The sequence below is a fragment of the Lytechinus pictus genome, chromosome 4 (genome assembly GCF_037042905.1).
Source record: "Lytechinus pictus isolate F3 Inbred chromosome 4, Lp3.0, whole genome shotgun sequence".
Classification (NCBI taxonomy): domain Eukaryota; kingdom Metazoa; phylum Echinodermata; class Echinoidea; order Temnopleuroida; family Toxopneustidae; genus Lytechinus; species Lytechinus pictus.
The window spans coordinates 12077742-12145770 of NC_087248.1; the positions used below are offsets into that span (position 1 = coordinate 12077742).

General features: G+C 37.1%; 3 protein-coding genes across 3 annotated transcripts; all 3 read left to right on the forward strand.

Moving 5' to 3' along the window:
* Positions 1-3785: 3785 nt before the first annotated feature.
* On the forward strand, positions 3786-19967 carry LOC129258436 (neuronal acetylcholine receptor subunit alpha-10-like). The gene is made up of 8 exons (XM_064098919.1): positions 3786-3805; positions 8510-8658; positions 10702-10746; positions 12526-12635; positions 13332-13512; positions 14829-15186; positions 16348-16546; positions 17992-19967. Exons 3-8 carry the CDS (start codon positions 10723-10725, stop codon positions 18338-18340), a joined length of 1221 nt encoding a protein of 406 aa, XP_063954989.1. The 5' UTR covers positions 3786-3805; positions 8510-8658; positions 10702-10722; the 3' UTR covers positions 18341-19967.
* A 1425-nt stretch (positions 19968-21392) lies between these two features.
* LOC129259543 (neuronal acetylcholine receptor subunit alpha-10-like) lies at positions 21393-34983 on the forward strand. The gene is made up of 8 exons (XM_064098920.1): positions 21393-21788; positions 23298-23446; positions 24166-24210; positions 29169-29278; positions 29806-29986; positions 30736-31093; positions 31479-31677; positions 32845-34983. The coding sequence occupies exons 1-8, from the start codon at positions 21710-21712 to the stop codon at positions 33170-33172; spliced, it is 1449 nt and encodes a 482-aa protein (XP_063954990.1). The 5' UTR covers positions 21393-21709; the 3' UTR covers positions 33173-34983.
* A 6951-nt stretch (positions 34984-41934) lies between these two features.
* On the forward strand, positions 41935-59377 carry LOC129259540 (calcium-activated chloride channel regulator 1-like). Its single transcript, XM_064098973.1, has 7 exons — positions 41935-42217; positions 44723-45009; positions 45742-45987; positions 51530-51754; positions 52455-52745; positions 53662-53889; positions 59225-59377. Exons 1-7 carry the CDS (start codon positions 41935-41937, stop codon positions 59375-59377), a joined length of 1713 nt encoding a protein of 570 aa, XP_063955043.1.
* Positions 59378-68029: the final 8652 nt, after the last annotated feature.

Sequence of the window (68029 nt, forward strand, 5' to 3'; positions counted from 1 at the left end):
TTATAAATTGGGACTCCGTGTCGTACGGGACATTTTGACAACAATTTTTAGTCTCTCAGCTGAATGCTTGAGCAATCTGATTCATATTTATATAAATGATAAATCTATGTAGTGGGTAATCACGTAAAAAGCTGATTACCAACCCAAAAATGTTTGATTAACATAACCATGACGACGCTCTCACGTACAATAGAAAAAAGATGATTCCTGAAACCCCACGTCATGACTGTTATATCTTGAGGATCATAACTGATTGCTGTTTGATAAATACAACTAGATGTTTTGTGATACTTTTGATCCATTATGTTTCCCTTGCTTTGAATATCTTCGGAATGAATGGATAATGGCGTTTTGTAATTCATTCATTTTTTTTAATGTAAAGTGACGGCTAAGAACTCAGAATGGGGAGGGGCTGATTCATTGTACATTAACCCGATCCCGGCTCGCAACCCACCTCTATTATCGAGTTTACAAGCTCTTGAAATCGTGCATTTGTTCTTCCTTTTCTAATTGTATTTCCCATAACTCAACGTTAGTACTGAGTGACTATAGTTGAAATGGGAGCTCTACGATCATTTTTGGGTCACTGGGAAACCGTTAAAAACATTAAACAATAATAATCTTTAGTTAATTCATAACAAAAAAAAATCATATTTTCATGAGCTTCGAGTGAAAATTCACCCTCTTTTATTAAAATCCATTTCCATAATGTGGAATTCTCATAAAATTATTAACTCAAGCTACCTTTTAAATAGCTCTCACGCATACGATGGCACGATTTTAGATGTTCCTGTCATGATTGTTCGCCACAGACTCAATAATTCATAATGCTAACATATTAAAGGAAGAGAGTAATGGTATTTCCGTTAGTCTATATTCATGTATGTTTCCAATGTCCCCGGCAGAATTAGAAAACCGTGTAACATGAGAAGTATTCCAAACAGTTTCATTTATAAGGTAGACATGGTAGAAGGCAGAGGGATTTTTAATATTAGAGGTATACACTTCGAAACAAACATGGCAGGCATGTATCCGCGCAGGTGTATAGTATGTCTCCACGCAAAGACTAGCACTTCAAAAAATTGCTGTTTTAATTCAGGCATATGAGTAGGCTGCATATTCAGACCCTTAACTCGAGTGAAGGGCTTGCACAGCAGACTAAACCTTGAAATGGTATGATAATATTGAAGTCTTTACTTGTAGACTACCCCCACGCGCCTCCCTTCTCTATCCTTCCTCATTTCTTTTTGTTCTCTCTCTCTCTCTCTCTTTCTCTTTAAAATGTTTAGTTTTTTCCTCAGTGATTTTTAATTATTACCAAAAACGATTTGTGCTTTGTTTCCCTATGTTCAATCGGACATTTTCCCGTTGTTATCGATATTGATTTACGAAGGTAAGTAGTAGAAAGGAGCAAACCAATTAACAATTTGTGGCATTTATGGGAAAGATGATAACGATTATGCTAATTATGATGATAAAAGATAAGTATAATAATAACAACAGCAATTTTAGTAATGATGATGATAACAATAATAATAATAATAATAATAACTTAGATAATATTGATAATAATGATAATCATCATCATTAGAGATTAAAATCATGCCTATAGTTCAGTCATGACACATAAATGACTGCATAGTTGAAGAGAAAATAGACGGATAATATCGCTGGAAAGAACGCAGGTTAATAACGTACTGAAGATAATGGAACCGGAGATGAGGCACACTTTATCAGTTCGGGAGACAATCGTTTGGTTAGAAAAGAAGGGGTGACTGAAGGGTACCCATTATTACAGTTCTTCGAGGTAGATATATATGAAAGCCAGAGTGCTTAAAATAAAGTACCGAAAAGCGGAAATCGGTTGAACGTATATAGACGTATAATTTCCTTGATTTGTACTTTAAGTTATACTGATGTGAACAACAACATAAAAACCATGGGTAATCAAGCTGTCCCCGAGATTTATATTTTGACATCAGAAGGGTTAATGAAATTTGGCGTTTTTCATTGGTTGCAATCCTACAGACTGCGCTTCACTTTTGAAGGATTGACCTCTTAAAAATCAATCGTTTCGTCAATACTGCTAGCCAGAAAACCATCGTTACTTGGGTGAGATGGATAGAAAATACGGCAGCGGAACATTAAATTGACAGTGACACTCTCCGTGGCAACATCCATTTTGTTACGATGATGTTTATAAAAGAAAAGGGTAGAAGGATTAGAGTGGCTAGGTTGAGAGACGTCGCAGCGAATCAAAATGTCAATGCCACTAATTAGGAATAAACTCTAACTCCGACTGGAAGCAAAGCGGATGGGTCAGACTGTCCTCAATTGCTACAAATGGTGTACACTTACTTTTTTTTTTTGGGGGGGGGGTAATATAGGAGAGGCGATATTGCCTGCTAAATTCATAGGGGGCAGTGGCTGGCATCTAGGTGGAAAAAAATCGTCAGTTATCATGGTTATTAGGGCAGCAAGGTTTTCTGACAACTAATAAAAATTGTCAGAAGCAACCGTCCTCCACCCCCCCTCCCCCTTCCGCATGCTAGTGCAATGGATGGGGATGGGGCAGCCCCTAGCTACTTCACGCGCTTTTTTTCTCCTTGCTTTCTCATTATAATCACGTTAGTTAACTTTACCCCATGTATAATGAGACTGGGGTGCTTTTTCATCCATCAATTACTGCACAGCGGTGGGTCAAATAGTTAATGCGTGTTCTATTGGTGGATCTGCGGGTCAAATTCTATAATATAGATTTCTTTAGACTATGGAAGAAATTAGGTTCTTACTTGGGCGTCGTGGTGTGCCCATACAATCCGTCTGCACTCTTAAAATAAAACAGTTAGAATGACCATGGACCTATAGGTCCATGGAATGACTAAAGGAGTAGTCAGTTGGGTTTTAAGAGATGAGGAGGTAAATGAATGAATGAATTTAATCTAATTTAACTGAGAAGAGGTCTTTATCCAATAAAGGTGTGATCAGTAAAAAGCCTACATTCTTTGCTGAATCAAGACAGGACAACCTTCTTTCATCTATCAGGTTCTGAATTGAATGGCCACCTGGGCTAACAAAGACACCCTCCTCCAGGGCTATCATTTATCTCCTTTGCTCTTTAAATGACAAGTCCACCTCAACCGTCAACGAAACGTTGTTATTGATAAAAATAACACTCGAAATTCCATCAACATCGGATGTAAACCAAAAACGTTACGTTATGACATTTTAAAGTTTCGCTTAATTTCGCAAAATAGTTATATGCACATCCCGGTCGGTATGCAAATGAGGACACTGATGACGTCACTCACTCACTTTTTCTTTTGTATTTCATTATATTATGAAATATGAACAATTCTAATTTGATCTTAATTGTCAAGTGAAGCAAAGATTAATTCCTCCCTGAACATGTGGAATTAGCATTGCTCTATAGTATATTATAGTGAATAGTGGTAATAAAATACGAGCAGTCATTGGCTACAATTGGTACAACGTGACCTCCCTTCAAAAAGTTACATTGTACAATATAACTTTAGATTTTTGGAGGGTTTAATCTTTGTTAAATGAATAGGTAGAATATCGATTAATGGCAATGTGCATTTAGACAGTAAGCCCTGTGCGTCGGCATTAACTAAGCGCATGCAATGCATTAAATCTTCTTTTTTTTTCATAGTGACGTCACCTTTTCCTGACCCGTGCAAGGTACTTTATAGACGGTACATTGGGACACTTTTTATGGTATACGTGTGCAACGGTACGAATGTTTGACATTCAGCCTCCCATTTGATCGCGTACAAAAAGCTAGGTAGGCGTTGTAACATTTACTATGATAAATAGTGAACGTTCTATCATACAATAATATTACTGGACTATATATGAACTCCAAAATATAACATTATTGCTCGTGCGGGTCTATTTCACCGCGGCCTTCGGCCTCGTTGAAAAAAAACCTGCACTCGGGATAATTTTATATGTGTCGTACATTATGATCCAGTATATTGTACGATAGATTGTACATTATTTATGTTATATGGTTCAGTCAGGTTGATTCTTATTATCGAATCTGTAAAATATTGTACAATTCAAACAATAAAAAACAAACAAAATAGTGAGTGAGGAACATCATCGACTTTCTCATTTGCATGTCACTAAATTGCGCATATATAACTGTTTTATAAAAAATAGGCTAAACGTTACAAAAATGTAATAACTTTTTAATTTTACATCCGATTTTGATGAAATTTTCAACGTTATGCTAGCTTGATTTTCTGATTTTTTATCCAAATCAACATCTTTCTGTGGTGGACATGACCTTTAACAATATTAAAGAGAACATAGGATTTTAATTTGACCTTCCAAAAAGTGGTATTTTGTGTTCCAATAGTGATGATCACTATTGGAACACAAAATACCACTATGATTATCATAGTGTAGAAAGTAGACGGCGTGTGTTATACAATATATATAGTTTTCTCGAACTGCAATATCTAAGATTGCTCAAATTATAGGCCCTAAATGTAGTAGGTACAGATTAGAAAGCTTTCACTTAACTACGCTGTTTTACATTCCCATTCTACTTTGTGTCATTTACATTTAACAGTAGCAATTTAAGAAATTGGGACTGATGTTCAAACATTTGTGGTTTGGCGTAGCAGCTACTATTATGTATATTTAATCTGAAGATGATCTGTATTGCTATCTATAGAGTTTACATATTTATTTGGTTTTCACTTAGCTCATTGTTATATCGTTGCTCAAACAGAAACTGGATTTATCCATGAAAAAGAACATAAGTGTAATTCAGCATAGTATGGTGAAATAACATGTGTAGTGACGTTGAAATTTCAAAAATAAGAAACAGAGCAAGAACGTGGCGGAAAGAGGGAGAGAGACTGTGGGTATTGTGAAAACAAAAAACATTTGAGAGAGGTAGGCCTATACATAAACTGCAACAAACATGTTGAAGACCTCTTATCCTATAGCCTTAAGACAAATATCAAAATGTTTATATTTTTTTCTAAAAGAATGACGCAGTTTATTAATCGATTATATCATTTCATGCAAACATTGACAATCTATACAATTCCCAAAATGGAGTGACATCAACCGCTAAGGAAAGAGTCTACCATGATGCAAACACTTCTTGTGGAGTGCACGCCGGTCGCATCATGGCTGATGGGCCAGTTATTGCGAAACGCATCTATCAACAATTGATGTTCAATATGCATGATTAGAATGGAAGATGTCGAATTGGTAGGTAAACAGTGAGTGAAATACGCATATATACCCAAGAGGAGCAGAAAGAGGGGGATATTGGATGAGCAGGAAATAACAGAGAGATCTAGAGAGAGAGAGAGAGAAAGAGAGAGATGGGTGTGAGGAAGATGGGTCGAAAGAGAAGAGGGGGGCAGTCATCGTTCAACAGCGCTAATGAAGAAAATCATAATCAGTTTCTTCGGGCCTATCTACATGTATTTCCTTCCCGCAAACACCCAGAAAACAGATAAAAATTAAAATGAATTTGAATGAGAATTCCACCTTCTTTCACTGTAACAACTGATGAAGCTATAATTAATGTGCAATGTGTAAGCAAGGCGATTCCTTAAACTACATAATATAATATGGAAAATAAACTATACAAATACTCCGATCAGACACCCAATTACATGCCGAAAGTCTTCAACCAGTCTCTTGAAAAGTTGGAAGGGTTGCGGTAATACTCTAGCAATATCAGATTTTTGAAAAACATTCAGAACAAAGACAAAGTATATGAAGCAGCAGAGCAATCGAGTATGACCAACAACGTCATGTAAATGCCCGAGAAACATATTTCATGACAAAACAACTTAAACGCTTTTGGCTTGATGTAGGTGGATTTGATAACTCTAGTCATTTAATAATTCACTAGGATAGCAATTAGCGGTATGATCGATATCAAAATTTGTCATCCGTCATGAGATTGCAAACACGAAAATGGAACAGTAAGAAATTAAAATCAGCAGTGATTTAAAGATAAGAAGTACGGTCTCCTACCAATTAGATTGAGGAAGATGGCTTATTGCGAATTCATTTTTTAGAATGGGTATCAATAACCCCCCATGGCCATTTTATTTGGTGGTAAAAGAAGGAAATGGGGGAAGAGGAACACGAAAAAGGGAAAAACGTCCTTAGTTGTAGTAACAGCACCATGGACCTACTAACACAACTATGTTTCTACCATAGGCGGATCCAGCCCCCCCCCCCCCCCTTATCGGCGGAGGAAAAAAGGGGGAAGAAAAAAAATAAAAGGAAAATAAGTGGAAAACGAGAAGGAAAAAAAAGAAGAGGAAAGGTAAAAGGAGGTTGATGAGTGAGTGAAATAAAATAAGGGGAAGACTTAAAAAAATAAAATATATATATATATATTTCATGTCACTATATAAAATTTGCACTCGCGCTTCGCGCTTGCATTGTCTGTTCGACGAGATACATATCTTGCTCAATAGGCTGATATGACGCTTAAAACTATCAAGTTTTGAAGTCAATATACAAAACATATTTGAGCTCGGACATCGAGCTATTTGTATTTTGTTTGATTTACAAATCGATTTTTAAGTGTCTGTAAAATGTCCGTTTTATGGTCCGAATATCAACATTTTCAGCTCGCGCTGTGCGCTTGCATTATTTGATTTGCCAAGTACATATTGTCTTCGTGTATTCCAACAAAAATCTTAAAATATCAATTTTCAGGTCTGATTGTCAAAACGTATCAGCTGGCGCTTTGCTTGCATTTTGATTGGTGAGTTATTCCGCGCTCTCATTAATAAGATAACATGTTTTGCGACTTCCTAACAACTTTTGCTGAATGGAATATCGACAAGTTTTATCTCGCGCTAAAACAGGAATATAATAGAATTCGCGCTCGCATCATTTTTTTTAGTTATATACCTATCCCATTCATGATTACAAAAATGTGCAGTACACTTCAAAAATAATTTAGCACTTAATGTTCTTGTATAATGACTGCACTTTGAGTGCTGTTTAAGTCATTTAAATTTGAACTAGAAAATCAACACTAAAAGTGCAGTCACAATACAGGGACATTAAGTGCAAGTTTATCACTTCATTTTTTAGAGTGTAGAATGTCCACTTCCAGGTCGGAATGTCAACAATTCTCAGCTTGCACTTCGCTCTCGCATTATTCAAATTATTGAAAAATGTATCGTCTCCATGCGTAACTGCAAACAGTCTTTAACATGTCCTTTTTCGATCAGGCTAAAACGTGTATTAGAAATTTCTGCTCGCTCTTCGCGCCCGCGGTATTTCTCTCGGTAAATAATACGCATCTTGCACAGGATTTGATTTGATTTGATTTGATTTTTTTTATTTCCACATTTCAAAACAAAAACAAAGTATATACAAGTATAATAATTTTTTTTCAATATTACATAATAGGCAAATATTTTTTTAAACATAATGAATAATGTACATAAATCATTATGAAATATCAACTGTACTGTGAAAATTATATCTATATATACATTTTCTTTAATTACTGAACATATATATATAGAAATGTGGGAGACCTCCATCTTAAGCTTGGAGCTTGAAAGTGATGGAGGCCTCGAAAGGAAAGGGGATAGAAAACCAGACTGTATAGTGCAATAAAAGAGACTTATCTTTTATTGCACAAAATAATAGGAATATATCAAAAGTGGATAGGGAAGGGAAATTTGATTGAGAGAAGATTAACAACGTTGATAAAAGTGAAAGTGCAAGTGCAAGGGGGGGTGGGATTAAGATTTTAGAAATTATAGCTTGACAGTGTATTTTTTTTTTCAGAACAGCTTTGAATATATAAAGTGATGTGCATACATGTCATGTGATAAATTATTCCACAAATCCGCACCGTAATGTTTATTGATTTGTGTGTTATTATTAGTTTTGGATTTGTTAAATGAAAGTTTGTGGAGTTTCGTGTTGGATAAGAGTGGATGGTGTTGTTCAGGGTGAACATATTTTGAAAGGAAGGGGGAAGTAATCCCTTTTTGTATTTGAACATGAATATAGCAGCATGAAATGTATGTATATCTGAAATTTTTGATGTTTTTAATTTAAAAAATAAAGGATTAGATCTGGCAAGATATTGTGATCCTGTGCAAATACGGACTGCTCTTTTTTGTAATCGCATACATTGCCCAGAATGTTCAATTTTCAAGACAAAAAAAAATGAAATTTCCAAAAATATTGCTTTGCCCTTCGCGCTCGCCCAAATCAGATAGGGCTTATGTGATTATTACCCATTTATGTTGATTTACAAGGATTAAGCTAGAGAAGTGACTGATAGGACTATCCCTTCAAAGAAACAAAGAAAATAATCAACTTTGAGCGGCCGGTCTGGCAAAATATGGGGGATTTTTTGCCTCCCCCCCCCCCCCTTTATGCGAAAGCGGGATCCACCCCTGTACAACGCTATCATCAATATTCTGTTAATAATGATGTACTTTTTCTCATTATCACCTTACAACAGGGACCTCCAAATTCGGGGATCGATACGAGAAGCAGCTTGTATTTGACCTGCTTGCCAAGTACGGTCCATCTTCTGTGAGGCCGGTCAAGAACTCCTCCACGCAATCTGAAGTATTCTTCAGGCTCCTCCCCAAGGAACTCATTGGCTTTGTAAGTTGAATATGGGAACTTTTTATAACTCAATTTGTTAATGTAGATGATGTTGATGATGTGTATTAGACTGTTGAATACATCCAACGACAAACCCTCAAAGACACATGATAATACAACCCACAATAGCGTAGACATAAAGGCTTTAGCGTACCTGCACCCCCTCCCCCCCAAAAAAAAATACGGCCGATAAGAGACAGAAGGGGAAAGGGCAACAACAACAAAATGAAAATACTGCGAATATTGCGTAAAAAGTGCCATGTTATTTTCATTTTGTTTTCAAAAGATCAAAATGTTGAATCTGTCGAAGCCCTCGTTTCACTCTCTCGCGACTATCTTTTTCTTAAAATCTTGTCAAACGCACTTTGTTTTATTCTGCTCCCTGAAAACACACAATAAAAACACATTACACACCAGTGACAACCCACAATTCACTCGAGTCATCAAACACGTAGATGAAATGTTGATGACATAAATTGATACTCTGGTTTTCTTAAAGAAAAAAAAAACAGTAAATAAATATTGTAAAAAAAAAAAAAAAAAAAAAAGGTAGCTCCGCTTTTTATCAAGTGACCACATGACTTTATTATATATTTCTAATAAACCATACCGATCTCCACCAAAGTTATACAAATTTGTGGTCGATAGCGAACATTTCTTTACTCACTCATAATGCATTCAACATTTCAATACATATAGTAAGGGTAAGTGGTATGATAAACCTTTACATTAGTATTTTTTAGTCAGGCAGTTGATGTGCGCGGCGATCTGATTCTTTCTTGAGCTATACACTTTGGAATAGGTACATCCAGACTGAATAAAAGTGAAGTGAATATATTTTCCCCTCAGCACCGTCGTTAATATATATCTATATCTTTTATTGGAGCAAAGTTTTGGAATAGTTTGCCCCAGAGTATTCGAGAGAAAAGAACACGGTTTTCATTTCGTAAAAATCTGAAAAATTACTTGATTAATGAAGTTTGATGATTGATATGAGTTTGGAAAAAAATAAAATAAAACAAAGTTGTTTTAGAAGTAGATACATTGCACTTTGATCCTTTTGGGAAACCATTCTCGACTAGCACTTGTGCTAACTTTTGGTTCTCCCTTTAACAGCATTTCATTTGGTACAAAATCACCCATACCATTTATAATTTATGTTCATGCATACAATCAATTTTTATGGTGATTTGCTTCTTGTCAGGTGAAACTGCATCAAGACAAACCACATGATGTTACTCTTTTATATTATATGCTGATATCACATGCGGTATTATATTGCGTTTTTATTTAGACTATGATTATGTTATGTTATGAATTGCATTTATATGATTCATGTTATATAACAAATTCTTGTAAATATGTATTATACATATATTCATTCATATAAATATGTTAATGTTGTTAATAAACTCAACTCAACACAAAATAGTCATTAATATTCCAATTTCTCAAGGAAAATTGCTATAAAGGGACTGGATGTGACAATTTCCTGAGGTCCAATCATTTATCTTGACAGCCTAGTGTAATACTACGTATTTGAAAGAATGAATTAAAAAAGATACCATGGTTACAACAAGGAGAAATAAATCAAGGTGAAACAGCCTCGTAAGCTGGTTTTTATTGTGGATGTGAAAATAATGTTCATAATCCTATTTTCCTCCAGTTTATGACAATTTTCTGACATTGGGGAAAATATTTATTGCCTCTGAAATAATATTGAAAAAATATCTTAATCCCTCTCGATCCCAAAATCTTCCCCTATCTCTCCTCTATTCCCGATTTCCATCGTTTCTATTTCCTATACCATTTTCTACGTGATTATATTCACTGTCTTATCTTCTCTCTCACTCTTTTCCTTTTTTCCCCGTCCCTTTTTCCATCGCTTTTCTCTCTTCTCTCTCGATTATTCAATATTTTACTCCCCCCCCTTCTCTCCCCCTTTTCGTGCCCCCCTCTCTCTCTTTATTTCGTCCTCTCCTTTTATCTCCTCCTACCACACTATTTCCCTCTCTGTCCTCGTCCCTTTATTCATCACTGCAGGACGAGGCCCATCAACAGATTATGTTACTAAACTTCATGCGAATGGTAAGAATGCAATACTACATTTTTTCTTTCTACATTTTCAATATGCTTTTTGATATGTCCCTTCCATTTTAAAGGAAATATAAAAGGATGAGTAATGCTACAGATTTCCGTTTCCGAAACCTGACAAAATAATTCAATGCACTAAGTGGTTTGAATTCCAGATCGGATTATAAAATACATCAGTTTCGCCTTCCTTTGGTCTCCAGTTCGATTGGTTAAATCACCATCACCGATTTCATTGAAGCCAGCAGAAGCGATGTAATAAATAAATAAAAGAATTGTATCATATCCCGCATAAAAAACCCATAACCATTCCTGAAAATCATACGCAAGGGAAATGCATATTGCATTCCATGTTGCAGCATAGAGAACATGACGTGAACATATTGACATTGTATTATCCTTTAAGGTTAATGTGTGACTCAGAAGACCGATGACTTAACATAGATCATTTGCCATCGACTGAAGTAATAATATATACCCATTTTAGACGGAGTATTGAAGATATATTATCATGATTATTGTCTTCTCTGCTTCAAACATGCATGATTATTATCAAATAGGAGCACTAGCGTACCTACGGGGGGCAGAGGGGGCAGACTGCCCCCCCTGACGAGTCACAACCCATGCAAGGGACATATCCCTGCCCCCCTTGACGAGTCTTGAAGACCTTTTTTTTTTTGCTTGTCAAATTTTTTTCTGGTACGAAATCCTTCATTTGTGGTTGAAGACCTTTTTTTTTCTTTCTTTTTTTTGCTTGTCAAATGTTTTTCTTGTACGAAATCCTTTATTTGTGGTTGAAGACCTTTTTCTTTTTTTTTTGCTTGTCAAATTTTTTGGCGGACGAATTTGCCCCCCCCCCCCTGTGAAAAATCCTAGGTACGCCACTGAATAGGAGTGATATCTATTTTGGGGTTATTACATGTGCCCCTGGTTTTAATGATTACAAATCTCCGTTTATGTCGTCATGGACTAATCGCGTTATGAGACTAGTAATCGGTGTTTGACATTTGTGAAATATCTTCTGTCATGCACAATTCTAAATTGACATATGATATGCCAGAGTGCTTCATCCAACGGCAAAGAACCCAGAGGCTTCAAACCTACCATCCTTACGAGGCCGACGGTCCATGAGGCCGTTTTTTTTTTCATATTGTATTAGCCTGACTTATCATGATACACAGATTACAAAACCGAAAACTCGATAAGCACATTAATTGACTTTTTATAGGGGTATTTGTTGCATTTTTAGTTTGGATACATTAGCATGTTACTACTAGAATGTAGTAGGTCAAGATACGTGGAGAGGTTACATTATGATGCAGAGGTTCGAGCCCTGGTCACGTTTTTCGGTTGGTGACGTGAAAGGTCAGCCCCAGACGTAAATATTACATCTGAATGATACACGTCTGAAAAAAACGCAATTGAACACATACGCCCTGCCAGGGGCGGATCCAGGATTTTTCAAAAAGGGGGCAAATTTTTCGGAGGAAAATTTTGACAAGCCCAAACAAAAGTTTTCAACCACAAATTAAGGATATATCGTACCAGAAAAAAATTGACAATCCAAATCAAAAGGTATCAATTTCAAAAGAGGGGGCACACCTCTGTATTTATGGCATTTTTAACATTACAAATTCTAATTTTGTTTCTCAAAGGGGGTGGGGAGGGGCACGTGCCGGCTGTGCCCTCCCCCCCCCCCCCCCCTGGATCCGCCAATGCGCCCTGCACACCTCTCTCAAATCAAAAGTTACTAATATTTCAATCGATCTCCTTTAGATGTGGATTGATGAGAATCTAACGTGGGATCCGAGTGAGTACGGAGGAGTCAATATCACCACACTACTGCCGAGCGATGTCTGGACACCTGATATATCTCTTTATGAAAAGTAAGCAACTCAATTAAAATTCGATTAATATTGATTTTGATATTAGTGAATTTTAAAGGATGATAAACGGCAGTGGTTCGCTGTACCTGTTTTCCGGTTGTTTCCCTATGTTTACGATATTTTGACATGGTATTTTAAGCATACAGATATTATGCGATGGTATATCCATGGATGAAGCTTTGAAGCAGTAAACAAAGCAAATAAACATGAATTGAAAACATGAAAGTCTTAAAAGTAATAAGGTACTACTGTGAAATATGACCTGCTGCATTGTCATACATGCTACGAAAGAATGTTAAACAGTTTAAAGATAAGGGAAAAATATATAAATAAAGTGACAGGAGATGCCAGATCGTACTTTCTTCATAGACTGTAGTATTAAATTACACATACATATTCTAATATCATTCATTTTAATCCCCCTTGTTATTTTCTATCTAAACACTATTATAATGCCACGAACTTAAACATTTATCGAAAATTCATGTTCTTACAAAATTAGTGCCCATTCGAATTATATCCCTCAAATTTTCTGATTGGCTAGGAAATAGATTTTACCGATTAAAAAGCACCCAGAATTTTGACTATAATTGTAGTTACCGATATTGTTTTTAGAACTATTCGTCATCGGAACTACAAAATCGCCAAATAATTTTACTTTAAATTATATTCACTTTTCATGTGTTCATTTTTTAGTGCCCAGAAAGATTTCATCAGTATCCAGGAAACATATATCTTAGTATCGTATAACGGCTCCATGGATTGGTACTTTCCCGCCTTTGTGACGTCAGTATGTCCAATCGACATCACCTACTTCCCATACGACGTGCAAGAATGCAAGATTTCAATCGGGCCTTGGGCGTACATGAAAAGCATGGTTAGTATCGAGTCACAGTTTCCTTTTGTTTTCATTCTTTACTCTTTTTTATTCCAGAGAACAAAAGAAAACTTCTATTTTATAATCTAAGCAAAAATAATAACAAATCAAATTATTGTACTTAACTCTTTTACATACAACCTTTTTTTCTTTATTTTCCGCAAAACATACAATATTCTATAAATTAAAGACTACTAGTAATGCTTACATCATGAAATAATTCATAAACAACAATCATATTTCTGATGGAATTTCTCACATTGGATATTTTTACATTAAAGTTAACTTTTCAAGAACAACATATCTCTCAACTTCACTTTTAAGGAGATACAAAGTTGGTAATCTTTAATTCAGTTAATTTTGCGGAAGACGAGAGATTGATATAATGGTATTAAGATCAAAATTATCAGTCTTATTCCAAATAAACACAATTTTCGATCAAACAGTAAACTAATAAAAGTTCGCTCAACCATTGTATCAATTTGTTCCTAAATATTAAAGTTATCGGAAATTCAGAGAACAAATGAATGAGTGCTTCTTCTTCAGTGTTATTATTTTATATATATATATCTCCGGTAGATGTGGACACACTGTACCTACAAGAAACGTTTTATGAAGAATCTCCTCAGTTGTGTTATATGGACGTTTGTTATTAGCTAATGGAACCTGGTACCTGATTGGCTGGGCCATATTTGACCGTAAAAAACCTCTGACAAAACTATGCAACGCCCTCTGGAGGTGACGGTATGTTCACATCTTATGGAGATGGGGCTACGTGGCATCAAGCGCATGTCCATAATACGTGCATTTCGTTGCTTGAAAATTGAGTTGAAGTTGAATTTGATTTTCGAAATTATTTTTGATCGTAATTCCGAATTGCAAAGGCTTTGTGCAACGGTCCCTGGATTTAGAGGAGGGAAAGACACACAATGATCATGATTATATTCCTAACTTGATACACATTGTTTCCAGTTTCGTGAGTAATGTTGTTTAAAACATAATTTCTGAGATCAAGTTAATTGCTGATAAAATCATGGAATTTGATAGGCAAGTAATTTCCCACAAATAATAAGCAGTGATAATAGACACGATGATTGTGGAAACGGGTGTAGACTTCTAAAGGTAGTGGAGGCAGAGTCACCGTGTACACTGAGGAGTACGGACTTGACACACAGTCAGATTTATGTATCAAAAGGGTAAAATAATGTCCCTATACCATGCCTGCCCCCTCAAATTTATTGGCTATTTAGCCCACACTACTGACTCTTTTGCTGTTATCAATTCTGTATTTATGTTTGCATTGCACTGCTGAGCAGGTCCATTTTCAGCTCTCTAAACAAGGGGACACCACTATCGACATATTCAACCGAAACGGAGTATGGATCCTCGAACGATCCGTTGGGGTCAACAAGGATGCGGTCCTCTGCTGCGATAACAGGACCTGGTCTATCATTGAGTACAGCATCACCATCCGTCGCATGTCCAAGTTCTACACTAAGACCGTCGTCGTACCGGCTTTCCTTTTAACTCTATTGATGGCACTCGTCTGTTGGCTTCATCCAGCTTCCGGTGAGAAGGTGACCTTGGCAGTCAGTAACCTTCTGGCTTTGATCCTCTTCCAGCAGCTCGTAGCCGATAGGATGCCACCGAGCGGGGAAACTACGTCCATCATAGGTAATAAAGTATTAAAGCACGATGGTACCAAAGTTTAATCGGAATACTCCCCGGGAAGTGGAGAATATACATACATAATACATAATAATAAGTCTGTAAGCGCTAAGTAACGTACAATGTAAGTCTTAAACGCATTATAACATGATGATGATAGTGATGATGATGATTATTATTATCATTATTATTATTTTTAGTAGTAGTAGTATTAGTATTATTAGTATTATTTTTATCATTATTATGATTATTATTGTTTCTTTGATTATTATTATTATCATCATCTTGCGTAAGACTATGCCTACCAGAACAGGGTGGTCCATTTATAAAGCTGTTATAGGAATGACAGAATTCAGTATTCAACTGATAATACAGTCGAAATATGCCTCAAGGCGTGGTAACTTTCCTTTAGTAAGTGAATTTAATAAATGAAATGCATTGCACATAAATTGTTGTTGATTAATAATTAATAATGATAAAGTGATAAACAGGGGGAAAATACGCACGAAGCACACCATATGCACTATTAAAGTGCACACTTCCAGAAAACATTTTTAAAAGTACAAGAAAATAAATGACGGCAAAATCAACTTGACAGATTTGTGAAGGAACAGACTTAAGGGAATTTTTGCTTCCACGACACAAAAAATCAAGAATACAGTAAATATATTGAGAATCCCCGTCAAATGACAATGAACAGCTGGAAGTCTTTGTCATTAGTTGGTGAATCGGAAACAGTAGTTTTGTCCTTCGTTTAGAAGCTAACGGGAAAAGACAAATATGTCGTTTGAGTCCAGGACGAAAGTGCTGTTTTGATTCATCAATTTTTTATTTCGTGGCTACTCTTTGTCATGCGGGACATTTTTTTTGACAATATTTTTGTTTACCTTCTTGAAAGCGTTCTGCGGTAAAATGAGAATGCACTTAAACCAAGTGACACAACCGCCTGTGACCGCCATTCGCTGTCTTAAAACCATTCACTTGCCCCTGTCTAAACATCCTAAAACATAGATGTCCGGGATTTCACGCCTTTGATACATTTGGAATCTATATAGGCGAGAGATTTGCTCTGGTTTATTTTGTAAAGCCTACGAGAAACCATCCCCTCTTTGGTTTCACTCTCACTCTCTCTCTTTTATCAATCACTGAATTATCTCGTTTAAACAGTGAGTTTCTTCATCGTGATGATTGCAATGTGTTGTGCTGAGGTCCTCTGCTCAATCTTCGTCCTCCGCATCTATCACATGGGTGGTCAGACGGAGGTTCCGTGGTTGGTAAGGCGAATCATGCTGTGTCCCATCATCCTACCCCTCTACCACAGTCTAGAGAGTAAAGAGGTCTTTAGAGCGCAACAAACCAATTATAAGTAAGTCAAACATTGGCGCAGTTATTCTTCAATGTCTTAACATAATTATTTACAGTATTTTTTTGATCATATTTTAGTAGCTAAGTTTAAAAATTTATATGTATTTTGCATCATGATATTATTGTAACTTTATATGTTTTTTATCCCTGTTAAATCAGGACAGTGATGTAAAACAGCAATTCAGCTGATCTTTTTATCCTGAATAAATATTTTATAATAAATAAAATAAATAAATAAATAAAACGGAACAAATGGATAATAATAAATATACTTTATTTTTTACCTCTTCTCTGTCTATACAGTTATGCTAAAAGTTTAGTGAACCCCTTCACAAAATGCACTCGTTCATGCTTATTGTTGAATGTAGACAACAAACCTAAATTTTCATCGATCCCCAAAACAAACTTTTTACTGTAATATTTTATCACCTGATATCTACAACATGGCCTATCTGGAGCACTTTAAATATGTTCATTGTCTGATGGGGTTCACTAACTCTAGAACACTGGTAACTGTACATCGTCTGTAGACATATCTAACTATCCATCTATCATGTCTATCTATCTGTCAAGTGTGTCTGAAAAAAATGTTTTTACGAGTGAAATACGCAATTAAATTGGGAATGGGTGATGGATAACGCTTATCCAAGTGACACTTTCTTTTCGCCTAGTTTCCATTTTTTTTCTTAAAGTCACGCCTCCCTCCAAAAAATTATTAATTCTAATAAATGGAGATAAATCAAACAAGCATAATGCTGAAAATTTGATCAAAATCGGATGTAAAATAAGAAAGTTATGACATTTTAATGTTTCACTTATTTTTAACAAAACAGTTATATGCACAACTTAGTGACATGCAAATGAAACAGTCGATGATGTCCATCACTCACCATTTCTTTTGTTTTTATCGTTTGAATTATACAATATTTACCAATTTAACGTCAAGGACCAACTTGTTATAACAATGGTCAAAACGGTAATGCAACATGTTTAGGGTGGAATTAAACTTTGTTTCCACAGGACAATGACTAGAATTTGAATATTTCATATAATACAATCCAAAAGAAATAGTGAGTGAGTGATGTCATCAGTCCCCTCATTTGCATACCGACCAGGATGTGCATATAACTGTTTTGTGAAATTAAGCAAAACTTTAAAATGTCATAACTTTCTTATTTTACATCCCATTTTGATAAAATTTTCAGTATTATGCTTGTTGGATTCTTCTCCTTTTATTCAAATCAAATTCTTGTTGGGGTGGACTTGTCCTTTAAGACCTGTTATTTAGCAACTATTCACAAACCAAACGTCCAAGAGATCAATAGCCTAATTCGAATCACAATACTCTGCTGCACTTTTGTTTTGTGGATTCTGAGGCGATAATGACAGTACTGCTGCACATGACCTCCAATCGATTTTCATTTTTTGTTTTACATTTTGCCTTAGAAAACATCGCAGATCGAAGCGTGCCCGGGAACGTATCGAGATTCCTCTAGATAAAACCAAAGACCCCCCTCCTCGCAACTTCAGCATCGAGTCACAAATAGAAACTATTCGGGAGTCCGAGGCGCCAGATCCCGCTACCAATGCACTTCTCGTCAACCACGCTAACAACGTACATCGCCCGAAGAACAAGCTTGGTAGCCATCACAAGAATGATATTGACCCGGAAATGATTGCGCAAACTTGGCGCGATACTGCTATCGTTACCGATAAGCTGATATTTTTCGTGTTGTTGCTGGTGACAGCTACCTCTTGGGTTTATATGATCGTGTCGTTTTTATTCCATTCGTGAAAATTCGGACTTATCCGGAACAAATTCGAAACAATACACGCACATGTCGAACAAGCACCAGGCTCATAGGATCTTTAAATAAGCGATTTGAGAAAATACGGTCATAATTTGGATGTACTCTGTTCTCTAGACCTACAAATACTGGACTGCTGTACGAAAGTCACGCTTTTAAAATCGATATTGGTCTATCTACATGTATTAACATGGAAATATTGTAAATGGCCACATAGATAGCAATGTAATATTTTGTGGTTTGCTCCCTGTCTATTATATAGCAGTGGTGTATCAGGAAGAACCTCATCAGTAGGGGCAAAAACTTCTTTCAAAGAAAAAACCATTGAAAGATCACTGCCATTCGAAATGCACTATCTAGTGAAAAATTCTGTCAAGCAAATAATTATCAAAATCTCGCCCCAACTCTTTATAAATGACGGAGATCTCTTCCTTTAGTAATACATGATGGATAGTAGTACGCTTAAATAACGAGCTTCTCTTAGATTTTCAGTACCCAACGTTCCAGATGATTTGTAATAATGATATGTAATAGCTTTCCAAATGACTTTTAATGTACGTCATTTCTTGAAAAAGACAAAATTAGTTTTTACTGAGGAGGTGTGTGTGTTTCATTGAGTATTACAGACGTGCGTCAATCAGATTTATATAATAAGATTATTTAGTCTAAGACCGACCTTTAACGTCACCATTCGAAAGAGGTAATCAGGGACCAAACCTCTACATCAATTTGTAACTTCCCTTACATAGCTTTAATAACAAGCTTAAATCCTACGACCAGACGTTACTATTGAATATCTTGAACAGTCTTTACGTCAGTGTAACAATTGTCAGCATGATGGAGTTCACGAGGTTATTGACATTACACCTTAAAAAAGATTCATTGTAACCATCAAATGCAGGTCGGCACCTCTTAGTTTCTCATCGTACGTAATATCGCCGTGTGTGACGCTATATTATTAGGGTTTCATAATGCATTCATTCCCCTGCCATTTTACGAAGTCATTTCAGACACACCACTAACTGTTTATATCCATCGCCCGTCTAATACAACTTCCACAGTGCTATTTAGCACTGGTTAAAGGGATAGATACAAAATTGATTTAAATTTCATAAACTATAAAGAGTTAGAATTTAAATCATTACATGAATGTGTCCCTTTTGTAAAATTATATAGTCTATATCAACTTTCAATCTATGAAAGGTGCAAAATATACCCGCATGCTAAAAGTTGGCAATGTCCATGGGTCTAACTTTAGCAATGTTACCCTTCATCATGCATGGTGATTATTCTACCATCAGTGACGTCGATATATGTAAATATAATTGATATTATTATTCAACATTTCATTTTAATGTCGGATAATTATGATTGATCTCTACAGACTTAATATCAAAGGGGAGAGATGTAAAAAAAAATTAAAAAGGAGGAAGAACAATGTGGTAATAAGCAACTCCCCTTTGATACGATGTATCTTTCAACGAAATTGTAAGATATTTTGACATAAGCCCGTCATGTGTTTTTCTTAATAATGAAAATTTTAAAATGTACTGTGGTGAAAAATATGATGTATTAAAGACGTTTTGAATTTGTCATCATGTGATGATAAAATGTCATTTCTGTGATTTATCAAAATACATCGTTTTCCATGTTTACGACAGACAGACCAGAAAGACGATGATAGAGAGAGAGAGTGAGAGAGAGAGAGAGAGAGAATATAATCAGATCATCGAGATAATGATACACTTGTAAGGAATATTGTTTATAATTGTATATTATGATGATGATGATGATGGTGATGTTGATGATGATGATTATGATGAGGATGATAAGTATGATGATTATGATGATGATGTTGATGACAGAAATGATGATGTTGATGCTATTACTGTGTTATTATTATTATGATGATGATACTGTTACTGCGTTGTATTATTTTGCATTCTTCACCAAAATATTTATATTTTGTTTTGTTATTTCAAAGCGATCCTTTTGGCCTTTTCTAATGTTCATTTAATTAATGTCTGTAGTATCTGTAACGTGATCAGCGATGACTGGTAACAGGCAGCTAATCACTTCATTCGCGGATTTGTAATTAGAGCCATGAGCGATTCATTAATCAATAATTACTCTTCTTAGAGTGCCATTAATCTTCAATACACTGTCTTTTTGACACGTGTGCTCATGATCAAATACAGCCTTATAACAACAATGAAGTGTATAATGCCATGATTAAAGCATTGTGATTGCAATTGAAAAAAAAGTGCCCGTTATGTGATGGAAACAAACTGACATACTCATTAAATCTAAATTTCAATTTGTCATCCGTTACCCGTGGAGACTAGAGAGATATATGTTAACAAGTATCGCGTAATTACAATCTTGGTATCACACAAAGGATACAGTGATATCTTAATCGTGATATCAAGTAGCAAATTATATATTTCACTTTGGTATTATGGATGGATGTGTTTTCGTCCCACTTTATTCAGTGGCGTACCTGGAAAACCTCGTCAAAAGGGGCACACATTCCTGAAAAAAACTATATGTGGTCAAAGCCACCACCCGACAGACTCTTCTTTGCGTCAACACATTGGTATACATGTAAAAAATGTCATCAAAATTATGTCCCCATCCCTACCGCCTTCATTACTCTGATATGGTGTCTTCGCAACTGCAACGGGAATGGACTAAATAACACTTAAATTGATTTGAAATGCCGTCAAATGACAAAGAACAGCTGGGAGGTCTTTTTTTTCAAAACTGGGTAAACTGGAATTTACAGCAGTTCTGTGCAAATATGTCGTTTGTCTAGGGCGAAACAGGGGAGCGTTTAATGAATCGACTTGTCGGATCCAACAAGCCCTGTTTTATCTGACAGTTACCATAGCAACATTGCTTCTCAGCCAATCAAAATTAAGGAAAGTTGTAAGATCTGACTACTTGACGGACGATAATGTTGATGAAACGCTTTCACTACTGTTCCGTTTCACCAAACCTCGACAAAGACTGTTTTGCCATAAAGGGCATTTAACGGGCAGACGGGTCGTTTGGAGCAAGATTACCAACATGTATTTAGCAATCAATCCATGTTTTGAGAACACGACATTCGTTGATTCCCGAAATTTATTTCCCAAGGGATCGGAGGGTATCATTTGCTTGAGTCGAAATCCCTGATTGTTGCTTTTATGTTGCTGTGATGAGGAAAGAGCGGTATAACTACGCAATACAAGAACGAAAATACAGACAGCGCCGCCAAGTTATGAGAATTGCTTAATTATGTTCAGTGAGTTATTGCCAAGAAGGTAACATTCCTCATAGGTGTGGGATTCGGAATCGCGGTCTTTCTTCTCGTCATGCCTTTGTTCGGAAATATGAAACTGCTCTTTTCATATTTTGTGCTCTTGATATATCTTACAGCGTCGAGCTCAGACGGTAAGTTAATGCTGCACTTAGATTATCCATCCTATTTAACATTATTCTGGGCTATACTGAAAAAAAAATAACTCGTAGTACTAACATTTATTAGGCGTACAATTTGCTGGAACATGCCATTGCGTTATTGAAAATGTCGACATGGTCAGCTGCGTTGAGAAATGCCGTTCCCTGAATTTGCTACAAAAGACAAACCTAATATCAGCTACATAATATCAACACGCAGTATAGAAAGAGGGTTATCGCGGAAAACGAAAAAACAAACGACTGATGATGCCACTCCCATATATGAATGTGTGAGCATGAAATCAATTTTATACATAGCCGTAGTTATACACTTCCTTAAAGTATTACCATTATGAAAAAAAAACAAAGCCAGTAAATTCAGTTGTAAAAGTTAAAAGCAGTAGGCCTACTCCCTATGAAAGTGAAAATATTTATTGCAGATATCGAAATTTTTCGTACTTTAGTCTCCTTAGATATTTTTTTTTCATAGCCGTGGGTAGTGGCGTAATGAAATAAAGGATTTTAGGGGCCAGACATGGTTAATGGGTAAAAAAAATAAAAGCTGCAATAGAGCCAAGCGACGGAGCGAATATTTTGCATTTTTGATAAAAACATTTTAATTTTGTGATGGTTATTTTGATATACAATTCAGAAAATGAAATCGTATTTTGTTTTGTTTTCCTTTCTCTTTATTTCTCTTTCTCTTTTTTTTTTTTTTGGTCGTGAACCCCCCTCCCGCCCATGTGTACGCTAGTTGCCGTGGGTATATCTCGTTGCGTTAGCCACAACAATATGAATATCCGAACATTGCTATTTTAGTGTTAGAAAGTACATTGCGTCCAATCAGACATCAACTCGCAAACTGCAAAGGAACTTACCTGGTCCCTTATAGTCACACTTCTCTCAGACTGAGATGAGGGACCAGTCCTGATGGAATGAGATTTCAGTCTTTCAATAGTGAGTTTTTACCTTTTTGTAGTAAAAGCACAAAAATACCCCACAAAAAATGACCATACATGTGCACACGCGCATACATTCGTAATTCCGAAGCTTCGTTATTCCGAAGGTTCGGATATTCCGAAGGTTCGTTATTCCGAAGGTTTGTATTTCCGAAGGTTCGTAATTCCGAAGGTTCGTTAATCCGAAAACGAAATGAGGTTCGAAATTCCGAAGGTTCGTTAATCCGATAACAAAATAAGGTTCGTTATTCCGAAGGTTCGTTAGTCCGAAAATGAAATAAGGTTCGTTAATCATTTCGTTTTCGGACTACCGAACCTTCGGAATTTCGAACCTCATTTCGTTTTCGGATTAACGAACCTTCGGAATTACGAACCTTCGGAAATACAAACCTTCGGAATAACGAACCTTCGGAATATCCGAACCTTCGGAATAACGAAGCTTCGGAATTACGAATGTATGCGCGTGTGCACATGTATGGTCATTTTTTGTGGGGTATTTTTGTGCTGTGTTGTTTATCTCGTTATTTTCCCTCCTCGACAATAGCGACATCGCTTTTCGATGACAGGCACGAGAAACGGCTGGTCGCCAACTTACTGGCGAGCTATGGTCCTACCTCGGTGAGACCGGTCAAGAACTCGTCCACTCAATCAATTGTCTACTTCAGGCTTCTACCTAAGGAGCTCATTGGATTCGTGAGTTAAATAAGAAGAGTAATATATGGGGATGCATTGACGGGGAGGGGATAGATATTTCGGTGGGTAGAGCAAGGGGGTAACGACAAGGAGACATTTCTTCCCCTTTATGAAAAGATAAAGGTGATGTCCATTTTGCCTGACCAAACTTTCAGTAGCCAGCCTTTCGTTTTCTTCTTTCTTTCATTAGTGTTATTCTTATTATTAATCCTCAATTTTAAATTACCTCGGAAGCCATGTGGCGATCGCCCCTGATTCAATACTTTCAATGTGTCTCGTGATCCACCAGAGATCGTCTCCGCTCACCAGTTATGACCAGCCAGAACAATATGGCCATCCAAGAAAATTGTAAGACCTATTAGTATGTGAATAAACGCATTCCATACAGATCTGTTGTGTACATCGTCAAATGCCGAGGAAAAGATATCGGATTCATGATATTAGATAAATGAGGATGAGGGAGATGGCTTGAACTTCGTAGTCCACTTTCAAATCAATAAGATGTATGTTATCATGGTTTATATTGTTTCGCGATGATGGTTCGAGGCATCCATGCTGATTGAAAGAGTATTTTAATCGCCTTACATAAATTTGTTTGGAAGCACTTATGATAGTTTCAAATAATGGAATGTTAACTATGTAAGAGCCACTATGCCATGACGTGCAACCTGATTCGGGTTGCTTATTTATATATATTTATATCGCTATCTATACAATAGGATGAAGCTAAACAACAGATAACCGTACTCCACTTTATGAGAATGGTAAGTGCATAAAATTCATAATAGTAGATGTTAATTGACTGCAAGGGCAGAAATCTCTCACCAAAGGTAGGGGGGGGGGGCAGGGGCTCGAAAATTTGTGAAGCAAAAAAAAGGGTTATCACTCAAATTGTAAGGTCGTTTCGACCAAAATACATGTTTTATTGCGATTTTCAAAGATGTATTTCTTTCCATCATACAGACCTAAAATAGTAGGGGGACATTTGATATTGAGTCCCCCTACTATTTTGATAATATGTTTATATATAATAAATATATAATAAAATCCCCCTGGGATTTCCGCCCATGATTGACTGTCATATTTCAATTCAATTCAATTCAAATTGTTTTATTCTCTCAGTAAAACCTTTACATAAAAAACAAATATAATACAAAGTTAAAATACTTGTATTACAAATCAGTGTAAAAGACAGTCTAAAAATGGCATTATGATTCAGAATCATACTGAGGGGTGGCAGCCAAAAAGGAAAAAAATCCTTATAATTAGGCCGACCCATTATTAAAACGAAAAGGTGACATAGAAAATGCAATAACAGGGATATAGCAAAAACATTTCTAAAAACAAACAAAATAACTTAAAAATACACATAAACAATGAACCAAGACATCAAAAAGTGCCATGCCCTAACATAATATTACAATAATTATAATAATACAAGTGCTATACATAAACTATACATCATTCAGCCACTGTATTTGACGTCAACCAATCAATTAAGTATTGCCATGAAAAATAATAATGACTATTCATTTTCGAATTTAGCATGATTGCCTTGACTTCGTTTTTTCATTGGGATTGGTTCTGGTTTGACGTTCATGTGCGCATGGGCGGAAATCTATCCCCAAAAAACGGTAATCACCCAAAAAGTAACGTCATCTCATCCAAAATACATGTTTTATTTCGATTTTGAATGATGTATTTCTTTCCACCAGAAATATTAGGGGGACATTTGATATTGTGTCCCCCATACTATTTCGGGTAGGGGGACGCGCCCCCCCCCCCCCCTGGGATTTCCGCCCATGCATGTGCGTGAAACCAGCTATTAGCCTAAGCTATGTCATTGCACAGTCGATGAAGTGAATTAGCTAGTAAAGTAATGTATTTCTGCTTGGTAACCAATAACCTCGCCTTTGTCAAGTGTGGCGGATGTACATTAAAGATAATTGAAAGTAGTTGCAGTAAACACTGATTTCACGAGAAAGTGTGTAAAACCAAGCTTAACCAACCTTGGTCATAATAGGTTGTGTTTAAAAGGAGAAAAATAAATAAAACAGAATGGTGAAAGTTTGAAAGAAATCGGACTAGCAATAAGAAAGTTATAAGAAAGTTATGGCTATTTTAAAATTGAGATCCCTAAGACTATGTAGATTTCAAATTAGCAACTGGGTATTGTAACTTATGACAAGAGGCAAGGACAACTTTCCCATAGGCCATATACTTTATTATCAGTTATTTGTGGTTTTCCCCTGGGGCCATTCCCCTGGGGCCGTAATCTAAATATAGCCTAGGTAGTATACTGTTTTATGTCCTCACAAAATATAAGTATAATATAATTAAGTATAATTTTAAGTAAAACTTTTGAAAAAAATGTCATTTTGGCCAAATTATGTATCGGAGTACATGGAAGAGTAGTCCTTTCCTTATATCACTATGACATCACTTGTGTGGCCAATTTGAAGTCTCCATGGGTATAGTAATTACCAATATTCACAATTCTAAAAAAAAAATCATAATTTTCTTATTGTTTGTCTGATATTGTTCAAATGTTCACATATCAACTTGTCTGACTTTCCTTTTTCCTCTAAAAGCAAGTTTTTATTTGGGTTGGATTCCCCTTTAACTGTCGCTATATCATCGAGGATCTAGATGTGGTACATTTACACGAACTGAATTTTGTGAAATCTTGAAATCTACGCTGAAAAATGTTCACACTGAAGATCACCAACACAGATAAGCGCACGTGGGACAGTGTATTAGTATTGCTTTGAATGTCGGCCCGACGCTTGACCCAAATCCCGTGCTTATTTGCTAGTTAAATTCCTCAGCAATTACACAATTTCTTCCAGAATCCTTTGGCACATACACTGCAAAAACTCCGGTGTTGATTTAACACCAGCCTGGAATCTATATATGTCCACATCAGAGAAGTGTTAAACAACACCAGTTTGGTGTTGGTCTAACAGTCTAACACCACATAGGTGTTTATACAAACACCAATTAGTATTAAAACAGCATCGGTTTGATTCCAAACCGGTGTTGTTTCAATACTTCTCTGGTATGGACATAAAAGATTCCGGTCTGGTGTTAAGTCAACACCGGAGATTTTGCAGAGTATTTTTTATTTATACAAACAGACAATTTGGTGGTCATTTCATTGTATTCTGTACGAACTCATTTTGAAATCGTTACCACAGCTGGCATTGTCAGAGGAAATTTGTTCCATATAGCGGGTTTCGAAATATCCACGTAACTACGACACCTACATGTATATATATATATATATATATATATATATATATATATATAATGTGATGACAAGTTTACTTGTACCAAACGCTCTTGAGGTGTGAGTATGAAACATATTGTGATGAGGCCAACTCAAAAGATGACGCAGGACACCATTTTAGCTTTAGCTTTCGTCTTTAATAAGACTTCGTCAAAAGCGTCTGTAATTACAGACTATTATGGTCAGGATGCCTACCGAGTACCGTATTCTGTCTTGTTCTTATTAAAGACGAAAGCTAAAGCTAAAATGGAGTCCTGCGTCATCTTTTGAGTTGGCCTCATCACAATATATATATATATATTGTGATATTATATTATAATTTGATATAATATTATAAACTCCTCAAAAAAAGTTTGGAAATCTGAGTTTGATCGATAATCCCTCCTCGGTTTTAGTAAATATCGATGTGTAATTAATATCAATGAATAGATCATTTAATTTTCTTTAAAATGATACCCTACATAATATGAATACGGTTCACATGGAGGAGCAGTGCCTTGAAATGTGGGGCAAGGTCAAAATTCAAAAGTTGCAAAATGACACAATATTGAAAGTCACTGTTTTTTTTTCCGTAGTGATGAGTGAGTTTCTCAGCGGTTTCTTTTGACTTTGATCGATAATTCTTCCTCGGTTTTATTAAATATCAATGTGTTATTAATATCAATGAATAGATCATTTAATTTTCTTGAAAATGATACCCTACGTGATATGATTATGGTTCACATGGAGGTGCAGTGCCTTGAAATGTGAGGCAAGGTCAAAATTAAAAAAAGTTACAAAATGACACAATATTGAAAGTCAATGTTCTTTTTTCCGTGGTGATGAGTGAGTTTCTCAGCGGTTTCTTTTAATTGTTTTCATGCACCTTAACATAAACATTAACATGCAATCAAACACACCTCTGCACAAGCAAACACAAGAAACAAACAAATATGCATGGATATTTCAAACCATCTTACATGTATCTCACAGAACCATCACTACATAAACCACAACAAAACATAAAGAAATGAAGAAGCAGGGGCTTGATTTGAATGGATTTCATCTCTATTGACACAGACAAAAGAATCATGTTCTGTATTGGCCCTTCATGACTATTTCTGCTCGTTTTGCAGCTTTTAAATTCAGACCTCATCCAACACTTTTGAATCCTGCTCTTTTCGTAATGGCATGATCATAACAAGCATGGTATCATTTTAAAGAGAATTAATTGATCTTTTGAATGATGTCAAGTATGAATTGTGTAAAATTGGGAGTTGGGAGAAATTAATGGCCAAACTCAGATTTCCAAACATTTTTTGCTTGTTTTGCAGCTTTTCAATTCAGACCTCATCCAACACTTTTCAATCCTGCTCTTTTTGTGATGGCATGATCATAACAAGCATGGTATCATGTTAAAGATAATTAAATGATCTTTTGACTTATGTCAAATATGCATCGTGTAAAATTTGGAGTTGGGAGAAATTAATGGCCAAAATCAGATTTCCAAACTTTTTTGAAGGGTGTATATATATATATATATTAGCGACAATTTTTCTCATGTATTTTATTGTTTCTTGTCCTACAGTATACCATGCGGTCATATAATCAAACCTATTATTCGTTAAATGAGAAAAAAAAGTAATAATTAATATAACGGCTAAAAAAGAGCACTAGATCATGCCTCAGATGTAATTTACGTTATTCAATACCTTAAATCGGGAGGGGGGGGAGTCATGGGGCATCTTCCGAGTGATTTTCAGTGACAAAGTTGCTCTGAGCCATATCATGTAGAAGTGACGAATGAAGAAGCCTATAAAAAATAATCAGTGAAAAAAAAATGAGTATTGTTTCATGACAAGCTCCCCAGAAGACTGCTTCATTAAGCCGTGAATTCTAATTAACAAAGTTTTGCTATCATTCATTAACACACAAGGCATGGGGTGACATAAAGCAATGGACATGAGATACCTCACGACTTGATTACCCCCCTGGTGCGAATTTTGATAAATCGGGTACTAATTTCCGAGGCCAAATGCAATCCATCCCCCACCCCTTTTATGGCAATACTGGATGTTTGTTTCATTTAGAACTTGGATGTTATCACTTTTTGATAATCAAAAGGGCTGGATCCAACCGTTACATGATCTTTTGCGCACTTATATAGAGTTCACTTTAATATATCCCGCTAATAACAAGACGGATGTAAACAAATAAGGGGAGAGATTTGTATTTTTTTTTACAATGGTGATATTGACATTCTAAGAGAATACCCTGTATTTGTTAATCAAAGACAAATATATTCGGCACCAAAATCTAACGAATCAAATAATCATACTGAGGTTTTTGTATAATTCAGATAAAATACCTTTTTAATTGCTAATCCTTGCTTCATTGAGAAACACATTCATCATTCGGAGATAATGAAGTTTGTGTCCAATCGATCTTCTTTAGATGTGGATTGATGAGAATCTAACGTGGGATCCTAATGAGTACGGAGGAGTAAATATTACAACTGTCAAACCAAGTGACGTCTGGCTGCCGGATATTTCACTCTATGAAAAGTAAGGAGTATTATTTACTTGTTGATAGAAGAATCAACAATAGCGGTTATATTACGGGTATTGGCGGTCTATTAATTATAGGCAGCTCGAGATGAAAAAATGGCATGGACTAGTCAGTATAAGCATGATAAGAGGGGCAGAGTGGCGGGAGGGATTATCACTAGGGGTGTTGCCGTGTTGGGACTGAGAAAGCATCGCCAACATAATGCGGGGGCATGCTGATCTGCAACATTGTATTTTCTTTATTGCCTTCTTTTTATAAGGCCAATCACAAGTTTATGACCACTTAAAGACCTAAGGACCTGATAAACCTAAATGCTATCTTGATTTTCAAAAACGAAAACAAGAAGATATAACGGATAAAGTATTGCATGCTCACCTATAAGGTAGGAAAATCGGGTGAAGGTCACAACCTAATACAGCCAGCCACAATCATGGAAATGAACTGTCTGACAATCATGTATCATGTGGAAGACAATGAGAGTTAAATTAATTCCTATATCGTTCTATATATTTCCACCATTCAGCGCTCAGAAGGAATTCATCAACTTTCAAGAAACATTCATTATGGTGTCTCCCAATGGCGAGATGGATTGGTACTTTCCTGCAACTGTGACGTCACTGTGTAAAGTAGACATTACATACTTTCCTTACGATGTTCAAAGGTGTAACGTCACGTTCGGCCCCTGGTCGTATATGAAATACATGGTATGTAGTGTTGCTGTAAAGTCCTATTACTGTTCGTCTAAATGGGGAGTGTTCTCCTCAACGAAGCACGACGGATTCGAGAACACAGTAAATATATTGAAAATGCCTGTCAAATGACAATGAACAGCTGGGAGGTCTTTATCGAAAATTGATAAATTGAAAAAAATGATAAAGTTCGAAACTGACGAAAATTGCAATGAGTCCGGGACGAAACTGCTGTTTTGATTCACCAATTAAAAAAAAAGGGCATATTGGTTGTTCATAGTCATAAAGGGCACTTGAAAATACTCTTTCTCTATTCTTGAATTATACGTGTGTAGTGGATGCCAAAACTCCCTAATAACTCTCGAAGACAATCTTATCAACAAGGCACACAAACAAAAGTGGAATTTCCTGTAAATTATAATTCAAAAATTTATCAACCATACATTTCTTTAACATTTTTCCTCTTTCCTCAATAATACATTTCGTAATCTACATCTGTCGATTTGTCTCCACACAATTACTATTGTTTAAGGTACCAGAGATCTCCCCCAATATGTTCCTGACAAGACAAACGCTTCTGCAATCGAAAAAGAAGTGTATGTAAATTATATTAACCAAACGATCATATCTCCTCTTAAAAATACTTGTCATGAGTCTTGTTATGGGCTATTTTGACACCTGAGAAGACTGGAACTGACTTAGCAACCACCCTCCCCTCACCCCCATGATCTTGTAAATTTCGTAAATTCCTCTCCGTGACGCAGGTTGACTTTCGGCTCTCTCGGCATTCCGATACCACAATGGACCTCTTCCATCAGAACGCTGTCTGGGTCTTACAACACTCTGTAGGCCAAAACCTTTACATGGAACTGTGCTGTGATGATCGTACCTGGAGCGCCATAACTTACCAGATTACCATTCGACGAATGTCTCTGTTCTACACTAAGACGGTGGTGGTGCCTGCCTTGCTCTTCACCATGCTCATGACCATTGTCTGTTGGCTTCATCCAGCTTCCGGTGAGAAGGTGACCTTGGCTGTCAGTAACCTTCTGGCTTTAATCCTCTTCCAGCAGCTCGTAGCCGATAGGATGCCACCGAGCGGGGAAACTACGTCAATTCTTGGTATTAACGTAAAAAATACATTAATTTACGCGGATAAAATTAGCCCAGGGTCGTATCATAAAAATTTTTTCAAAATGTAAATAGGTCGAACCCCATCCTCCCCTATGTTGTGATAAGAATATGTCTTGATTGGCTCCTCGGAATAGCAGTTCTGTTTCGAGGTTCTTGCCCATGTGCATCTAGACTAGGCTTTGCATATAATCTGCCTTGTTTAGATTTTCCTGATTTTCATTGTCTTTCAGAGCATCTAAACCTTTATGAATATTATTGTAATTCGTCTGAATATTGATATTTAAACGATAAAGTTTCGATTACAAAAACATTATGCCTCTCACTTTAAAACGCATAATCATGACGGCCTCTCCTTTTTCTTTGCCATCTTTAGTGGATTTCTTCATCTCCATGATAGCTATGTGTTGTGTGGAGGTCTTTTGCGCCATCGCGGTTCTGCGTATCTACCACATGGGTGGACAGACCGAGCTTCCACATATCCTTAGACGATTGATGCTATATGGAACCGTTCTTTCCCTCTACAATGGAAAGAGAACCAAGGAGATCTTGAAAACACAACAGGCAAATCATGAGTAAGTACCCACCTGTACACACAAATAAATATGGCTTAACATTCATGCGCCTTTAATGGTGTAGTTAGCTGTATTATGCACCCATAAGAATGGAAAAGTGATGCTCAAGCAATGTCGTATCTAGGACAAACGGTGCCAGGGGCAAGTACTAAAACCGCACCCCTTTCAAAGTATCTTTACTACTCTAAGTAAGCACATGACCAGTCAAAATAAAACATAATCGATGCGAGTGTTGATATTCGTCAATAGTAAGACGTAAAAATGGAATATTCTATGTTTTGTGTGTAATCATAAATATGCGTATCTAACTAAACACTGATTGCGAGCTTAAAGCGCGGGCTGAGAATTATTAACCTGAGCAAATAAACATTTCAAGATACCCTTTCAGAAATTCACTGGATGATAGGTATCTCCTTAAATATGTCGACCTCATACGAGGGCGAAGCATTATACTGTTTTTTTTTTCAATATCAAGATCTTAAAGGACAAGTCCACCCAATATAAAGTCGATTTGAATTAGTAGAGAGAAATCCAGCAAGCATAACACTGAAAATTTCATCAAAATCGAATCTAAAATAATTTTTTTTTAAAGTTTCGCTTAATTTCACAAAACGTATGCACATCGTGGTCGGTATGCAAATGAAGAGAAGGACGACGTCATCCACTCACTATTTATTATGTATTTTATTATATAAAGTATCATAATTTTTAATTTTCTCCTCATTGTCAAGTAAAACAAAGATTAATTCCTCCCTGAACAACATATTTAGAGACAAAGACCCAAACGATTATCAGAACAACCGTGATAAGTAATATTAATCTCACCCTAACAAAATGTGTGATTCTATTGTCCCTTGTCTTTGGCACATAACGTTCTGATAGAAATACATTCATTTGTTGTTTCTCTTTCATCAAAAGACACAACATCCTGATACTTAAGGTATACTTCGTGAATTAGTATATATAAGCATAGAATACCAGTCCTAGCTTGTAAACAACCTTCCGTACGACCACCTTTCATGCAGTCCTAGTCGGCAAAAGTGCCTTCATGTATCAAGCTTAAATGTGGTTTTGCCGTTAGATTCACTCAATATCATCATTGACCAAGACCCTGAAATACATCCAGCATAAAAACACATTTTATATTGTCTTTACCTTATTCTTTAGAAGACGCCGAAGAACTCAACGAAGCCACATTACATCCGGGGAAACTCCGCAGACCTGTATAGATCACCACTCGGCAGGCACATCAAGAGTAGAAATTCGAGAAGACGACCCGCCATATACGACAGTCAATCCGCTACTCCATGCAAACAATGTGAACCCCAATATCCGTGACACCAGTCCAGATCACATGCAATGTGACCCGGAAATGATTGCAGAAATTTGGCGCGAAACTGCAATCGTCATAGATAAACTGATGTTCTATTCGTTGTTTTTAATTACAGTCGCATACTGTGTGTACATCATCATATCATTTCTGTGTCAATTCTAAGCACAGTTTTCTTTATGTAATTTCTAACTACTTCCAAATTACTCTAAGTTTGCTAAATCATTCGCGAGGTTATATTACGGAATACTCCGCATATTTCATAAAAATTGTGACGTTTGAAAGTCATGATGAACAAGCTATTGATTGATAAAGATCCAATTTAAAATTGCCTCGCATTGGGTGATTTCAAGTCCGGTGTTGGTAGTGTTGGTGTTGGAAGCACAATTCGGATTGCTTCCCCTAGCTCCAAAACCTGTTCTGAGTTTTTAAAACTGATCAAAATCACAATATTCACATCTCAACAACTAGTAAGTGACTTTTCAGGACCATCTCCATTTTATGTTTGGTGTTATACTCGAGTAAAAATTGACCTAACACCAGCACCAAAAGGTCAACACTGAGCTTGAAATCACCCAGAGTCATAATTCCATGGATGCATTTCTAAGACATCACATGACATCCTGCTCATGTAATCTTAATAGAGAGTTTTCGCACCTTGCCGCAAAACGAATTCGAGAATAAAATAAGCGTATTTTGAAAATACCAATTAAGTGTTAAGGGACCGCTGGGAGATCGGTGTGGAAGTTTGTTGAACCGGAACATCAGTTTCGTCCTAAGTTCCGGACCTACCCAGGGTCCAGAAAGAAATTGCTGCTTTGATGCACCAATTTTCGACAAAGACTTCTTGGTTGTTCTTTGTCATGAAGAGCACACGACTATATAATATGTACTTGAAAGCGTTCTGCGGCGCGAAAACTCTCTATTTATCCTTCAATCTTCACAACATGGTATGGATCGTATATATACAGGAACGGGAGACATCTGGCGCTGAACAGCGGCTGCCGGGCCCACGATCAACTGGGCAAAGCAAATTTTCGGAGTAATTCATTTCATGTCTATTTCGAACAATAAAATGTTGATTTTCATGTTCATCTTTTTCGTAAAATTACTTGAAACTGTTACATGCTTCGCTATATATAAATTCCACTTGTTAATCGAATGACTATATTCAACCCTGGAGGCAACACTATATCCTATTCTAAACCTACTATTGCAACCACAACCCTACATCTTAGACAAAATAAAGCCCAGTGCAATTGCCACAGGTGCAATGTTGTGTCGCCGGCGTAAAGGGATCGTTTCACTTTGTGACCAGCTGATTTTTAAAAGAAATCTCAAACTGAGATGAAAAATGTGTATGAGTGCCGGCCTGTGTTTGTCCTCAAAAAAACAAGAAACAGGCCACAATATAGGATGAAAAACTCTTATTTAGATAATAGCACTAAAAATACAGAGCAAAATGCTGAAGATTTCATCAAATTTGGATAACTGTCATAACTGTTTCATTTTATACATGTGTGCATAATATGTGTCATTTATAATGGAAAAAGTTGCAACAATGAATATATAATGCCCTAAATCAGTTGTCAATCCAATGTTTTCAGTTCTTGGTAGAAAAAATTGAATAAACCTAATTTCAAATAATAGAATAAAGAAGAACAAATGGGGACATGACATCATTAAGTTGCTCATGAAATATTTATGAAGACAGGCCTATAACTGTTTTACCGGAGTAATTCAAATCTTTAGAATGCCATAACTTTCTTATTCCTAGTCCGATTTTGATCAGATTTTCAGCGATTTGTTTGTCTGATATGTTTATATATGTTTAAATCATTTTATTGTCAGCCCGGAGCATCCCCTTAAGTCTATTAAGATTTTTACTGTTATTAGAACTATCTTTATGAATTGTAAATATTATTATTTGAAATTAATGTGGTAAGTTGGACTCAATAAAATAAATTTATCACCTAGAACGATTATTCAAGTTTATTTTTTATTTAGAAATTCAGGCAAGGCTCTGAAAAATTAAAGTCCAAGAATTGTAATCTAATTCAAAGCCACCAAAACAGCCTATATAGTACTGAAGCGTTGACGTCTGTTGCCATGGTGTCAATGACGGCCTGGTTCTGTGAACCCGCCAAATGAAAGCGTGTGTTCCTCAGAAGAGAAAATAACTGCTATCGGAATTTGATCACTTGCAACCTATTTTTCGGACGAGCCAAATTCATACAAATGTGTACAGACGACCGTCAGCTGCGACTCTGTTTAGAACCAGCCCGACATGACACCATGGCAACTGACGTCACACTTCGGTACTCTATTGCATCGTCATTCCAACTGCCCTCTCGCGTCGGGGCACATGCACTAAAAGAAACCGTCTTCGGTGATGGGTATTTAAACGAATTATGATTTTCCCCGAAAATTACGACAAATAAATATTACATGGTATCATGAAGTATTGGTCTTTGTGCGTCGTTTATGATCATTCAATTTAACCACAGTAGCTGGTTTCGATATCCACATGGTCAGTATCAAATTGGTCTACTCGCAGGTCCCCGTTTGGTAAAATGTGTTTCAATAATGATTGATGTTGCGTTTTAAATCTGAAAATCGACATTGGACACAACTCTTGTCTTGTACGAACTCGGGGTAATTGTCGTTTACTTTAATGCCATGATGGTCCACGTTACCTTTGTCAAATTAAATTGGTGTTAACTAACAGTTCATCTCATCAATTAGACTAAGTGATGTAAAACCAAGTGGACACATGCCGACATGGCCGGCATGGGTATAGCGTACTACAGCCTAACCGGAAAATAGACAAAACAGTTAATCGGCCAACTGGCAATTAGTAGTCGATAGGGCTGTAGAAGAACAGTGTACTTTAGGATTAGACAAAAGGGAAAGTATATTGGCAAAAATGGATGTAAGCCATGACGACTTTCCATTTTTATATTAAGTGCATTGTTAAATAAGTCAGAAGTTTTCGCATCCACAACAACGGGAACATTATATATGCGGTACAACATAGTAAATTTATATATCATTAAAGTCCATCAAATCGAACATTGCATCAAACGTGGATTGTTGGTGGATCGATGACAATTAAATCCGTGGGTCATATTCATGAATCTCTCCAGTTAAACCATTTCGCATGCGTTCATATCAACGCAGCAGAGCTCGTCCGAACTCCATTCTGATTTTTTTCTTTTGCTCTGCCCCCCCCCCTCACACACACACAAATGACAAGCCATCTCGCACACAATGTGAAGGATATATGCCCCGCGGGCATTATGTTTCACATATCCCAAAATGGGGGATTAGATTTGAAATTATTATTTAATTGTTAGGAATTTATACTGAGGTTGTGATGATTATGAGATTCTACATGTATTTATTTCAAAACCTGAATTCATTATAGAACTTTATTTTGATAAAAATGTTGTTTTAATGGGAAAGACAACATTTATTTTTTGAAATATATTCCCTATACAGAGGGCAATAATATGCGAATCTATCTCTACGACGACGATTATGTGGCTCTCGATGCGGGTTGTATAAAATCGTCCTAAATCGGAGATGTCGCTGTCAACATATTAGCAACTAGAATATTGCACACGAACTGCACATCTAATGTCCCACTTTGGTTGCTAGAACTCAACATTTTCTCACGTCATACAACTTGCGTTGCACGACGGGGCTAAAATTATCTTCCAAAAGTCCGTCGTAAAAGTCCGTTTCCGCCGTTGAGCAAAAGTTGTCTATTTCCGCACTAGTAAACTCTGCAAAATATTTAATAAATCCCTGTACTCTTTGACAGACTGTCGCTAATGCCTAAGAAAACAAGGATTGATTAAATATAATGTAATATTATTTTACACATAACCTTTTTCCTTCTCCTCGCCTTTATTTTCCACTCGACAGCCTTTGAACGGCAAGACCAACGCGAATTGTTGGGTTCATGTTCCCCAAATGTTCTTTCAATTGCTTTCAATTGTCTTATTGACGAATCAACGTAGGTATAGTAGGGGAAATCCCGTATGCATTGAAGGTGACGTCATGGAGACACGCTACACGACTGCTACGTTTGAAATAATAATAATAAATTAATTTCAATTTAAGTACACATTCAAAGAACGAAAGCAAGACGTGATCGGTGGTTGGAATCTTCTATATAATGTGGAATACTCTAGAGTGATTCTGTTATTGGGAAGATGGAATATAAGAACATGATTTTATTACTGTTGGTATTGGAGGTACTATTTTTAGAAGAAGCTATAGGACAGAAGAATGTTATCAATATTGAGAATGGAGCCTACTCAAATGTACTCATCGCAATTGACAAGAAAGTACCTGAAAATCCAGTTATCATCGAAAATCTCCAAGTAAGACAGCCCTAAAATAGTTTTTGTATCAAAATTTGATTTGTTGCGAAAATATTAAAGACCAAGGAAACACAGTGTTGTTGTGACGAATTTTTTTTTGCTATGTTTACAAAAAGGCCCTGCTCAAAACGGAAAGATGTTTTGTTTATTGTTATTTTGTTTTTCGGGAATTTGAACATTCCTTGGTCAATAAGCTCTCTCCTCTTGTAATTAAATGCGAGCCTCTTCATCAAAAAGTGTTCCCTATTCATTAATCTTGTCAATTCTGTCTCGCCTGCATAGCCAAGCCAGACTAGAGGCGCCGCTTTTCCGACGACGCCGGCGGTGGCGTATTTGTCGTCAACATTGAAATTCTAACCAAGTATAAATTTTTTTGAAACGTCAATATAACTTAAGAATTATATGGACCTAGAACATAAATATCATTAAGTATTACTTAACATCCTTCTTGAATTTCAAGTCACGTGATCAAGATAAAAGGTCAATTAGGGTCAAAACACTTTGGCCATGATAGGGGTATTTGTTGAATTGCCATAACTGTTATACTTGATGGATGTATTTGATGAAACGTAAACATAAAATCAAATAATTATCACCAAACACCCAGGGCGAGTTTCAGATCACATGATCGAGGACAAAGGTCCTTCAGCATGTTTAGAGTCCAAGAACTTTTGCCATGTTAGAGTTATTTGCTGAATTGCCATTATTATTTTGAGAGCTTATGGATCTAGTTCATAAAAGTTGGACATCAGAGCAATCAAGTATCAGCAAACTTCATGGGAAAGTTTCAGTTCACTTGACTAAGGTCAAATGTTATTTACGGTCAACGAACTTTGGCCATGTTGGGGACATTTGCTGAATTGACAGCATAACTTTGAAAGTTTATGGATCTCGTTCATGGCAAAAGCGTAATCCTATAACATAATACCCCCATCTCACTAGGAAGGCGATCGTGGCGACTATGGCGATCTGTGTAAATCCCGCAAATCGTAGCAGAATCTTCCTCGAATTCTATTTTTAGCCTGCGAGACGATTGCACTGCAACTTCTATGCGACCGACCTGCGCTGAAGGCGATGGTAATACGCTGAAAGTACGACGATGCCACTTTCTTGCGACGATTCGAGGCAGATGTGATGCGCTGCTTCTGCGATCAAAGCGATCGTACAACGAGGCTCATACGCTAATTAGGACCTCGGTACGATGGTGCTACGATAGAAGCGATTATGTTACGTTCATGATGGGCTCTTGAAACGATTTCAAGCAATCGGCATACTAATCGCGGCACATGACACATTTTTCAGTCGATTGCCAACCTCCGACCAACATGGATGTCCAGAATTTGGTTGGACTTATACATCTTGGCATTCTAAAAGAACATCAGTTAAAAGTTGAATGCGAGGACAGGAGAAGGAGGAGGCCAAAAAGATACAGGGTCCGATCCTGGCTGTTACCTAAGTCATAATATACAATATTTTTTAAATTTAATTCAAAATATGTCGATGAGCCTAATAGTTAATATGAGGGATGCATCCAGAATTTCATAAAAGAGCATAAAAATCTTTGATATTCTGTTTATTTTTCTCCACAAAGTTTGTCACTCAAAAATATTTGGTAAATTCCTTTCAAATTTGCTGACAAGAAGTAGTCTACTGATGTGAGAGCACTCATAAAAAGGGAGGGGGAGGGGGGCACAATACCATAATCTCCCTAAAGATTGCCTTTCCCAATCAATACATTAGTGATCGAATCATTAACAAAATTTGATGTTGTCTACTGTCACTGTGGTTAAAATTCAATTTATTTTCAAAACATAATCAATTTATTTATTTCTGCAGAGGTAAACCATTTCGTCATCAAGACATGTGAGCGTCTTTTTTCTCTTTCCAGCTGGCTCAGCAGTAAGATTTTCATCTTCCTCCTCTACCTCCTCCTCCTCTACCACCACCATAACCCCTTGATCTTCCTCTTCGACTGCCGGCCTAAGAGGGGTAGCTTGGGCAGCTTTCCCTTTTCTGGTCCTTTTTCTGGGAGGTATGTTTGAAAACGCTGTGGTATCGCCTCGTAATCTGTTGCAAATATGATAATCCGCCACCATCAGCAAGGCGTTTTATAGCAGCGCGGACGGTTGTTGCGCAATCGCTGCCCAGTCATCAGCGGCGCAGCAAAAGCGCAACGCGAACGCCTGTAGCGGGCTGAGAACGTGTGCCACATGCCACCCAAAGAAGGAAGCGTCGTGGTGGAAGCTGTGTGAAGCGTGTCGAGCGCAAGGCAGTCGCCTTGTAAACGGAAGCAGCGTAGCAGAATTGTCTTGGGAACGGGCCTGAAAACCACGGGCGATCGGTGCCGCTTTTAATGCGCTTATACTACGCTTTATGCGTTGGGGCTCCGTTACAGCTACGAATATGTCGTTTGTAATACGCTCATGACTCGATTGTGATGCGCTTTAGCACCTACGCGATCTCGCTACGTAAGTTTTGAACATGTTCAAAATTTTGTGGCGACCATAAAGATGGTGGCGATCCTTGCCGCTTCAGAAAAGATCAAGGTACGACGGAGAAGATTGAAAAGATCAAGGCACGATCAAGCTACGTTATACCACGCTTTGTCGATTTTTGACGATCGCAGTGGAATCGCCATCTAGCGAGATGGGGGTATAAGAGTAATCCTATAATTGAGCAACCTGCATGACTTTCAGGTCACATGACCAAGATCAAAGGTACTTTAGGGTCAATAAACATATTATTTATGACCATATGAATGGTGTTTTGTGAATTCTTATTCAATGGTCGTTTTCAAAGTCAGCACTGCTGCTATCTTGAATCGCGTAAGGCAGGCGAGACTGTCAGATGCGTTCAACTTGTTTGAACAAATACTCGCTTTACAAATAACTATAGACTGATATAGGTTTGGAATTATTGTTCTTTTCTTGAATGCAATGCGCATATTTTTCCGGGGGGGCAAGACGAGTAAACATAATTTGAAGAAACTCGTGAGGAAGCGAAGCGACCGAGGTATTCTATGTTTTGTTATGATTTTTTTTAATTTCTTGGGTGCAACTGGCCCATGCCCCCCTTCCGCTGCGTACGGCCATGTTCTTGAATATTAAGGATCCCCCCGGTTTGGTATTTTTCCCACTTTACAGAAAATGAATTCCAGACTTACGTTTTACCAAAACATCTGTCGTTTGGGAGAGTTGTCACGGTTTTCTTTTACACTTGTCAATCGCATTTCTCACATTCATTTACTATTTTATTTATATATGTAATCCTAAACTCACTGTCTGCCTGAAAATGATTAAATAACTATTTTGATCCGTTTCTCAGGTGTGGAGATATATCGTTAAAGCTTTGATTAAAAGGTAGAAACGTCATTATCATCATTAAACCATGGACGTGAATGCCTAAGTCAGATAATTTTAACTATTCCATACACCAAGGAGTAATCGTGGATTTCTGAAATCTGTTTTCCTGGCTACGAAAGTATGTTACTTGTTTCATTGCACTGCCAATGGGAAACGGGTGGGTGTAAACAGAAAAGGGGAACAATGGTATCAGTCTTCGAAGGGGTCTCGGTTGGTGTTCAAAATCAAATCAATATACAATTGGGCTTTGATGTTATCAAGACTTTTACAATCCGAGTGAGGCAATGTTCCTAGCAAAATTAGTTTTACTTTTTTTTTTTTTTTTTTTTTTTTGGGGGGGGGGGGGGGGGCACGTTGCAAGTAAATCGCATGGTACGATGAATTAAGCTATCATAACACTATGTTGTGGAGGTAAACATATAAATATGGGCTTGTGTCGATAGCTTGCTAAGCGGAGTGGGGACAAAATGGGGCGGCCGCAATCGTTGGAAACAGTAGAGGGGGGGGGGTATTCTCTCTAAAGAATGCGCTGAGAGTGGGGACACGAGTTGGATTGAGTCATGGATACGGGGGGGGGGGGGCTTGTGTCGAAAGGGTGTGTTGACTATTCTGACCCTGCGCTAAAATAGTCTGATTAAATGAAATAATGAAAAGTAGAAAATAAATAGTTTTGATATTATCACAGATTTTCCGAAATGTTTTCTTCATGTTTTTAAAAAGATAAAGAGTGATCATTGAGAATTCATCTCAAAGGTGTGGCCAATGATGCTCTTACAGCCTTTACAGAGGGAGGGGCGGGCCCCCATTAAAATTGTTCAACAAGCAACAAGTGAAAAAAAAAATGGGAAAATATAAACTAGGATGTAAATATCGTCTTACTGTGTATTACTTCTGTAATTCAGTTATTAAGGTCGTTCTCCCCCCTCCCGAGCCAAATATTCTGGACAGACACCTAGTTATAGAGTTTAGGGATAATATTACCGAAAATCTGGTCGGAATAAGAAAATCATTACTTCTTTCGAAATCTAGTTTTCAATTAGATTAAGGAATCAATAACTCCTGAATCAATTTGATTTAATTTCTTTTCATATTGGTTCCCCATTGCAATCTAAAGAAGTTAGCAAGTAGACATCTGATCTTTCCCCCCCCCCCCTCACCCACTTAATCGCAGGCGATGTTTACATCAGCATCTCAACGGCTCTACCTTGCCAGCAAACAGCACGTCTACTGGCGGCAGATCAAGATTCTTGTACCTAACACCTGGCCCAGCAGGAGTCAGTACCGGTCTGCTAGGACCGAGACCCTACAGTCTGCAAACATTATCGTACACGAATTTCCCGATGACGAACCGCTTGTCAACAACATTGCAGGATGTGGAAAAGAAGGATCTCTGCTGCACTTGACACCGAGATACGTTTTAGATGAACAGTATCGAGAAGATAAATTTGGGAACACAGGTAGATATGGAGATCAAGCGGCCGAATCGGCTGCCCCCCCCCCCCTTCCTTCACCAAAAAAAGAGAAAATCATCGGAAAGGAAAAAGGAAAAGAAAGAGGAGAATGAAAAAGAAGGAGAAAAAGAAAAAGTAGAGAAAGAGAAAGAAGAAATGTTAGGAAAGGTTTAAAAAAAAAGAAGATTAAGGATTAGGAAAAGTTTAATATTATTTTAGCAAAATAGAAAATCTGCTCGCTCCTCGCGTTTCATATCTTGTTAAACGAAAAGCATGTCATATTCATTAGCATGATGATGACATCATGGCGCTTTTATAAAGTGTCTCGCATTTGATTCAATACACCAAATATGTTAATCTCGGCGTTACATCGCGCATTCGTTTGATTTGTGAGATACGCATCATGTTCATCGATTAGAAAATGCAAATATTTCAGGTTTGCATTATGCAGCGCGACACATAAGGACCTTGTAAATTCCTACAGTAAATAACACTTCTACTCAGTCCCTCCCGAAGCTATATTTTCCCCCTCGGAAGTATATAATAGAAATTTATTCCCTTCGAGAATATTACTCCGTCGGAAAATGAAATGTTATATTCCAATAGGTGAGCAATATCTGTATATAGGGTTTCCCCCGAGGGTGTTATTTCTTTCCAAAGGAATTTATCGGCGCTCATCCGAACCGTCGTATCAGTTAACTTTGGTAAAATGAAAATTATTTTGAGATTTTGCAGAAAATAAAGTACAAGTCCTACTGTATACATAATCAAATATCTATGCAGCAAATTATTTCAGTTCCTGAGATATGTAAGGATATTCAATACCATACATCGTTGATGAAATGCGCAAATCCTACAGCGCACGCTTAATACGCAAATGCGCAGTCAGCCAAACCGTCGTATCAGCGATGCAATGCCCACCTATTATGTGAGTAGTGATACGACTTCTGTTGACCGCGCGTAATTCAAGTGCAGTCGGTCAGCGTTTTTGTATTCCCTATGGCATTTTTGTAGATGGACAATCTTAATTGCTCAAACTGAACTTGCAAGCTCTTTTGTGACATTTCCTCGAATTCTTCTTTTTGCGTAAAAAATAAAGATTATAAAGTCAAAAAGGGGCCTAAGCTTTCGATCCTAGCAGAATCTTCGTCGGAGGCAAAATGACAAACATATAAAGTGGAACAGCCATAATATAGACCACAAACAAGCTACAGCAACACTAGAAACAAGGAGACAAAAGGGGCATTAGTGAGTAGAGAAGACCAATCAGGTTAGTGAAGGGGATGAAAGAAAAGGAGTAGGCAGACACAAAGGGAAGTTAGTGTAAGTAAGGCCAAGAGGGATTAAGATAATGAGGCAGGTAACATCAAACAGGATCTGGAACAAAACAGTGATAAAGGGATGAATAACTAGAGAATTAGTGAGAGGTGGGTCAAACAGGTTACAAAGAAAGGCTTAATAAACTGGTGCATAAGAGTGGGGGGAAAAAAGAAGAAAAAGAATGGGGAACAACTGATAATGTGCAAAAGACATATAAGTATATATGATAAAGCATTAAACAAACTAAGAGAAGAAGGTAAGTGTAAATATGTATCTATAAGTGATATGTATATAAATATAGCCAAAAAAGAAAAAAAAAATAAAGAAAGCAATATCAAGGAACTGTCATAGTCTTTCGTACCACGTATTTTTTTCCAGCAAGAAAAATGCTGTAAGGCTGGGGAACAAAGTGTGGAAATTATAGTCAACTTTAAGTCGATTTTTCATTGAAATAGGTTTTCACTCTTGTATCTATGATACGACGGTTCGGATGACCGCCGACGATATTTTCCCGCAAGTTCGCCACGCTGATAGAAAATATTCTCCCGAGGGGAAATTATAGCTACGGAGGGGAGTTGAAAAGCTATTTAATGTTAAGATAGACCAGAGAATATATATTATATTATACAGCTAATGTAAATTTACCATTAGATTTTTCTTTGGCTTAATGTTAAACTCGCAGTGCTTGATTGCAACTCCGGCCCGTCAAAGTTATAGCAAAAAATGTAGACAGTCTACGCATGCACTAGCATGTTATCAAAGCAAATTACCAAATAGGCATCTTTAGCAGTGTGTGGCGTCACTTCGCTGAATAGATCGCAGTTGTTTACTTTTCAGCGCAGTCATATTTACCAAGGTGACATCAGAATCTAAAATAAATCAAATGCGATACGATCACGTGATGGTGCATAGACATATTACCGATTCAAATCTACGTAACCTCTAGATATTTTTTTTATTTTACTCTAAAATAGAGACGGTATACCTCTTGTTCTGTCAGAATCATTTTTCAAACTTTCGACAAAGCTCATGCATCCCTTCCAACGAAGATAATCCGTCTCAATCATCTTGATCGTAATCGTGTAGTCAACTTCATTTTTAACATTCTTTCCATCATCATTATTATCACAATTTTTTTTCATCACGTCTCTTTTATTCCATGCTCATTTTAATGTGTCTTTCTGTCGATAGACAATGTCTTAGTCCGGAGCTGGGGTTATTACCGGTGGGGTTTATTTAGGGAACACTACAGCGGCAACGGAGACGGGTTTCCTGCTTATGACTCGCCAACTGGTGGCACAGAGGGAACGCGCTGTTCATTCAAGCTAAAAGGAAGCGTCAAGATGCCTTCAGGTTATCCATGTCAGAGCGACCCTCACACTGGATACAAACCCGAATGTCGTTTTGTACCAGACACTGGAGGACAGACCGCTACAGGCTCGCTACTTTTTGCACCAAATGATGCTCACATACCCTCGGTAAACCTTAAGAAGTAAATTATTTAATAAGGAAGTAAATTTCAGTAGTAAATTAAAATCATAATAAGAAATTATTGATATTCTTAAAATATGATAAATCACTAATATTGTTCCTTGATTAAAAAAAAGTATTTAAAAAATGTGGTTGGATAGTGCAGAGGCCGCGAAACGGGAACTGATCCCCCCCCCCCCCTTCCATTCATATACATGCTTGTTTGTTTATTTTAGTATGTACACAGCCGTGAAAAATTCTGGCATTTTTAGCCTTCGCGGCCACGGTACTCATGGTACTAGTAGGATATTCTGAACAGCATGATATGTGGCAATTTAATAGGCCATCCATCATGCGTTCCTCGACGTCTGACACGTTGGCAAAGGACTCGGTATATAGCCTACAAATAAAACCTTTCCTTATTCAGTGTGTAAAGCGGATTCTTGATTAAGCCTTTAGTTTATATCATTACTAGGAATAACTCCACCAAGTGTCACAGTTTATAAAGTTTATTTCCCTACAGTTCCGTTGCCGAGATTGGTGATCTATGTTACATGTATAATCTATATCAAACTTTAATAAGTGTAAATGACATTCCGACCTTATGCCCTTAGAACAGAATGGTCACCATACAGATGTATGAAAATATAATAACAATCTAGTTGTCACGGAGGGTATCAATACCTTCTGTCTTTTTCTTACTGCACGATATTCTTTATTTATCTGATACCAAAATCTAGGTAGTAAAGTTCTGTGAAGACGATAATGCAGATCTTGACAGCCTTCACAATCCTCTTGCACCAAATTTCATGAACAAATTATGCGGTGGAGATAGCGCATGGAAGGTCATGACCGAAAGAACAGAAGACTTTCAGGCTGGGGTCCAGCAATCTGCTGACACCACTCCTGAATTTGAAGTCGTCCAGGCCTCTTCAGTGAGAAGTGGTGCCATTGTCTTTGTCCTCGATATCAGTGGCAGTATGGCTGTAAGTCATTTAAAATTACCATTGCTGCTGTCTTGCTTTTCCCCTACATATCAAATTTCTAACAATAATACTGTAGTTTTGCAAGGCAGCCGTCCATAGGCCAATATTAAAATGTTGGGTAAAGTTCTTCCTCACCTATTGGGAGCTCGACAAGTAGACGCCAATGTTACGATTGTTTAGATTATCCAATTGGATAATGTTGTAATGTCATCACAACTATCCTGACAGCCGAAGTGGAATTATTCTTTAGTACAGAAGGCGTTACTCCACTTTGAAAGGAATTGTGATAATTCTAGGATTATTTCGATCCAGATTCAAAGCGCAGTACTCAACCCTCTTCGAGAAGAGGTTTACAAACGGAGTTGGTCCTCGCGCTTAACTTCATTCATTTCCGCATGGAGGAGATTCCGCGCGCCACACATATGGCGCGAACTCACTTGGAAACCACGGAAACGACTGTGGGTACACCACTGCCGAGGTTGCCAGTTTGATAGGAGTGAAATGTCGGTCCGTAGTACAAACGTATCAACTCCAACCGGAGTTACTCCGGAGTAACCCCACTTCGTTTTTAGTATATCGCTCGGCGGCTGCGTTTCACCAAAATTGCAGTTCATTGTGGCGGGTCATTGCAGCCGGAACGGCATATCGAAAAATATGCGAAGCTTTGGAACGGATTTATTTCTTCTTTTTTTCTCGATAAGAAAATGTTTATATGCTTTGGAGCGGCTTTCTTTGTTCTTTTTCTCAAAAAGATAAAAATGCTATGCCTTGGAACGTAAAATTGAGTGTAAAAATGGGGGTCCCCTCCGCGGCACATACCCACCACGCATTATATACTGAGTCCCCCCCCCCCGGGCTCTCTTCCAAATTATTCACGGCTTCCACTCGCCGTAGTAGAATTTGTGTTTATTTTCGTTTCTACGCGATAAGCTATGGCCACAGCCCGTCTTGTGTGCTCTCTCTCTCTATTCATTCGACTTACTTAATACCAAGTGCAAAATGGGACAGGGTAGGTCTCGGATCCACTACAGTACACGGATGCAAAAGTGAAAGAATGTTGCCATCCGTGGGAAAACATTATGCATCCGTTGTATACTCATTGCATAATTCTAACGTCTGTCCATCATGTCCATCGAGCATCGTCCACTGTGATTTTATCCGTGCAAAGAGTTTTGAGCTTCATGAAACTTTTACAGCGGATGAATCCCCCCCCCCTCCCATTTACGATGTAAACCGTGACATATGAGAGTAACAAACTATTATGTCCGTTGTCATTTGCTGAACGACCGCTGTAGGTCTATGCTCTCTGTGTTCCAGTGGCGTAATTTGCATCCTCTGAGCAAACTCGCGACTCACATCCATTGTAGTGTAGTAGGTTTCACGGTACGCCATGTGTCTTTCTAGGGCAAGGGTTGGTCCTGTTGTGGTGGAAAAGGACCATCCAATCTCGACGTTTCGACAAGTGTGTTCTTGTCGTCTTCAGGAGAATGAGCAAAGCAGATGAGCAGATGAAAACGGAAGGAGGGAGGAAAGATAAGGTACATGGAGCATCTGTAGATCGTTAGTAGCACGGAAATAGAAGGGAAGTAGGCGTATGCATCTTATCCGCTAGGCTTTAAAGGAACATCCGTTTAACATCCCCGTTACAACCTATCCACATCCGTTTTTTCTGTTCTGTTTTCGCAGATTTTCGTCAAGTTCTTCCATTTCTATGGCGACTGGGAACGAATTAATCCAACCCCGAAATATTGCTCGTCTGCTGTGTCTTTTATGCATACATTCTGTGTCCATCGGGTAGTGTGACCGTGCCTTATAGCCGTGGATGTTTTTAGTCCATACGTTTATTCATTTTTTTTTTTTAGGGGAGACAGGGGAACCATGGTCACGGCGTTTTCTTCGGGGGGGGGGGGGGGGGGAAGACGAGGAGAGAGTAGCAAAAGTAGAGAGGGAGTACGTCAACCCACGTCACATGCACAGCTGTAAGCCGTTGCGTGGATTGTACTTTGTTCACGTGGTGAATTGTACTTGCTTACAACGTACCTATGATCTTCGTGCGATTACCACGTTATCGTTTTGGGGCATCTGTACCTACACGTACTGCTCACGTTCGGTGTTCTTGCTCACTCGCAAGTTGCAAGCGGCGTGCAAGAGTGATGCTCATTGGTAGTAGCGGAGACGCGCTTTACTCATACTTTGGTGAAACCAAGGTCCGCACGCAGACCACACTCAGCAACGGCTCTTCATTGTTTTCCGCAAAGACCGCAATCGACATGGAGGAGGTGTAGCACTCTACGTGAAAGATGACATAAATTGTTTGTATGAAAATTATATCGTGTGTGACGATATTGAAGCTCTTTGGGTTAAACTGTCAATAAAACACTAAAAAACAATGCTTATATGTGTTATATACAGACCACCGAACTCGGCGTCTAATTTTTTTGATTTATTGAACAGAATGTTAAATCAAGCTATTACAAACACAGATGTAGAAATTATATTACTTGGAGATCTGAACTGTGATATGTCTCCATGCTATATTGATTCTTTGTCTCGATCTCTTGATGAAATCATGACTGGTTTTTTGTTTGATCAATTAATTGATATACCAACACGAGTGACGACAACGTCACAAACTATTATTGATCTTATATATTCCACTGATATAGACAACCACTTAATGAATGGAGTAATAAAAACATCGTTCAGTGATCACTATACGATTTTTACTGTCTACGGTGATATAGATATTAATCAAAAAGAAAATATTATAGAATGGAGAGATTTCAAAGGCTTTGAATTCTCTGAATTTCAGTCTTTATTATCCCAAGTTCATTTTGAAGATGTATATCAATGTGAAGATGTAAATTGTGCATGGGACATATGGTACAAGCCGCTGATGGAAATTATAAACAAATGTGCACCATACAAAAGAAAACGTATACGAAATAAGGCGTGTCCGTGGGTGACAGGTGATGTAATTGCATTGATGAATACAAGGGATTACTTACATGAAAAAACAATCAAACTGTCGTCATCATATCTTTGGAATCAATATAAAAGGTATAGAAACCTGGTGACAAGGGAACTCAATAAGCTTAAAAAATCATATATTACCTCTTTATTAGATGTTAAATCAGGTAACGCAAATGCACTGTGGGATGTTATGCGGCGTCTGACTAAGAAAAAGCAACCTAAAAATATGACATTGAACGTAAACGATGCCGAAATATCTGACTTGAAAGAAATTGTTGAGCTCTTCAATACATATTTTATTGACTCAGTTCAGGAACTCACTAACAATTTTGAACAAAGTGTTGAGAATCCCAAAGAGTGTGAACACATCAATGAAGAAAATTCGGAAAAGCAGACAAAAAGTGATTTGTTTAATTTCTCTATTATTTCTATAGATTTCGTCATCAAAGAGATAAAATCTTATAGTTGCAAAAAAGCAACTGGATATGGCGAACTCTCCGTCAAAATACTGAAATATATTTGTGATATTCCTTGTGTAATTGGAAGCTTAGTATATATATTGAATCTGTCCTTAAAGTCTTCTGTATACCCTGATGCTTGGAAAATAGCCAGAGTCCAACCGATTCCAAAAGGAGGGGATTCAGCCACACTGAAAAATTACAGGCCTGTATCTATACTGCCGATTTTATCTAAAATAATCGAAAGGGCAGTGTATTTAAACGTATTTGATTATATATCTCAGAAAGACTACTTATATAAGAATCAGTTTGGGTTTCGCCCTAAGCATTCATGCGAAACAGCTTTATTATGCATGGTGAATCAATGGTCAGAGAATGTAGATAAAGGACACCTGAATGGTATAGCTTTTATAGACCTTCGACGTGCATTTGATACGGTTAACCACTCCCTACTATTAGATAAATTATATCAATATGGATTCTCACCTTGTGTCATCAAATGGTTTGATTCTTACTTGAAAAACCGCCAACAATATGTATCTTTAGGAAAAGAAAAATCTACTCTACGAAACATTACAATGGGTGTGCCACAGGGTTCGATCTTAGCCCCGATACTTTTCACTTTATTCATTAATGATCTCCCAAACGCTATATCAAATGGCACCGTTTACATGTATGCTGACGATACTACTATTTCTGTTTGGGGGGGGATCGAAGCAAGAGGTTGAGCTAAAACTGTCAAAAGCTCTTAGGGATTTGGACTCTTGGCTCAATAAAAACAATTTGATTTTGAATAGTGACAAGACCAAAACGATGCTACTAGGATCAAAACAAAAGCTAAGGTCACTAGACAGCAATATGCTATCGATAGTGTTAAATGGATGTCAATTGGAATGTGTAAATGAATATAAATGTTTAGGAGTTATCATAGATAACAATCTCGACTTTAAAAAACACGTTGACAGCATATCTTTAATTGTAAAACAAAAACTAGGAACTATTCGCCGCTGTAAACAGTATTTTGATAAAGCACAATTGAATAAGCTGTATTGGGCTTTTGTAATGCCCCATATAATGTATTGCTGTACCGTCTGGTCGGAAAGATCTGAAATTAATCACAGTAAGTTAGAGAGATTACATAAGAGGGCAGCATACATGGTATCTAACTTCTCTTGGGAAACTCCATCTGAACAAATTTCCAAAATATTATCCTGGCCCAAAATACGCAATGTCTTTTTTAGAGCATCTCGCTTAATGGTTCACAAATGTTTACACGAAGCTGCTCCCCAGGTGCTTTGTGATAAGTTTATTTATATAGAGAAAATATCCTCCCGAACAACTAGAAGCACAAATAAGATGATAATCAGGGTGCCATATGCTCGTACAACCTTTTATCAGAAATCATTTTTTGTCACAGGCCCATTACATTGGAATAAACTACCCGAACACCTCCGATTCATAGAAAACATTAAACAGTTCAAACGGGAAATGGCTAAATGGGAAAAAACCTTATGTAATAGGGACTAATGGTGGAATCTATTTTATTCTTTCTCCTCATTTTGTACATATTTTATCTCTTTTCATGTGTATATAATGTTTTCGTTTAGTTTTAGGTAACATCTGTACAGTATCATATTTTATTTGTTCTGTTATTTTCCATAGTTAATTATGCTTATTTCATTTCATTTTTTTTTTCAATATTAGTATTTATGCTCTATTCTTTGTTTATACTTGAATATGTTACCATGTTTTATATTTGTGTTAGTTCACGAAGGGCCTCAACGAAAACCAGCTTGTTGCTGATTGAGCTACCCTTCTTTTAAATATTTGAAATAAATAAATGCAGTTTAAAGTGCTACGTCGGGTCTGCGTGCTTCCAAATCCGTACGCAGATGGTACTAACCACGTACGCCGCCTTACTTTCCTTTAACGAGCAAAACGGAGCTATAATTGTACAGTAATCATTTTTTACTTTCGTCAACAATTTTGATCGTTATTGACCTATAATCTTCCAAAGAAGTATGTATTTAAGTTATTGTGGGCGACTCGAATATAAAGATTCTACCTTTACCAAGATTTTTTTTTTTTTCGTTTGAAAACGTCTTTTACAGGGGAGTCGTTTCGACCAAATGATCCAGGCATGTACTGCATTCATCAACAGTGTGATGCCTTCCGACATCAAGATCGGAATAGTAGTCTTCCAATCGTCAGCGGGAATCAGAGCAGATCTCACGGATATTACCAATATCGCTTCGCGTAGACATGTCGTCGACTCCTTGCCGTCTGAAGCGACTGGGGGCACATGCATAGGATGTGGGATATTGAAAGGCATTGAGGTAACATCAGCATCATGTACAGCGCATGCTTTTCTATATTTATGTGATTTATGTACATGAAAAGCCAATTAGGCGTATGATAACGTTATTATTAGTATTAGCATTATTATTATTTAAGGCTTATTTGCCATGAGGATTTATCAGAGCATGACCAATGATAAAAAAAATCACAGTTACCATGGTCCCAAGGTTATTTGAAGTTGTTTTGTAAATACGAAGGATCATCTTATCAGTTTTTGTTGTCTAAAGCTCCATCAAAATGTTGTTTCAGTGTACAATGTTAAAGAAAAATGTCTGATATCACCGCTCCATATGCTACATTTAAGTGGTGTTGCATGAAAAGTCCATTACTTTGTAAATGGGCGGTGCCAGAGTATTTCGATAGAGGGGCATGGCGAACTGAATATGATGTCTTTTTTTCTCTCTCTCTCTCAATTAGCTTTAAGTAACGGTGTTTATGAAGTTTAAAGTCCGAAAATCATCTTTTCATTCCCTTCTTTTATCTTCTTACTTCCCCTCCGTTTTCAAGTATTCTCTTTTTTGTGTGTGTTTATCTCACAACTTGACAAATCATTGGGGTGGTCGCCATCTTGACATTCTGCCCCTGTAGTGCCGTCCCTGTTGTGATAAGTCCAAGTCAAAGTATCCTGGCGGTAATTAATCTTTACAACAAGGCTCAAGTATCAACTTGCTGTTACAGGTACTTGGTGAATACGCACGAGGTGGATACATCTTACTCCTGAGTGACGGTAGAGAAAATAATTCTCCAGTCATCAGAGATACGTATGAAGAGATTGAAGACTCGGGAGTAATAATTGACACAATAACAATAAGCAACTCAGCTGATGGGCAAATGGAGTATCTATCGTCAAGCACTTCTGGAATATCAAACTTCTGCTCAGATTCGGGTACTGGGACCTGCCTCATGCAATCGTTTCAGAGTACTTTAACGACAAGACCAGATATCACAATGGAAACGGTTCCTATACAGGTTTGCCACAGTTGTTTAAGAATTGGACAAGCAATATTGTTTGAACAGGTACTAGAGGAAAGGGACGAGTGAGGCAAGAGACTTGAAATATGATTCGGAGTGAGGCCTTTTTGTGTGGAAATGTAATGTATGATAGCTCATTTGGACAATAATAATAACGCTGTTCTTGTATAGCGCATATCACATTATGTCATAACGTCCCTAGCTATAGCCCCGCAGCCTTTTACAGCGCGGTGGCACTCACCTCACCTGGGTTGAGTGCAGCACAATGTGGATGAATTTTTTTGCTGAAGGAAATTACGCCATGGCTGGGATTCGAGCCCACGACCCTCTGTTTCAAAGTCAGAAGACTAATCCACTGGGCCACAACGCTCCACAATTTGGAATACATACAATTCAAATTAGAAGTTAGTATAAAGGTTAGAGGGACGATGATAACAACCTTGAAAGTCAGTCGTTATCCATGAAAAATATGCAAGTAGCGACTGTGCAAGTGAAAAATTGCATAAAATGAGACCGATTTTATGATTTTCGGTTTGTTTTACCCGTGAAAGCATCATATTAGGTTTACATTCCAGTAAAGAGGAGATAAGGTGCCAAGAACTTTTCGATCACACAAATGATTTGTCTTTTCCACCGGTCATGAGGGTAAAAAAAATCATTTTCAACATAATTTCAATGATCTACTGCAGTGAAGGGATCTGAGGGAGCAGAGTCATGGCAGCAGACGAGCAAAAAATAGATATGTTCGCTGTTTTTTACGATGAACACATCATTTGTATTTGCATGTTTTTTTAAGAAGTAAAATCTATTATAAACCAAAAACACTCTCAAATAACTAAAATATTGAACGATAGTTGCATCAAATTTCTTTATTATTTATTTCAACTACAACAAATTATGCAATACTATTCAGATTTACAGTTCGGATATCAGCATAAGTAATCATGGCTCCTACAATATCCCGATAGTTGTCGACTCTACAGTGGGCAGTGAAACGGTAGTCATAGTTTTCTGGACGCAGAGCCAAATGCTTTCCATTGCATTCACTGGACCAGATGGAAATCGCATTGACCGGAATCATCAACGCTATCAACTTGAAGCGATCACAAAGATTGTGACGATCACCTTACCCGAGGTGAAGGTAAGACATCGACGCTTTCTCAAACATATGTCTAATAAAAACAGGGGGAAATATGGATATTTATATGACACCTATATAGATCTTTGTCATTTGATTGGTTGTTCGATATCGATCATTCATCCCATTTCACAATGACGTCATCAACCGTGCAATTTTGGATCCATTCATCGTGCAATTTTGGATCCATACGATTTTGTCCATTGCATGCGCGCACCAAGGCAGTAGAACCCTGGTAAAACCACTCGTGTTTGCAGCGCACATGTTGTATCTACGTGATAATCAACAGACCGAGCTCGCACTACATAAGCATATTTTGCATCGAAATTAATGAATTTCATATGAAAAAGAATATATTTTAGATGTCATATAAACCACATAATTCGTGCAATGGACAGAATTCTTCATTTGGTGAAAGATGAAATGAATGATCCATTCTGTCCATTGCACTCATAAATATTCATTATTTGCATAATGTGTAACTTTCCTTCAACGATTATAAGAAATAAGAAGAACTGCAATACTTGCTTACATGGCGTTTGTCACTTATGCATACTTTACCATGCTTAAAAGCACAGCGCACACAATGCTATGTGATAGCATTACGATCCCATCGCAACAAGTTCCCAATCTCGTCTTTGTTCTATCGCATCGCAGGACAGCGCAATGCATCTCCATGTCACTTTTTTAACGCATACGTTGTCTACGCAGCTAGCAGCAGCGCATCAGATTTATTGATCATGATGTCATCGTCTTAGACAAATCTGATTGGCTAAAATTATCAGGAAGATTTGACATTCGCCTATCAACTGTCTGAGATAGGGTCTGCGATTCTTCTGCTGCATATAAGGTGTGGTATTCTGAAAACGTTCTTATCTCAAATATGTATATAACTACGCCGTCTCTAATTGGTATATTCTGAAAACGTTTTGATTTTTTCCCTATTTTTCTGGCTTTACAACTTCTGCTGAGCGCAATCCTCATTACCAGGTCCGTCGGAGATGACCTTAAGCCGTAGGTCCTCTGGTTGCTTGCTTAGAAGCATTCATGCTTTCTTAGCAATCAGGTTAAAAATTTACCACCACCTCACGCATACAATACAACTGAAGCCACTGCAGCCCAACCCCCTCAGTTTTCGAGGCCCCTGTCTAGTTCTCACGAGGAGCCTAAACCTCGAACTTCGAAATCAAAACTTTTAAAACAAGTTTGAACGATTGCGTTGACGTGGTATTCTGATCGCTGTACACTCGTAGTTAACATGCGGTAGTTTAGGCGCCTCGTGCAGTGACCATCTTATCTCTCAACGCGCGAAATACCGGAAACTTTTTGTAAGGGTCAACATTAAACTACGACAGTGGTGTTTAAGATAACTAGTGCTTGTCCACATGTCTACACGGACATAAACCAAAATAAATATGTCGCTGCTAATTTAACTTCGAAGTTGAGGGCCATCGTGTAAACGACATTAATGTCAATGTGGTATTCTGAATTTCACGCAATTATGTAATTATGCCAGTAATTAATATGCAAGCAGTCACACGATATTCTCTTGACATAAAGAACACTTATATTGGTTAAACTGCGTATACAAAGCGTGATTTGATTGGTACTACTACTATCTAGAAAATAGGCCTGTTGAAGATGGGAGAGAGGCAGTCCTTGCAGAGATGAGAACGCGTTAAGAAGATTTTCAGGATACTATTTTGAAGTGATTTTAGCGTCTTCCTATCTCAGTAAGATAAGATAAAAGATGAGTACAGAGATAAGACCATTTTCAGAATACCACCACTGATCGCAGGTGCAGCGCGTTGCAGGTTGGCGCACACTGCGTGACTTTGTTCCAATCGATTTTTAGTGCAATCGAGTCGCGTAGTCCGCGTTAGGTGTTTCATAAAGCTGTTCGTAAAGTTACGCACAACTGTACGCACGACTGGAACATGGTCTTAGGTCATAATATACAAGGATATCATTAAGCACAAGTCAAGGATCACCAGTCGTGCGTAAAGTCATATCTTACGAACAGTTTTATGAAGCACCCACCTGGCATTAGCAGAGCTGCTACCTTGAGGGTGTTTCGATGACAGCTAACAGCACTGACCAAATTGTCGGTGCCGACAATTCGGTGAAATCATTGGTTTTTATTGGCTGAGAAGCTATAGCCTCTGACTGTCACTATACAGTGCTGAACGCTTATCTTTCGAATGCTTGAGCGAACAAGGAACATTTTTGTCAGGGGTTCAGAAAAAGGTTTGCGCCAAGTGGCAGAAAATAAGAAAGCATTGACGATGTTGCTAATCAGCCGACTTCGTCTTAGCCTTTTCAATATCATTGCCATAATTTTCGAAGAATGCTTTCAAAACGTATTTAAAAAGCATTGATTTACTCGAATTGTTTCGGGTTTTTTTCATCTAAATATGTTATCGTTTACCACTGAATATTCCTTAATAAGTAAGAACAAAAAATTGTGAACCCAAGTGAGAAGATTGGATTAGTAATGGTAGAGCTTAAAATTCATTCAAATCATTTAATTGTGTGCTGTAAAGGTTATGGTGCACTTGGAAGACACGAACATTTTCATGTATATAAGAATTGACATTGTCCTGTCAAGCACCATGGCCCTGTGAAGCAGGCGTGCTGGGGGTGCACCCCAAGATTTCCCTGGGTGTGCTGCGTGTATTATTCATCATGGGCAGAACCCTTTCGAAAACTCTTACGTATGTCAAATAAAAAATTGTGAACAGAACTTACTTTAGTTTGTAACAACTCACCCCCCCCCCCTTTTTTTTTGGTCAAATTTATCTTATTAAAAAGACAGCTTAATTTTACTGTTTTGTGAAATCTTTTTAGCGCGTCAAATTTAAACCATCATCCCCTATTAAAATCGTTTCCAGCAGTCCCTATCAAGCACGCAATTTGACTTGTCCAAGGAATCAATGTCCCCTTGACAATAGGATTTATGTCTTTCAAATTCACCATAACTTTTGTTTCGCATGATAAAAGGTTTTTAATAGGTTACAAGATCTCCCATTAATAATGCAAATCTCTTTGCTTGGGTTGACTACAAAATTTTTGTTCTCTTATGAAAGACAACATATTCAAATGAAAATACGAAACGTTTTAAGTAAATTAATGCTTTGTATAAAAAAACGGATTTTGAAACCATAATTCGAAAATTATGGCATAAGAGGAAGTCTGCTAATTAGCAAGATGTCTGATTGTCAATACTTTCTCATTTTCTGCCACTTGGCGCAAGCCTTTTTTAAACCCCTGACAAAAATGTTTAATGGCATTTGCAAAAATAAGCTTTCAGAGCATCTATTGACATCAAAATATGAAGAGCTCCCTTGCAAAAGGGGTTAGGTCAATTTTTCATCAAATTTGATTTTTGTTGTCTCAATGTATATATTTTTAGTAGCTATATAAGATGATACCGAAGAAAAGTTGAAATTCCCATTAAAAGTTGAACAAAAATGGCAAAGAAAAATCACTTATCAATTATTTTTCTAACGGGGTTAGGTCCATTTCAGTTTGATCGCAAAATCGGTTAGGTCCACAGAGATTTTCATTTTGGAAAAGAATATTTTAAACAAATATGAAGACAGGTAGATAGATATTTTTATACACAATTTTATGTTCTCATGGTAGGGTGTCATGAAAATTTGGTTTCCCATAAGAATATTGCAATATGGGAGAATAAAAAAAAAACGATTTTCTTGGAGTGGACCTATAACCCCTTTGCAACCAAACTCTTCTGAAGAGCTCATTTTTCAAAAGGGGTTAGGTCAATTTTTCATAAATTTAATTGTTTTCTGTCTCAAAACCTCTAAGTGATTAGTTTCACCTTTTTAATCAAAATAAATTTGATTCGTTTCAGTTTACTTGCAAAAGGAGTTAGGTCCACAATGATATTTAAAAAAAATATGTAGAAAAAAAGTGAAGACAGGTAGATTTTTTTATACCCAATTTTATGTTCACATGATTGGGTAGTACATCACGACAATGTAGCTTCTCATAAGAATATTGCAATAAGTGAGAATAAGAAACATGTTTTTTTTTCTCGGAATGGTCCAAAGTGGACCTAACCCCTTTAGCAACCAAACTCTTTATATAGACATCATAATTTGAAACAAAATTTTTGACTTTTCAAATCTGTCCCGTTTTTTTATACGCACTGTAGTAACTGTATAGGAGAAAGTCACCTTGTCAATGTTGACAACTTTCAAGAAATTGACCACCCCCCCCCCCCCCGTAGTATCTGATCGGATAAAGGGACATAATTTCATGTCATTTGTACTAGCCGCTTATCAATTATATGTAGATGTACCATACATCAATTTAAAATGGTCGTATACACAAAACTAACTATGTAATATGTTTCCCTTTTGATACATTGTACAAAAAGGTATTGAAATACGTTTTCAGGGTATTGTTAATTAAGACATGTTCGAAACGTATTGAAAGGCAAGAAAACTATAGTGATACAATTCTTTAGCAATATTGGTTAGAATTTATTTCATGAATGTTTTTTTTAAGCCAGTTTCCTTCAATTAGATATTTGGCATTACTATCATTTTGTCGATTACGATTTGATTGTTGTTGTAATCATTGTTATTTCTAAAAGACTGGGTTGTGGCAACTATCCTTCAGCAACGTTCAACTATCCGATGATACCAGTGTTTCAGTCACATCTAAACCGAATGCGCAATACTCCTCAGTCACCATGAATGTATTTTTAGGAACGCGTGTAAGTTCAGTCTTGATTTTTTTAATAAATGAATAGTATAATGTCTGTATGTTTTGTTTTGTTTTTGCTATAAAAAAGATAATGATAAAATTGTATAATTTGCGTTTTAAAAATGAACGATTTGATTTTAGACCCCAAAACATTGCGATTACAGCATGTCTATCCAAACTGCTTTAGGGCGTTGTTGCTAAATTCATTTTCTGACTAATTTTGTAAGTCCATGGGTGCCAAATCTTCATCCGATAGTTTGAAGATCAAAATTGTCGCAATAAATTATTGCATTTGGACTCATATGTTAGGTTGTAAATAATAGATTTCGGGGGCATAATTGATTAGGAAGTCCGATATTCTGATTCATCTCTCGTTGAAATTATGGACTTTTTAGATATTAGATATTAGATTAGACCACCACCTTAAAATTTGAAAATAGCTGCCGTCGCTTACACCGTTTTAAATCTTTATGATAAAAACTGAATGGAAGTATTATGATGCGATTTATTCTATACACATCATGGCCTATAATGGTAGACCGTAGGCTTATGTATTTTCAAAATTAGTCATTTGTAGGCATACATTTTTCCTCTACATATCTAGGCGGTGAACTTTGCTAGGACACGAGCACTAGCTATATACGCTCAAGTTCAGCAGGATTATCAATCTGTTTCAAATGCTAACGTCACCGCCATCATTCGGGATTCTTCCAAAACAACCACAGTGACACTGAAGGATAACGGTTCAGGTGAATAAACATCCATCAACACCATCTCAATTTGCTAGTAGAAATACTAGTGAACTGCTGCAAAGCGACCGCATTTGAAGCCTTAAGGCCGGCGTTACATCCACTACGCCAATCAAAGACACGAAGTTTGTCGCAAAAGTGAAGTTGTGACATTCCAGTTTTCAGTGGCGGTCGAGTGTGATCTAAAATAATTGCCTATTGTTTGATAAAATGATCGGGAAAGTCTGTTCGAGGGATTTGGATGTCCTTAAATTTCGAAATGATGAGAGAGCTGATGAAATGTGTACTTCACTGTCAGATCCAGAGGCAGCACAGCCGCTAAAACATGCCGTTAAAACAGAAGTGTGCCCCCCCCCCCCCCCCCTCTTGAAAGTGAAGACCTTTACATGTATTTATTACTATTTTTTTTCTTGTCAAATATTTTCGTGGAGGAAATGTCCTTAATTTTTATTTGATAACTTTGTTAATGTTTTCCTCTGGAAAATGTGCCACCACACCGTTGGAAAATCCTGGATTTGTACTTTTAGCTGTCTCGTCTCCTGAAACCTACAAGTTCCTATTTTTTACAATTCACTTTTTATTATCAACTGTATTGTTTCAATAAGACTTGAAACAATCTTAGTATAAAGGGGGAAAAACACAATATACTTGTCTAATAGATAGAAGTTTAGTAGGAAAATTTAGGCATATTTTGTGAAAAAAAATCCACTCAAGACGTTACCTGTTTAACTGCTAGCGCTTGTTCAAGCTGTGTGCAAGCATAATAGATCATGACTAGACCTTGATCATGGTATGAAGTTCTCGAAGGATCCATTGTGCCTCTCAAAGGAATTTCGCTGTCACTATTTGTGATAAAAAAATGAAACAACACATTTGAAAGGGAATTTCAATTTTATTCATCATTAAGTCGTCTTGCTGGTGCATTTATTAACTTGAAGGCGGAATATATATTTTTTTGCGCAACGGCTTATTTCGATTTTAAAAAATGATAAATTTACCATCACTGCATGACATGAAACATGGACCGGACGCTCAAGAAACCATTTCCCTAGAGCGATGTTTAACTATATAATAGGCCTATTTTGTTTCCGAGCCCGAAGGAGGGGGAAATAACAGGCAACTAATATGCAATGCAATTTCACTGTGAAGTTACAATAGCTTCATGTGCACAATCATTTATTAACCAATGATAAGCTTGTGGGCGGGACTAAATATTCACTTCGTACAATATTTTCAATATTGGATGGTTTTCATAGGCATGCACGTTAAAAATCAGTTTTCATATTTTGTCTTTTTGAAACAACCTCGCAAGACATCAAAAATTATCTGCGCCTCTAAAACCCTACATGTAAATGATAATATTCAATATTATCTTTTACCATTATCTCATTGAGCAGGGCAATAAATAGTAGATGGCGGTCCCCTACTGAAAATCATGCCAATCTTATAATACATGTTTATATTGTCATTTTGATTGAAATTAGTAATTGTTAATACAATGAAAATTTGAATCTTGCTAGGCCTACTCTATTTCTTTATCCATTGGTTAGGTTCTGACGTTATCAAAGACGACGGGACGTATTCAGGATACTTTCTTGACTTCAGGTCTAATGGAAGATATAATGTAAAGGTCAACGTCTTCGGCTCTGAAGTCATAAGTCAAGACACGCAGACATTGAGAGGTTCGCATTTTCATGATTTTGTTAGATAATCTAGGTATATCACATATTATTATTATTATTATTACTTATTATTTGTACTGCGCTTTTCCCATTAGGCCCAAAGCGCTTACAATGAATTAATTAAATGTAATATTTTAAAAACTACAAAGTACGAAAGAGATGAGTTTTTAATGACTTTTTGAAAATTGCTAATGTTGGAGACTGTCTAATTATTAGTGGCAGGTCGTTCCAGGATTTTGAAGCCGACACTGTAAAAGTTCTGTCACCAGCTAATGTACGAGTTAATGAATATGTGAGGCGAAGGTGATCACTGGCCGACCTAAGTGCTCTAGTTGGTGTATACAGATTCAAGCAGTTACTTAAATACTGTGGAGCCTGTTTATTCAGTGTTTTGTAGACAATCAAGAGTAATTTGAACGTAATTCTCTGTTTAAAAGGAAGCCAGTGAAGAGAATTAAAGAGTGGTTGGGAAGGATGATCTCGGGAAACCTGTAAAATTAATCGTGCTGCCCAATTTTGTAGTCGTTGAATACGAATTAATTGATTAGAGGGAATTGTAGAAAGGAGCCCATTGCAATAATCAATACGAGACAGAACCAATGAACGAACAGCATTGTGACAGGCAGACTGGTCAATGAACCTTCTGATTCTAGAAATGTTCCTTACATTAAAAAAAAAAAAAAAAAAAAAAAAAAAAAAAAAAAAAAAAAAAAAAAAAGAATCCCCCCCCCGCCCTTAATAAAAACTTTTTAAGGAATCTCAAATCTTTTTAAATACATTTTTAGACCGTTTCTAAACACGTAAGCTTATTTTTTTCGATAAGATTGATCTTTCAATAAGTACAATTTGAATAGTTTTATAATGCCGGGGCAGAACGGATGTTGTTTGGACTGTTTAAAAGATACAAAATGTTTGGAATTAATTTAATGGCAGGCCAACATGATTTTTACCATAATATTTCATAAGATGGTGATGCAGATCCTAATTCAATAAACCATTGGAACCAATCACTAGCATTTTTATGTTATGTTAATTCAATGACCGGACACATGGTAGATTTCACCATATATTTCATTATGTATATATATATATATATATATATACATGTATATATATCCTTCACAAAATATTTAAATAAAAGAGTTGCCAAAGCTGTTGTACATATATGATTTCACATATATACATAATGTACAACATGTGGGTAGTTGTTTCCCATATAATCTTGGGTTTGGGTCTCATCTATCTAATGAAAGTAAAAGTTTTGACAAAATGTTACACTTGAGTGAGCACTGTCCATTTTTGTAAAGCTCGCAAAAATCTGTTTGCGCAGAAATGCTCGTTTTCAAGCTGTGTCGAAAGGAAAAGGCGAATGTCAAACTAACCCTGCGAAACATTTCTCATACATTTCCCTTGCACTTTTAGTCAATTGAAATAAAACGGATACATTCAGGCATTTTGTAACAATTTTGACACCCAAATTGAAATTTCAACACTTAGTAAGCACAATCTTTACCCTTATTGTGCCAGCTAGATCTGATGACATAGCTGAATCTGAACAAAAGTTTAGATCAGACATCTCCAGCATTTTTTTCACTAAGTTTTTATCATTTAAAGTGGGTTTACATTTCATTTTTCATTTAATACTTGTTTCTCCATACTTTTTCCAAGCTTGAAAATGAAAATCAAGCCTAAGCCATTTCATGTAAATCACAGCTCAGTGTATAGCAAATATCATCACGATGGCCTCGGTGTGTGGGGAGTGGGATGGGGCGCAATGCACTCTTCGAAGTGTTTTGGGCGAGAAAACAAGTAAAAAGAAAATAAAAGATATCTTCAAATCGATTTTACTAGCTAAATTCCACGTGTTCTTCATGATTAAGGTTTGCTTTTATTCCAATGACTATTTCAAACTTCTGCGCAATTCATTTTTCACTAACTTTTCAAAAGTAAGTGGTGCTCACTCAAGCGGAAATATTTTTCGACAGTTATATGTCATTTGCTTAAATGGATCTGTACCAATGTTAACATGTGGAAAAATCCTCAGGATATTACAAATGTATAGTTTTACAGAATTTATTTTCTAAGTGTAAACTTTTTTTTATACGCACTGTATATTGACATTATTTGGGGCTAGCCTGAATCAAAAGTATCTTGTTCATACATGCACGTCGTATGTGTTAATGCAAATGAACTTGACAGAACTTTGGTAATAAATTCGATTTCATTCAATTCAATTGATGTCATATCACTATTTGATTTAAAAAAATCTTATTTGAAAATAACCAATGTAATGGAACATGTAATAAAATCAACTTGGCATCACGTTCGATGTTCGCTTTCTATATATTTCCCGTACTCAGTGAACTTAAGCATTCGTATCCAAGCATGCATTGTACAATTACTTATGCACTACCGGTCCCTGTGTTTTTGTCAAAAGGTTCGAATTGTAAAAAAAAAGTCTTATTCGCTTTCATGCGATTTTACCCATGTTTCCTTAACAAACACAACACCATGAACACCCTTAACAATCAGGGAGACGATCGACTGAATCTGAGACCACAGCAGAGCCATCATTTATGCGAACAGTGTCAGCAGGTGTTTTCAAAGTCGAGGGCTACACTCCAAATGCTCCGGATATCCTACCACCTTCCCGTATACATGACCTGGTATATACATCATTTTCGTTTGCCCGCAGCACAGTGACCCTTAGCTGGACTGCAGTAGGAGATAATTTGGATCAAGGAACGGGTATAGAATCGTTTATGTCTTTGTAGAATTAAGAAATGGAATCTTGTCCAGAATTTCCTTCCTACTTCCGACTTTCTAAGAGTAGGGTAGTTTATTTCAAAGAGTGTCGATATGTATAATATTGTTTCCCTAGAAAGTACGCCTAAATGGTCTTCGAATATAATTTTAAAAAAGGGATCATAGATCATGATTTTGGGATGTCGCAACTCTCGTTTATTTGAGTCGCAAGTTCTGCGATGTGACTAATTTGGTAATGTTGGGATAGCAAAATACTTTGATTCCTTTTTTCTTTGGTTCTTTGTTGTTGTTGTTCCATATCCTCACCGTAGAAAGGATCATTTTTCACATAGTATAACAAAAATCCGAGTTTGGTTGGCAATCAAATCCTAAATACCAAACAGAAGTTGCATCAGTGCACTTGTTCAAATATTTAGACACACGAGATAAAGGCGTACTGTACAGTTTAATAAATTGCTGGAACTATAATTTCGTAAAACTGGGAAAGCATTTTTATCTTGATTCTGTATTTCTCTCTTCCTCTCTGACCCCGCCTCAAATTTAGCAAACATTTACGAACTTCGCTATTCCAATGACTACTATAAAGTGAGAAACAGCTTCAGCGATTGTAACGAGGTCACAGATGATCAAGTGGTCTTCGGGAATCTTTCTGCAACTCCATCAGGAACTAATAAGACTGTCACCATTAACCTACCGGAGCGAGGGTCAGAGATTGTCTACTATTTTGCCATTCGAGCTTGGGATGAGGCTGAGAACATTGGAGAGATATCCAACATCGCATCCCTGTCCATTCGATTCGTTTACGAAGACCCCTGGGCAGAAGATCTTGCCATAAGCATTTCTCTTGCAATGATCATGGCCATCGGCCTTGGTGTTGCGTGGATGTACTTTCATTATCAGACGACTCATATCATACGGGTTTCCCCCGAGTCGACGGCATCAACGGACAGAAGACTTCCAGATGTAGAAGAGGGGCAACAGGATCGACCCTGCAATAACCAGCCATCCACTTCATATTCACGTTGACGTTTTTTCTCAGAAGCCGAAATAAGTCATATCCTTGAACGAGAATTTTTGATAGACCTAGGAATACCAGTGGGGCACATTGTGAAACGAGTTCTAAACGTCCTACATATTTAATGATGTAATTACCAATACCGATTAATCGATCGGAGAGTTCACTGAAATAAGCTTTCTTAGATTAATCACCATCGTTTCATTTGACAACAAACAGGCAGGTTTGATGACCAAAAACGAACAATTCCACAAGGTGTTATAATCGGAATCCCATCAAGCCAAGCACACACTATGGGGAGCGGTTGCACAGAGATCCAAATTGGAACGAGTTGCCAATCCCATCTCAGTGCAATTGCACTGTAGTCAATCCAGGTGGATGTTTCATAAAGCTGTTAAGAATGACTTCACGCACGACTGGGACAAGTTCTTAGGTCATAACCCAATTACATATGGATATCACATAGCACAAAAAAGGATCACCAGTCGTGCGTTAAGTCATTCGTATCTTACGAACAGCTTTATAAAACACACCCACCTGGCCAGCGCATGCATTGCAACACCTCTGCATCTCATGGCGCCTCTTCTGTCTGACTCTGTTGTTTGCGCTGCAGAAGCACAGATATTATTGACCATGACGTCCTCGTCTGATTCAAATCTGATTTAATGGCTGAAATAAGCAAAATCACAGAAGAATTATATGTCAAATGTCTGAGATTTGGTTTGTGCAGACTCGCAGTTGCAGCGTGTTGTAGTTTGGCGCACACTCAGTGATTTTGTTGCAATCGGATCTCGGTGCAATCGTGTGGCAAAGTGTGCGCTGGGCTTATCGCGAAGGTTAGCAAGTAATCATACGCATGATTTTCACGATTGATTGTACATTGTAGTCAATACAATCAATCGTTAAAAATGTCCTACGAGGATTGCTGAGCTTTGTGCTACAAGCCCGATAATGTGTATTTCAATCAAGGAGTCAAGACGCCAGAGATTGACAGACTTGAAAAAAAGTAATTGAACGTTTCTCGTGACATGTAGTATATTTATATATTATATATTTATATATACGCATATCCCATAGGCGCCTGTACAAAATTTACCGTTGAATATGAGACCATATTCAACAGTCTAGTGCGCATGCGCGAATGCGTGAAACACAACGCGTACAATGAAAGCAATGCGATGCGCTACATAGACCACAATTACACTCAATGATGTCATAATAAACTGCGTGTAAGTCGTATGTCAATGACCAAAATTGATCCTAAAGTGATGATGCCATAATGTGATTAATGATTTGACTTATTAAATGAAATTTCTCCCTCTTTTTTTTTGTTTGGTTTTTTTTTATAGATGATAATAATTATATTGGATTGCTTTTTTTCATGAAATACCAGAAACATTCCACTCGTTAGGGCCAATATTCAACTCATCTGCGATTCGTGGAATATTTTCCCACATTCTTGGAATATTTCTGGTATTCCAAGATTTGGTATTCCAATTTGTCATTTTCGTTAAATAAGAACCAGTGATTATTTTGCTGATAGGTACGTTTGTTTGCAGTTCATGAATTCCTTTTCACCGTTTGACGTGCTGTTATTGGAGTTGTAAAATGCATTCCTTCAATTTCGTGTTAACTTAAATAAATTGTGAATTAATAATTTGCTCATAACTGGATGTGGGGGTCGTCGATTGAATCATGCGCTTCCTCATACATATTTCATCGTGTATTTTCGTGTGGAGGGAGTCAAAAGAGGGTATTTGTATGTCAAAAAATGAATTTTGGTGCAAACGGATATTTTTACCTTCAGATTATCATCTAAGTGAAGTAGTTAATGTGTGTATTGGAGTAATTAAGTTGAGCAAAGCATTTTTGAAGTGATTTCTGACTGATAAAATATATATTTAGTCCTTATTCTTTTTTCCGCGAGATAGCGTAGCAAGCGAGCAGTGAAAAATGTTCGTATTTGAAGTTGTGAAACTCGCCTTTTGGTCAATTATGGCGCTCATTATATTATCAAAAGGGCATCCTCGTCAGATGTTGCAAGCGCGAATCGCCAGCTCAAACCTTTGGACATTCCATTCCAAGCAGTCTTTGTTATCATGAAAACGTTGTGTATCTAACTAATTAAATGACGCAAGCGCGAAGTGCGAGCTGAAATTTTCAATATACTGACCAGAAAAGTGACTGAGTGATAGGACACTTAGTTAACCAATCGAGTAATGCGAGCGCGAAGCGCAAGCTGAAAAATTGTGATATTCCGACATGAAAACTTGACATTATAAGCACTTTTTGTAATCAAGAACAAAATTAGTACCTTATCAAGCAATAATTGATACGAGCCCGAAATGTGTAATATCCCAATGTGAAAACTGGACATTCTAAGCAATAATTGATGCGAGGTCGAAGCGCGCACCAAAATTTGTAATATTATGTTTTACTTCAAAAATGGCATTTCATTTTGAAAAGGGGCACATTTCATTTTAAAAAAGGGCACTTTCCATTTTGAAAAAGGAATTTTTTGCTACGAGGATTCGGGTTTTTTTTCTCCCCCCCCCCCCCTGCTCCCCGGTTCGGCTGCCCCTGGTGCCTATAGTACCTTACATTAGTAAGCAGATAGTAGGCCATGTTACTGCATGTTTACCATGCTTAATTTATATTATTAGTAATTTACAAGATAACATTATACAATGTAGGAAAGAATTGTAAAATAAATGCAGAAATTCGGCAAGCACTGTGTATACATAAAATGTGTAAAATGCGTATGCGAATGTGGAAGAGGGCGTGACTGTTTGTGTGTATTTTATGTGTGTGACACGAGAAATTCCATACAATTCTATCATTCTGTAATATATTTTGTTTCCTCCTTTATCAGTTCAAATTATTATTATTATTTTTTTTGGATTTGGAAAATAAGAAGAGTGAAGTAAAGGAGAACAGTAACATACTTCAGTGAAAGGTCATTTAAATTATTCTCTTCCGTTATCATTTACAGGAAATACGAAGAGGCCGTTTTTTATTGGTAAGAATGTATTCACAGTGTGGAACATAAATAGAAATCACATTCAACAGTGTGAACCTATTATATTCAGATAGTCACCCATGTGAACATGCTGTGAATAGTCACACTGTCGAGGTGTCAACAGTGTGAAAATATCTTCGCACTGTTGGATTTGAGCATTTCAAAACTTTGGATCATT

Excerpts from the sequence above, each read along its gene's own strand:
- LOC129258436 (XM_064098919.1), top strand. The coding sequence starts at position 10,723 with ATGTTACTAAACTTCATGCGAATG. Across the intron at positions 15,187-16,347 it reads GGAAACTACGTCCATCATAG|TGAGTTTCTTCATCGTGATG; the intron begins GTAATAAAGTAT and ends TCGTTTAAACAG. Across the intron at positions 16,547-17,991 it reads GCGCAACAAACCAATTATAA|AAAACATCGCAGATCGAAGC; the intron begins GTAAGTCAAACA and ends ATTTTGCCTTAG.
- LOC129259543 (XM_064098920.1), top strand. The coding sequence starts at position 21,710 with ATGCCTTTGTTCGGAAATATGAAACTGCTCTTTTCATATTTTGTGCTC. Across the intron at positions 23,447-24,165 it reads CTAAGGAGCTCATTGGATTC|GATGAAGCTAAACAACAGAT; the intron begins GTGAGTTAAATA and ends TCTATACAATAG. Across the intron at positions 31,094-31,478 it reads GGAAACTACGTCAATTCTTG|TGGATTTCTTCATCTCCATG; the intron begins GTATTAACGTAA and ends TGCCATCTTTAG.
- LOC129259540 (XM_064098973.1), top strand. The coding sequence starts at position 41,935 with ATGTTTACATCAGCATCTCAACGGCTCTACCTTGCCAGCAAACAGCAC. Across the intron at positions 45,010-45,741 it reads ATGATGCTCACATACCCTCG|GTAGTAAAGTTCTGTGAAGA; the intron begins GTAAACCTTAAG and ends ACCAAAATCTAG. Across the intron at positions 45,988-51,529 it reads ATATCAGTGGCAGTATGGCT|GGGAGTCGTTTCGACCAAAT; the intron begins GTAAGTCATTTA and ends CGTCTTTTACAG.